Consider the following 72089-nt stretch of genomic DNA (forward strand, 5'->3'; position numbering starts at 1 on the left):
AGAAGTGGAGTTTCTCCAAGAGTGGGCGGTGGGACTGTGGAAGGTTCAAGGGGTGGAGCCTAGGCAGAGTCTCAAGGGGGCCCAAAAACGTTGCTAGTGTGAGGCCCTGAAATTCCTGGTGGCAGCCCTAATGTGGATATATTTCTGACAGCAAATAGCTGTGTACTGTGACATGTGAAACTATCCATTACAAAATGATGAATTTTTACACGTGAAGCAAAAATTGTTATTTATTCCTTAGTAATTATTTACTTAGTGTTGTAAAAAGGTGTCAGTGGGGAATTAGACCCGTTAATGACTGTCGTAAAAAAGGCTTATCAGCAGTTAAGGGATTAAGGAGTTTTTCTTCACTGCTTGGACCTTGCATGTGAGATTCTGAAAAAGAACACCTCCTTCTGGAATCAGAGTCTGGCAGCAGCTTCTCTTCCCCCCCCCCCCCCCTTCTGAAAGCTCAGCATGTATGTGTGGGAGTTAGAATTAAAAAAAAAGCTGTCAGCTATCTTAGGATGTGACGGCATGGTGACTTTGATCGAGTAACATTAAAATCAAAAGAAGCGCTGCCAGAAATCCATAATAAGTAGTGATGAGCGAGTATACTGTTGCTCGGGTTTTCCTGAGCATGCTCGGGTGATCTCCGAGTATTTGTAACTGCTCAGAGTATTAGTTTTTGTTGACACAGCTGAATGATTTACAGCTACTAGCCTGCTTGAATACATGTGGGATTCCCTAGCAACCAGGCAACTCCCACATGTACTCAGGCTGGCTAGCAGCTGTAAATCATGCAGCTGTGTCAACAAAAAATAAATCTCCGAGCAGTTACAAATACTTGGAGACCACCCGAGCGTGCTCAGGAAAACCCGAGCAATGAGTACACTCGCTCATCACTAATAATGAGCTGATTTATTGCATTTTCACATTGCAATAAAACACAAATATTGCACACATTTTTTGGTTGCATGGTTTCTCTGATCAAGATCAATGTGGGCATGTAGCACTTGGCTAAAGTGTATGGGCAAGCTGTAGGGTATGTGCACATGAGGTCTATTTCAAGTGGTTCTGCTCCAAAACAGTCTGGAAAAGTGTCCAAAAAGAAGAGTTGAGTATGCACAGAGTCCGATTCATTGTCTACACAACTGCCGGAAAAGCAAAGTACAGAACTCTACTGTTTATAGTAGCCCCATTGACTATGAATGAATTATAGGTGGAATAAGCACACCACCGCTAGTCAAGATCGGGCTGCAAGCATGGTTCCTAGGATCCAAAGCCTAGTTCTCAGGATCGCTGGCTGTTATAGCAATAAGTTATCACCTATCCTTTAGTTAAGGGATAGGTAATGGGCAAAACAAATGGGTTGATTCTGCACTGCCTTAGGAAGAAGAATGATGGATGCCAATCTAAATAGTACGTGGTTTATACGTCAAAGCGTTTTGAAGCTTTTTCATCAGGACTACCATGAACTTCATCGTGGTTGTCCTGATAAAGAAGCTTCGAAACGCATTGACGAATAAACCGCATACTATTTAGATTGGCATCTGTCATTCTTCCTACGGCAGCGCAGAATCAACCCATTTTTTTTTGCATTATCTATGTTCTATCTCCTTGTCGGTCTGCAGCAGCCTCAAGCGTATTCAGTGGTTGTGTGTACACAACCCAAACCAGGTGAGTGCAATTGTGCCATCTTCCCCATATTTGTTTTTCCAGATAAGACCCTATTTGTACTTTGTTTCCTTCCAGTCTCTCTTGATCGTTTAAGGGATAACACTTGATTTTAGGAATAAGGCCATGTGCACACGTTCAGTATTTTTCGCGTTTTTTCTCTATAAAAACGCGAAAAAAACGCTCACATCTGCCTCCTATTATTTACAGTGTATTCCACATTTCTTGTGCAAATGTTGCATTTTTTTCTGCGAAAAAAATCGCATCGCGGAAAAAAAAAGCAACATGTTCATTAAAAATGCAGAATTGCGGAGATTCCGCACAACTAGGAGTGCATTGATCTGCTTACTTCCCGCACGGGGCTGTGCACACCATGCGGGAAGTAAGCAGATAATGTGCGGTTGGTACCCAGGGTGGAGGAGAGGAGACTCTCCTCCACGGACTGGGCACCACCATATAATTGGTAAAAAAAAAAAGAATTAAAATAAAAAAAGTCATATACTCACCTTCGATGGCCTCCGAAGTGTTCCCGCCTCTCCGGTGCATGCTGCCGCTTCGGTTCCTATAGCTGGTGTGCGGTGAAGGACCTGCGATGACGTAGCGGTCTTGTGATTGGTCGCGAGACCGCTCATGTGACCGCTCACGTGACCGTGAAGTCACCGAAGGTCCTGCACGCACCATCTATAGGAACGGACGCCGCTGAGGAGATCAGCTGTCTGCAGGTGAGTATAACCATTTTTTTTAATTATTTTTAAACATTCTATCTTTTACTATAGATGCTGCATGGGCAGCATCTATAGTAAAAAGTTGGTCACACTTGTCAAACACTATGTTTGACAAGTGTGACCAACCTGTCAGTTTTCCAAGCGATGCTACAGATCGCTTGGAAAACTTTAGCATTCTGCAAGCTAATTTCGCTTGCAAAATGCTAAAAAAAGCGTAAAAAATGGGAAACCCACCCCCCCCCCCCCCCAAAAAAAAAATGCGGATTTCTTACAGAAAATTTCCAGTTTTCTTCAGGAAATTTCTGCAAGAAATCCGGACGTGTGCACATACCGTAACACTACTTCATATACCGCTTAAAATCAGGCGATGACCTTCTGGATGGAGAAAGGAACCAATATTTCAGTGCATAAGGGCCCAAAACATACCAACCCCAGAAACGAGAGAGCATCATACATTTAGGTCCAGAAGTATTTGGACAGTGACAAAATCGCCATGATTTCATCTCTGCATGACACTTTATTTAAAATGAAACAACTGACATGCAATTGGAGTGAAGACTTTCAGGTTTAATTAAATAGGCTGACCAAAAGTATTACGTAAAACGTTTAGGAATTACAACTATTTTTCTACAAAGACGTCTAATTTCAGGGGCTCAAAAGTAAGTGAACAAGTTAACTTTACCATAAATAAAATGTTCATGGTCGTAAACTAAAATCCATAAAGACATTCCCGGAGAGAGGAAATATCACCCTCACATTGAACATATGGGATTCATTATAACTGGGGAAGTGAGAAAGAACTGACACTTCAACCTCAATTGAAGTAGGTACCTCCTGACCAGGTAATTACAGCAAGAAATTTGATCTGAGAACCAGTCACCATGACGGAGATTTTATTTACTCAGAGACGGTGAAGTACCATTCCAAGGGAAGAGCTTCGTCTGTTCAAAGCACTGGTCCCTGAAATTTTAGAGCCAGTGGTCAGTGATGTGATGAATATCCAAACAGACTAAAGAAATGACCGCACTGCCAGCTGGTTCTATCACCTGAGTAATAACAATCCAACCTAGATACCAGAAGCTGTGGGATATCGGGTGCTCTCGCAGACGTCAAATAAAGTCATTCAAGCAAGAGAAAAAGAAAAAATGCGGGCACTCACCATCCAACTTTGCTTTAATCTTTATTCCAACATGATGTAAAATACAGGACAGGCAGGGAAATGTATATCCACTAGACGACGGCCGTTTCGCGCGAATGCGCTTCCACGGGTCTTGAACTTGTTCAAGACCCGTGGAAGCGCATTCGCGCGAAACGGCCGTCGTCTAGTGGATATACATTTCCCTGCCTGTCCTGTATTTTACATCATGTTGGAATAAAGATTAAAGCAAAGTTGGATGGTGAGTGCCCGCATTTTTTCTTTTTCTCTTGCTTGAATGATGTGATGAATATTGGGGTTTGCATCGATCTTATATGTATGGGAGATATATTTTTGGTGTCGTATCGAAGGGACACACAACGCACATCATCACCGTAAGGCCATCCTAACCCCTCCAACTTAATATTGGTCAGATGGATGATGCTATTCAAGCCATGCTTCATCTCTCTAGAAAGGTAAAATTGCAAAAGGAAACATGAAAACAATATCTGCCACCTGTAACCTCCAGGGGCGAGATATCCTGAAAATTAGGGATCTCAAAGTTCTAACAGACATAAGAGCCATTCCTGCAACATCAGGTTTAGTAAATTTTCTTTTGTTATCTCTTATGCTATCTAATTGTATATACCATATAAATACCGTATTTTTCGGCGTATAAGACGACTGGGCATATAAGACGACTCCCAACTTTTCGGGGGTCATCTTATACACCGGGTGTCGTCTTATATGGCGTGTACAGGGAGCGTTCCCGGATGATTCCCAAGGTCTGGAGGAGAGGAGACTCTCCTTCAGGCCCTGGGATCCATATTCATGTAAAAAAAAAAAAAGAATAAAAATAAAAAATATGCACACACAGCGCTGTTAACACTATCTATTTTAGTCCCTGCTGGCTCAACGCTACACAGGCAAGTATGATATAACCATTTGTTTAGTGGGAATTTACTCCCTACCCTATCATTTGTAAATCCCAATAGAAACATCTGCTCTTTATTTTATTTATTTTTTTGCAGCACTCTTTTTTGGTTAGATAATGTATATACACCATTCCTGATGCGCTCTGTTGGGACCATTGGCCATATATTCCTATACGGGGTAAATACCTATTTCAATATCCACACTTCAATATGCCTTTAAGTACTAGACCCTGACAGATCTTATTATAAGTCTTTGTTATCTATATTGCACTTTAGGCTGGGAGATGCCTTGGGGTATATTGAGATATATACATACACACATATATATAGAGATATATATATATATATATATATATATATATATATATATATGTATATATATATACGCATTTGGCTATCTCTCATTATCTCCTATCACCTTGAACAGGTTAAGGCTTGGCCATCTTTATTGATTATCCCAATACAACAAAACATCCATTTATAGAAACAAACCGCCACAAAGGGTATGTGCATCCGTTTTACTTCCCTGAATGTGTGTCTTGTGTACTGCACTCGTTTAAACCTGACCTAACTCTTTTAAACCATGTTCTCCTGGATGTCCTTTACAACGTAGGCCTCTGTAAGAATATAGCTGTCTATTTGTCTATGTCTCTTAGTACCCTGAATTGTTTTCTAAAATTGTTTTCTAAAATTATCTGAAATTGTATATAGGATTTTTTCCAAAAATTGTATATATTCTGTACATATCGATCTGTTATTGTACATAGGTTATTGTAATTATGTGATTGCACCTAAATGTTCACCGTTATCTTTTCTGTTTGTTGCAGCATTATTGTGATCAAGGCCACTGGGTGGCCGAAACGTTAATTGCCTAAAATTACCTGTCGTTTCGTCTTCATCACCATACTCCGATAAAGTGTTCACCTAAGCAACTCTTTTTGAACTGGATGAGTGCAGTGATTATTCATTCTAACTGTTGATGGGACCATGGGCTCCGTTCACTTGCACCTCAAACTTCACAAATAGTCGAGTGCTAGCTTTTTGTTCTTTCTACAGGCCTGGTCACGGAAACAGCCAAGACCTTGACCAATCAATTGCACAATTGTCCTGACGATTGGAAGCAGCAGGGTTGCATCCCCTGGCAAACTGGTTGAAGCAGTGGGATTTGTGCAAACCACCCCCCCAATGTCATTTTCTGTCAAAATGGTGGGAGTGGTGAGATCTGCATGAGCTCCCCGGTGTCATCCATGACAAACTAGTGGCAGCAGTGGGATCTGTGTGACCCCTCGCACCTTACATGGCTGTTATCCTTAACATAATTACTTTGTAGAGAATTCTTTGCATTCGATAAATATCTGAAGTCTGGAAGCCAAGGACGTCACCAAACTCTGGGTTTCCTCCTTTGTGATGGTTTGCAAGCGTTTACTGCTTATGACTTCACGTGTTGCAAAGGCTTCCTAAGCGTTTAAAAAGGTCCCTTCGTCTGTTTCAGTAGGATCCACAATCATGGGGAAGACTGCGGACTTGACAGATGTCCAGAAGGCAGCCATTGATATGCTCCACAAGAAGGGTAAGCCACAAAAAGTCATTGCTAAAGAAGCTGGCTGTTCAGAGTGCTGTATCCAAGCATATTAATGGAAAGTTGAGTGGAAGGAAAAAGTGTGGTAGAAAAAGGTGCACAAGCGACAGGGACAGGCGGGGCTCCAGGAATCAATGGCTGTAACAGGGCGTATCCTCCGGGGAGAGGAAGAAATACCGTATACTATGATCGAGGCCCGATGCTATCGCTTTGCAGCTTGCCCCCCCATCGGCACGTCACCACCCTCCCCATGCGATAGCATCGCGCCTCCATCTAGTATATAATAAAAAAATTATACATATATTAAAATAAAAAATTGTGGTCTGAATAGCAGAGCCATGTGCCTCCTACGGACACTATGCATGAACTGGTTCGAGCTGGAGCCAGTGGTGGGTTTATAATGCAGAGGAAGAGGAGTTAATTTCTATGTATTCACTTAGGGCTTGTTTCCACATGCGAGAATCACGTCCGTGTCTCGCATGTAGAACCCAAGCTCTGGTGTCTGCACTCCGGAGCAGAGCGTGCGGCCGCATAGGAACACATGGAGCCGCACAGCTCCGCTCCAAAGTGCCGGCGCCAGGGCTTGGTTTCCACATGCGAGATACGGACGTGTGACTCACATGTGGAAATGAGCCCTTAGTGTCAGCCTCCTAGTGGCGGCAGCATACACCCATGGTCCTGTGTCCCCCAATGCGATGAAGGAGAAACTAAAAGTCCAAAACGTGTATCACTGTCCAAATACTTCTGGAGTAGTGATGAGCGAATATACTCGTTGCTCGGGTGGTCTGCGAGTATTTGTGAGTGATCGGAGATTTCGTTTTTGTTGACACAGCTGCACGATTTACAGCTGCTAGCCAGCCTGAGTACATGTGGGGGTTGCCTGGTTGCTAGGGAATCCCCACATGTAATGAAGCTGTCTAACAGCCGTAAATCATGCAGCTGCGGATAAGAAAACTAAATCTCCGAGCAGTCACAAATACTCGGAGACCACCCGAGCGTGCTAGGGAAAACCCGAGCAATGAGTACACTCGCTCATCACTATTCTGGACACAACTGTAGCCCCTCACATACTACTCACTTTTATTTACAACCCTTTTAATCAAAAATGCGTCCAACACATTCTCCCCACAATGGTAAACATTACATGCGTATGTTATCAAAGACTTTTATTTTATATTCTAATGATTTAAAAAAAAAAAAAAAAAAAAAAAAAAAACAACAAAAAGAAAAAAGTTTCAACATAATTACGGTATGTGATTTCACAGATCATTTGTACTCTTTCCCTTTACATGACAGATCAGACAGGTGAACACAGACTGGAAGTTATTTAAAAATAAAAAAAAATAAAAAAAATCATACAAAGACAAAAAAATAAAAAATAATATAAAAAAAAAAAGTTATCGGGCCCTGCAGAGGGCAATTACTTCCCACACCACCCAGCACCTTACCCACAGGCCCAAAGCACGGTATATACTATAAATGACAGGTGAGATCATGACAGCCATTTTTTCTTATAAGTGATTAGACATTCAGCTTGATTCACAGTACCCGATGAAAGAAAAAGAAACCGCAAAATCCATATTATCAGTTGCAATTACAAATCATAATTTTCACAAATTATGTTGGATCTAGAAGATTTCCTTGAAGCGGAAACTTCATTTTATTTTTTTCATATATCAATAGTTCACATGAAATAAAAAAAAAAAATATATATATATATATTTTCTCCTCCTGGACTGATCATTCTCAAAATATTTAATTTATAGGTAAAAATCTGTCTACACTGACTACAGATTACCCCATTACAGAGATAGGAGATGACAGTTGGTGCTTATAAAGTTCTATGGAGAACTGTCGTTTTTCAGGAGAACTTGCGGCAGAATGTCTGTGTGTTCCGCTATCTCCTCCTCCCTCATAGAATTTTAAAATCACCAACTGTCATCTCTCTCAGTACTGGGAAAAACTGTCTTCACGGAGGACAGATTTTACCCCTGAATTGAGAGGGAAAGACCAATCCAGTCGGAGAAAGAAGATATATTATAAAAAGTTTATTTTTTTTTCCAAGTGTACTATTGAGTTATGAAATAAAAATAAAATAAAAGTTACCCTTTAAAGGCATACTCCACTTGTAATCAGTTTACAATTCACAGTTGAGTTACATGACGTTTTCTTCTCTATTAATTGCTATACCTATGTGCAAGATTCACATCCCTTACCCCTGGGCGATGTGATGACCGCTACACAGAGCTCGACTGTTAAGTTGCATTTAGGTGGGGCGACAATCGGCGGTCGTGCATTTGTAAGAGTGCTTGTTCCCGATTTACTGGCTCATGTAATCGTGCCGTCGATCACCCGACTATTTTTTATGCCAACATAAACTATTAAATCGGCACACATCGACCCTTGTAAAAAAAAGAAGGCTGTGCGGCAGATAACATGATGCTGTATGGGGACAGAACTTGTAAATGGAGGCTGATCTACATGAACCATTATGTCACACCACTGTGTGTACGCGGGAAACCAGCCATTGTGTATATGAATGGAGAACCCGACATAAAAGATGACAAAAACGGTAAAGCAAAGTGGCAGCAATCTTATGCATCATTAGTGAAATTACACTTAATACAGTTTTGCGACCCGTAAAACCCGCAACAGTTGCTCTCTGCGCACACAGTGAGATTACCGTCACCGAGAACATCGCCGGGGCTAGATACAGAGATGCCGACAGTGGAGGAGCTGTACCGGAACTACGGGATCCTGGCCGACGCCAAGGAGGACGTGAGCCAGCACAAAGCTTCGCATCAGGTTATCCTGGATGGTGTTAAAGGAGGAGCGAAGGAGAAGAGATTGGCGGCTCAGTTCAATCCCAAATTTTTAAAATATTTCCCGGAACTTTCCGATGCGGCGCTCAACGCTCAGCTGGACCTACGTGAATTTGATCAGATTGGTTGTTTGGTATTGTACTTTGTATGGCAGAAGGGTACATTCACGATGTGGAAATGTACGTCAGGGTGTGCTGCCTATAATATGGCAGGGTATTTGGGGACATCGTTCTGCCCCTATCATTGCTTGGACAATTGCATATGGTCGATCGGCACTCGTTAATGGTGCACCTAGACGTGCAGTTTGTGGGTGCACACTAGTATAACTCACTATTCCTATGAGGTTTATTCAGTCTTTTACCGTAAAAATCAAGCCAAGCTGACTGCAATATTGTGTACAAGACCAACACGTGGGAAAGTCGCGAGACAAGCAGCAGCGGGGATTCGAACATATTATTCAAGCACTATAGGCACTCGGTCAGGACCCGAACATGACCAGATAACATCTTAGAGCACGTCCACATATCATTAGTATGGAGGCCTCCCGATTCCCCCCGTGGCAGATTTTGTGGGAATGAAGGGGGGAGTCATTTTGTTTTCAGGGGAGATGTCTCGGCCGACAGCCATCTGATGTTTAGTCAGATTGAAAAATGCAGAGAAGACAATGGCAACCAATGCAATCTCTAAAAAGGGGAACTAGAAAGTCATCGTTACCGTATGGAAGCAACATTTTCTGGGATGGGAGCTGAATGCTGCCCGGGGTATATGCCTATGTTCACATGTCCAGTAATTCATAACAAAAACAAATAAAAATCACACTGTACATGATCCATTCAGTCGGAAATGTCCTAAATTGCCTTCCGTTTATTTCCAATCCGTTTTTTCAAAAACCGTAGCCTGTACCATTTTTGACGATTTTTTTTTTAAAAAAACATTGAAGTCTAGGAGAAACAGAACATGATAGATGATCGGTCGATTGCTCAACTATTATCTCATCCATTTAAGCACTCCCAGAATGCTAGAGATGTTCAGACGCCGATACTACAAACGGGACAAGAACCAATGCAAAGCGGAAAACAAAATGTGCATCCGTATTTTCTTAGCTTGTAACGAATCCAGTTTTTGTTTTTTAATACCACATTTGTTACAACTGGACATGTGAACAGAGCCCAACTCCACTGGACTGGTAAAACGGGACACATTGGTTGCTATATTTTTCCCTGCATTTTTTAATTTTTTTTTTTTTTTTTTTTTCTAAAAATCCAGTGTGAAGTTGGAGAAATTATTGGCCCTGCGGTGCAGAAAATTAGGTAGCGTGCAGTCCTTTAATTTTCAGGATTGAATGAAAGTGGAATGGTGCTTATTGCTCCCAAAAGTAGGAGAAAATGGTTACTAAAGGATCATTCCCAACATTGCAAGTTATGAATTTGATAATGGGTGGCAGTCAGATTGTTGGGAGCCCCCGATCCAGAGTCTGAAATCCCTCATCAGATCTGTCGGAGAAAGCAGAGCACCGTACTCCATCTCTGGCAGACCCATAGAAAATGAATGGCGCAGGGGCTTTCCATTCTTATATCTCAGGATCGGTGGGGGTCTGATTGCTGGGACAGACGATAATTTGCAATGTTGAGAGAACATCACTTAAATCTCTTGTCTTATGTGAAGGACTCGCAAATAAAAGGTGAAATGTAAAATATATCAGAGAAGATAGGATGTGAAGAAAAAGATGGTCAGAGAAGAGAACGGAAGGCAGGGAAGACAAGGCGAGAGGAAACATCCCAGCGTTATTGTGGCACCAAAAAAACAAACAAAAAACAAACAGTAATCAGTCCTTGAACCCCAGAGGTCACTGTTAGGAATGACGGCAGAAAGTACAGTAATAAACCTTGGTGGTCACTTTATCCTTTGGTTGAACTCCTTGGTCTATTTGAAAGAAAAAAAAAAAAACAAAAAAACAAAACAGATGCTCAAGGCTTGTAGGAAGAAATAGGTGACTGTGCCTCACAGCTGGACATACAGAATTATATTAAGTGTTTCCTATGTGGTTACAGCCCATGATAATTAACGGTTTCAGTGCAATGGGGGCCTCTCTCCCTCCCCTCGCCAATCAGCTCATTCCAGCAGTTCCACGTAGTTGGCGGGGAACATGCCGAAGTGCCCATCGGGTCCGTATCCACGCCACCAGCCATCGTCAATCATCTCGATGTGCGTGATAATTTGGTCAGGGTCAAATGAAATCTCGGTATCATCAGCTGTGTAGGAGAAAGAAAAAGAATATTAGTTATGTTGTGCCAGAACTCTATCTATCTATCTACATACACACATATACTAGATGGTGGCCCGATTCTAACACATCGGGTATTCTAGAATATGTATGTAGTTTTTTTATGAAGATTTAACAATAATGCAATGAATAAACAGGATTTTCTGGGTAAAATATATACATTATCAGTGAAGCGGTGTTTAAATCCCGCGCCATTATCACTGGTTGGTCGTGGCCGGCCGGGCGCGACCAATCAGCGAAGAGTGGTTCAAATCCCAGGCCAATTAGCGGCCGGACTGAGCCTGTCGCCGATTGGTCGCGGGCAGCTGGCGAGACAAATCAGCGACGCGGGATTTCCGTTACAAACAGAATTAGACGATTATATAGTAGATACCTGATGCGTTAGAATCGGGCCACCATCTAGTATTCATATAAACATTGGTGCTTACATTTATGTTTTAACCCATTGGACACACTGCCATTGTTTTTCTCCTGTCTTTATTTTAAGAGTCAAAACTTTATTAGTCATCTATCGCTGTTGACAGCTTGTTTTCTACAGGATGACTTATAGTTTTCAAAGACACCATTTATTTTACTATGTGATAAACTTAAAAACGGGGAAACTTTTTATTCTCTCCATCACAGACTGTTCTCCACGTTATTCTTTCCCTCACAGACTGTCCTTCATGTTATTCTCGTTCTAGTATATGTATGTAGTTTATTTATGAACGCTGATTGGTCGAGGCCAGGCGCAACCAATCAGCGACGTGGGATTTCAGTTACAGACAAAACAGGTAGAGATATAGAGATACTAGGTGGTGGCCCGATTCTAATGTATCTGGTATTCTAGAATATGTAGGTAGTATATAGCACAGGCTACGTACTATATTGCACAGTGACGTAGTATATAACATAGCTACGTAGTATATAGCAGAGCTACGTAGTACATAACACAGCCACGTAGTATATAACAGCCACGTAGTGTATTGCACAGCTACGTAGTGTATTGCACAGGTATGTAGTATATTGGTCAGCCACGTAGTTTATAGAAGAGCCACGTAGTGTATTGCACAGCTACGTAGTGTATTGCACAGGTATGTAGTATATTGGTCAGCCACGTAGTATATAGAAGAGCCACGTAGTGTATTGCACAGCTACGTAGTGTATTGCACAGCTATGTAGTGTATTGCACAGCTACGTAGTGTATAATATCAAAACAAAAAAGAGAAAAAAAGCCAGCTCACCGATAGATGCAAGAGGCACGGAACTTCGTCCTGACACGACGTAGTAGAATCCCAACAACAAAGAAAAATTGTTCCAGCTTCTTCATAAAATTTGATACTTTAATCCAACATATTAAAATAGAAAAGGACACACTCCTGGGACAATGCCATAGCACATGTGAAGAGAGCTACGCGTTTTGACCTTGCGGCCTTTGTCACAGCTGATTAGGTAGCCCATCCGGTATAAGAAGGACTACTACACCAATGGAAAGGTGACTCAAATTTTATGAAGAAGCTGGAACAATTTTTCTTTGTTGTTACGTAGTATATAACAGAGCCACATAGTATATTGCACAGTCGACGTAGTATATAACAGAACCGACACAGCCACATAGTATTTTGCACAGCTACGTAGTATATAACACAGAGCACGTAGTATATTGCACAGCCACGTAATATATTGGACAGTCGCGTTGTATATTGCACAGTCAGGTTGTATATTGCCCAGCTACATTGTTATATACTACATCTCTGTGCTATATACTGAGCCCACGCAGTATGTAACACAGCCCACGTAGTATATAGCAATGTGGGCACTATATGCGTGGTTAAAAAAGACTTAAAATAAAAAATAAACATATACTCACCTTCCGAAGGCCCCTTGAAGTCCTGGCGCCTGTGTGCGGTGCATGCGGCAGCTTCCGGTCCCAGGGTTGGTATGAGCGCAGGACCTGTGATGACGTCGCGGTCACCGTGACGTCATGGCAGGTCCTTCTCGCATAGCATCCTTGGCACTGGAACCTGCCACTTGCACTGCCGAGGACAGCGCGCGACGTTGGAAGGTGAGAATAACCTTTTTTTTTTATTATTATTTGTAACATTAGATCTTTTTACTAAAAAGTTGGTCACACAGGGTTAATAGCTGCGCTAACGGACTGCGTTACACCGCGGTCCGTTAACGCTGGCATTAACCCTGCGAGAGCGCTCAGCGCTGACTGCAGGGCAGTAAAGCAGCGGCCATTTCGCTGGGAGACTATGGCCGTCGCTCATTGGTCGTGGGCGTTTTGTCACGACCAATCAGCGACTTGGATTTCCATGACAGACAGAGGCCGCGACCAATGAATATCTGTGACAGACAGACAGAAGGACAGACAGAAAGACGGATGTCACCCTTACACAATTATATAGTAGATAGAGATATTTTGCAACTTTTACACAAATCCATGATGTCAGAAATCTCATTGCGTGTCCATTGTGGCATTTTTTTCTTTCTTCTAAAGCTAAAATTCTAGAAACAATGACAAACACTGAATAGACATAATGTGACTTCGGCAGAAGGACGTAATCTTCTAGAAGCTACGTCCAGCTATGAGAACACTGTGCAAAAAGTTGTCCCAACGTATCTAAAATGTAGGATTCATGAAAATTCATTAAAAATCTGATTAAGATTATGTTGCGCCTACAGCACCTATGCAGACTTCTGCATCTCCGAGGTAACACTGCAAACAAACCCAGCATCGGCTGACCCTACATGTCCCTGTCCGCCTCACAAAACTGCAGTCAGCAGAACACCAAGGCATTTTTGGCTGCTGCGGGACTTTGTGGTTCTGCTACATGGACACAAACCTCTCCCCCCCTCAATTTTCTAATATTTGCAGCGATGATAAATGATGGCATATCCTAGCGGTAATGTATTATCAGAAGAGCTGACCATGGAGACCCTCAATCATCCCAAGAATGAAGGGGCGCATAGTCGGTATAGCTGCACCTATCATTAGCACATGGACAATCTTCCATCCTTATAATGGATCAGCATTTTTTCCTGTTGAAAAGGACATCTGTTCTTCCTTTAATTAATTTTACCTTTTTATTTTTATATTAGAGGATAAGAAGCTGCAGTTGGAGCTTGGTTTTGGTCTTACTGCTTAAGAGCTTAGTAGTATGGAATATTAAAGGGGTTGTCCATGATCAATCCTTTTTACACCGCAGGCTGACCTTGGTGGCATGTGTTCAGTTTCCTCTCTAGAACCACCCACTGGTGAAATGAAGTATTACATTGTGCCTATTAAAGGGAACCTGTCACCCCCAAAATCGAGGGTGAGCTAAGCCCACCGGCATCAGGGGCTTATCTACAGCATTCTGTAATGCTGTAGATAAGCCCCCAATCTATCCTAAAAGATAAGAAATAGGGGTTATATTATACTCACCCAGGGGCGGTCCCCGCTGCGGTCCGGTCCGGGGCCTCCCATCTTCTTAGGATGACGTCCTCTTCTGGTCTTCACGCTGCGGCTCCGGCGCAGGCGTACTTTGTCTGCACTGTTGAGGGCAGAGCAAAGTACTGCAGTGCGCAGGTGCTGGGCCTCTCTGACCTTTCCTGGCGCCTGCGCACTGCAGTACTTTGCTCTGCCCTCAACAGGACAAAAAGTACGCCTGCGCCGGAGCCGCAGCGTGAAGACAAGAAGAGGACGTCATCCTAAGAAGATGGGAGGCCCCGGAGAGCGACGCCCATCGGATCGGACCGCCCCTGGGTGAGTATAATCTAACCTCTTTTTCTCATCTTTTAGGATACATCGGGGGCTTATCTACAGCATTACAGAGTGCTGTAGACGAGCCCCTGATGCTGGTGGGCTTAGCTCACCCTCGATTTTGGGGGTGACAGGTTCCCTTTAAAATCAATGGGTTGTCTGTATAGCCATGAGCGATCCTCACAAGAAAGAAATGCACTTTTGTAGCGGCTTTCTGCTCTGAACTGGGGGACTCCACTATATTAACTCAGGATACCCTTAGAAACGTCAATTAAAAAAAAAAAAAAAAAAAAAAAAAAAAATAGAACTTGTTAGAGACAACCCCTTTAAAAGGACTTCCTCCACATAATGGATAAATTTGCTAAGTGCTTGTAAAAACAAGCAACTTGGTCATCGAGCTTGTAAGCGCTGCACTGAAGCTAAGCCGGCAACTTTGCCATAGAGCTTGTAAGCGCTGCACTGAAGCTGTCAGATCGCCGAGTCCAGAATATTCAGCGCTACTGCGTTCCTCCGAAGCTGTAGAGGCAAAGGTGCCTTACATAGTGGCATCAGAGAACGCACATTTACTGCCAGCATACAGGACTGCACCAACCCATAAAGGAGTATTGGTATGTGTCCTGGCTGCTGTCTACACATATATCGCAAGCTCCCCTGCTGCCTGCTTTTAAACTAATATTTTTTATGGATAGGAAAAAAAATAAATAAATAAAAAAAAAATAGTACTTTGCTGCTCCCCCACTAGTGCTGCGGCACATCATCTGCATCACTGCTCCTTATTATTCCAGGGCAATAGGATCACCATGGCGCAGGATACAATCAGCGGGATATGATATGCCGGTCGGGCACAGTAATCCGCAGCCATATTTCATGTAACCGCACAGTAGTTTGTGGCTCACTTAGTGCAGGATTAGGAATGTTCTATTTCGTGTGGACACAGGGTATAGCTGTGTATAAGGACGGGGAACATCCAAGGACAACATTCCACTGCTTCTTATACGGTGAGGGGCTCCGATACTAATCCTTTAACTCTTAGTCTGCTCTATAGCAACAGAACTTTGCCTAAAAGTAACTTTGCTAAAACTATGGTGGAAGAAAATAAAATTCTTAAAAAGGCTTCAGTCTGGTTAAAAAAACAAAAAACAAGTAACACCCACCCTCATTGATCCTCCACCAATTTTGTTCTTGCGCTTACCTGGTCCCAAATTCAACACTACTGACTAGTGACTACCACTTTTATTATTATTTAATTTTTATTATTTTTTGTTAACAGGCTTAAGCCTCTTTTAAAAATAATTTCCGTCGACTGTGATATGTATTGTGATAAAGGGGCTGTCTGGGAGTTTAACATTGATGGCCGATCATTAGGATATGTCATCAATGTCTGATCGACGGGGGTGCGACACCCATCACTCCCGCCGATCAGCTTTTCCTGGTGTCGGACGAAACTGCTCAGTCGACGGAATAGCGGCAGTGACAAAGTACTGAACACCCCCCCTTGTCGATCTGAATAAGGGGCAGATGTGCAGCACCCGGCCACGGACACTATACAGTCACTGGAGTAGCGCAGCTCCGTAACGGTGGCGTTCCAGCCGCAGCCACCACCGGGAACAGTTGATCAGCACCCCCACCGATCAGACATCGATGACCTATCTTAAGGATAGGCCATCGATGTTAAAGCCCCAGACAACCCCATTAAGGGAAAAAAAAACAAAAAAAAAAAACACAACATCTTACACATATCTTACCAGCACACTGCAGCGCAGAAATAACCCATTTGTTTCTCCATTACCTGCAGCGTCTGTCAATTATCTTTGATATGGGAGATAATGGAAAAATGTGTCATCAGAAAATATTAAAAAAAAAAAAAAAAGAAGGTTTGAATCAGGTTTTTATGTTAAATATAAAAACACATACTAGAAAAAAAAATTATATATTTGTGTATATTTAAACAGATTGTGGTAATTAAAAAAAAAATAAGATGTATTAATTGTTTGTTTAATACATTTAACATAAAAACCTGTTTTAGACAAAAAGTCATTTTCTGAGGACACATTCCCTTTAGGGGAAAAAAAAACTTAGCATATTTACTTTACTGTTTATGTATCTTATATAGCAGTAAAGGGGGGAAAAAATTAAAAATTAAAAACAAATTGCCACACGTGGACACGTCATTCTCCATCGGGACGTAGCAACCGTTCTTCACATAGACGTGGGTCCCAGAGATGGGACTCCCATCTATCCGACATGTCAGGAATATCCTGTGCAGACGTCCTTTCAGCCTTTAGCTACATGTACCTTGACCTGCAGACTTTATAAACAGTCTAGTCGGGATGTGCTCCCTGACCACGTCACTAGTATGGTGGTGATCTATAGCAATAATGTAGCGAACACAGTAATACCAATGTACTAATATAGAGAAATGCTGTATATATTGCCTATATTTGTTTTCTAATTATCATATTGATGGATAAAACAAAAAGAAGCTTCTACGGCGAGACCCTGACTTTACTGCAGCCTTCCTGTTCTACATATATAAGACACTTGTAGACATCTCTGACCTCCCCAAGAACATGAGGTAGGTTATATTTCAATGTCGGACCCCTCCGACAGAAGGATCCAAGTATTGGGCCTGTAGTAATCTACATTGATGCCATAACCCGGTTCGAATGCAACAACATTTTATATTTTTAGGCAAATCACCAGGCATGGTGCACATCAGTAAGTTCTTCACCATTCCCTAGCCAATGATTAACTCATAACCGTATCATAAAATGACAGATTACTCATCACACAGGATTTCCTCCACCATCAGATACATCTTGTGTCCTAGATTAAGTACGCACTCCATTACCACTAGTGTCACTATATCATCATAGGAAATAGCTGATCATTTCCCCAGAATCAAGACCCTCAAGTGTCGCATACACTCATCCACAACTTTTGGTGAAGTGGCTTTCTCCCCTTTGTAGGCTCCAGCGCCTAATAAAAGGGTTTTCTAATATATTTTATGATCACGTTATTATCGGTGAAGGTCAGACTGACTGGATCCCCCATCACTTCTGCGGTCCTATGTAAGTAAAGAGCGTTGACTGCAATTCCCTGCATAGCTGGACAGTAGGGAGCGCAGCACTGCAGGGAAAAGGATGCAGTGCTACACCTGCACTATATCCTCTCCACGGCTTCTGTATTCGTGCGGTCTGTACATTGCTTGATTGGTTGTGGGAATAGACATAAGAGCCCACAGTGCCAACCTGTAAAAACGGCTAAAATAACATTCTGCTCTGGCAGAGGGGGGCCATATACTAGGATAGGGATAGGGGGGCTATATAGAAAGATGGGGGGGCACCATGTACCAGGATGCACTATATAGGGCATATTGGAGATATAATTTAATGTCAAACGTTCTGTATGCTATTTGGCATGGCATTATAACAACCCCCTTCCCTTTGTTCAGCTGTAACAGGACACCTGGCTCAGGAGAGAATTTGCAGAATTTCAGTGAAGAAATTTGCACCCTCACCAGCTAGCTAGGCTCCAAGCTCCTGCTCATAGTATGCGGTCAAACTGCTGTGATGAGTCAGCTATGATTTCATAAGTTGAATATAGACTTATCGCATGTCCTGGCCACATACCGGTTACATTTTCGAGATCTCTGGATGCTTTAAATAAGGGGGCGGGAGGGAATATCTTTTTTTTTTTTTCATTTATTAGGTTAAACACCCTTTAGTGCCACATGAAAGGCACTAAAGGGTGTAAGTTTATTCGATGTAGGGGCCTTGTGACGTTTTATATCTGCAGGCCTTCTATTCTATATATATACCCCTGCTCCCATAGTAGTGGACATAGCAGGGCTACACATTTCTAAGGGAGCAGTGGCGTAATATGTGACACCGCTCCATCCACTTCTATAACAGCAGTGATGTAATGCATGAATGCATGGTGTAATGTCTACTCTATGGGAGTAGTAATATAGTGGACAGAAGGGTCACACATTACACTACGGCTCCATATGAAATGGACGGATCAGGGTCATGCATTACACTACTGCTCCAATAGAAGTGTACAGAGCAGGGCCATATTTCTAAGGGAGCAGTGGTATAATGTGTGTCACCACTCCGTGCACTTCTATGAGAGTAGTAAGATAGTGGAGGGAAGTGGGGTCATACATTACACCACTACTCCCATAGAAGTGGATGGAGTGGTGTCACCAGAAGCGTAGCTAGGGTTTTGGTTCCAGGGGGTGGGGCAAAACTGAATGGGCCCCTAACTAGGGAACCCCAATTATAACTACGGTGGTGCACCCTAATAGTGGATGTAGGAGAACTTCAGCAAATGACAGCGCAGTTACTAAAAATATAAATTACTTTATACAGTATAATGCCCTCCCCATAGGCCTCCATACAGTATAATGCCCTCCCCATAGGCCTCCATACAGTATAATGCCCTCCCCATAGGCCTCCATACAGTATAATGCCCTCCCCATAGGCCTCCATACAGTATAATGCCCTCCCCATACATAATGCGCTTCCCATAGGTATCCATAAATTCTTTAAAAAAAAAATTGCACCAGCCTCTCTTGGAAGAGTCATTTTTTTTCTCTTGCAAGATGGCACGGCCGGCGTTATTTTCAAACAGATTTTTTAATGGAATTTATGGATACCATCAAAAAGAATACTCAAATGCACAATATGGATGCGATCATGGTGCAGCGCAGGCACACCACCTGCAGAAAAGGATTTTAAAAAAAAACCATACATATTATTCATTATGTGAACTAGGGGGCAGGTCAGTGAGGGATCAGCGACCTGTCAGAAGCCATACAAATGAATACCTAAGCAGAGCACCACATGAAGGCACCACAGGCTGCCCCGAAGCACGAGCATATCATTAACTCAAAACTGAAAAATATTAAGCAACAGCCACAAGACGGATTTAAGCAATCCAGGTATCATTGGAATCAGGCAAATGAAGACAAGGTTTTCCAGCTCCGGAGGTAAAATCAAAAATCTTTATTCCACGTAAGTAAAAAAAGGGAGATTAGCTGTTAGGACATAGACCGGTATTTACCGGAGGAGAAATGCCGTTGTGCGATGACGCCCTTCCGTGCTTGGATTTCTTTCATGGACTATGAAAGCGCCTATAAGGGCTCATTTCCACTTGTGAGAAACACGTCTGTCTTGCATGTGAAAACCAAGCTGTGGCGCCAGCACTCCAGAGCGGAGCGTGCGGCCGCATAGGAACACATGGAGCCACACGCTCAGCTCCAAAGTGCCGGCGCCAGAGCTTGGTTTCCACTTGCGAGACACGGACGTGTTTCTTGCAAGTGGAAATGAGCCGTAAGGGTGAGCTGAACTTTCTCCTTTCCTACATTATTGGAATCAGTATAACGGCGCCGACCTGACGCTGTCTGTAGGTTACTGTGCACAATCCTGCTGACAGGTTCCCTTTAAGTATATTTCATCACCATTTTAGCCCCACATATCCCATCTAATGGCAGCTGCTGACTATGTAACATTGTACATCTAAGAAGAAATATTCTGTACAGTCCACCCAGTTTTAGTCTCCTAAAAAGAGGACATGGTTGTTATGTAGACAATCGTCCATCCCCATTAGACAAGCTGCAGGGAGTAGTAACAGGCCGGATGGATGCAGCATATACAGCATACAGAGCATTCTCCTGCAGTTAGGCAGTACTGTGTATGTCGATCAGTCGGCACTCACCAGCTTGGTAGTCGTACAGCGCTCTAGCACACAGTCCTCTGTCTTCATCCATCCCAGTTTCATAGACGGCCTCCTCCTGCTGCACCTGAAGTAAGAGAAGGGGTCATTAATGATGGCACCACAGTGACCAATACTACACCGGAGAAAGCCCTTACCCCAGAATCCCCCGGAGCAGCCTCTTCATACACAGCGTTGTCTTCTGGGGGCTCCTGGTACAAATCCTCTTCCTCCTCTGGCCGATATGAAGACACTGGCTCTGCGGAGATACACACACTCTCCACATAAGCGGATGAGGCCCATATCTGCCAGCTGCTACTACTGCTGGTTACACCGGTGTACCTTTCACAGTGACAGCGGGTTCAGGAGGTGCATGAGATACAGGGGCAACAGGAGACTTGGGGGGTGTCTGATGGGCACGAGACACGGGGGATGCAGGGGGTTCTTGAACACGATTTACAGGGGATGATGGAGGAGACTCTGGCTCGGGCTGACTGGTCGACTTCTGCAGGAAGGGACTGGTCAACCTTCCTGAAAACATACACCATGAGACAGAAAAGAGACATACTCCATGATGCAACAGAAAACATACAGTGAAGGAGAGACGTCAGAAGAGCATGCCATGCCTCGGTTATCTGCGGTGGGTACTCACCAGGCTGTGTGCTCGCAGATGGGGCACTGGGCATTGAGCGCTCTTTCTGTAGGAACATCTCTCGTGCGTTTACCGACTTCTGGGCAGCAGAGTCCTGGAAAAGATGCTAGGGTTGTAACCTTTATTTTATATTGGCTGGTAATATTTAAGTTTTATATAAACGTTATACACTAATGTCTTTGTATCGTCTATTTCGGAATGTTACTTAGGTACTTGATCCATCCACTCGCACTACTGCCAATGAATGTCCACCTAACTTAAGGGAGCCTTGTCCTCTCATTCAACATATGCACAAATGTGAAGAGGTCTACATGTAAAGTAAAAATGCAGACGTTTAATTAACCAGGGTAGGCCGTCCCCAGGGTAGGCCGTCCCCAGGGTAGGCCGTCCCCAGGGTAGGCCGTCCCCAGGGTAGGCCGTCCCCAGGGTAGGCCGTCCCCAGGGTAGGCCGTCCCCAGGGTAGGCCGTCCCCAGGGTAGGCCGTCCCCAGGGTAGGCCGTCCCCAGGGTAGGCCGTCCCCAGGGTAGGCCGTCCCCAGGGTAGGCCGTCCCCAGGGTAGGCCGTCCCCAGGGTAGGCCGTCCCCTTTTTCTTTCATATTTTTAACAAAATTTGTTTTCACTTATTTTCATGTGTACTACTGATATATGTAATAAAAAATTAAAAACTACGGTTATACTTTACGCGATCAGCGTCACACTGCTGGGGATCCAACAGCCGGCATCATTAAGCTGCTATCTGCTCAGATGATTGGATGTAAACAGTGAGCAGAGCCGCAGCAGCACAAAGCTCTTCTGTGTAGTAGCAGTCCTCAGGTGCTGCAGTTCAGCGCCTACTGAAGTGAATAGGAGCTAATCTGCATTACCAGGGAACGGCCACTACACAGGTACAGAGTTGTGGTGTTCCGGCTACACCAGAGCACAGACAGCTGATTAGGGGGCTGTCACCCAGCACCACCAATCTGATATTAACAGTGGCCTATTCTATGGATAGAAAACCCCATGTAACTGTTTGCAGCAGCTCACTGTATTAATAGCATATAACCCCATTGTTGCAGAATCACTCACCCGATCTTTTTTATCTGCTTCTTGTTGTTGCCTCCTGTATGGGAAAAATAAGTAATTTTCCATTAGGTCAGCGGTTTCCAACCTGTTGCTAAACTACAACTCCCAGCATACTAGACGCTGCCAGCGCATACTGGGAGGTGCAGTTTTGCAACAGTGACTGCCATCTGCCGCACTAACCTGTGAGCATCTATCTCTCCTGCCCTTTCCTTAAACCTTCTTTCCCTCGCCTCGGCCTCTTTCTGCTCCCTGTCTTTGCGCTCCCTCTCCAGTCTCTCCCTCTCCAGGTTAGCCCTCTTCTGCTCCTCCAGTCTGCGCTCCTCTTCATCTTTCTGTGTGCAGTGAATGACCATTGGTTATGCCAGCATCAAGCTGCCGGTATGGGCACAAGGATTGACCGTCCTCACCTCTGCCTTGGCCCAGAAGTTTTCTTTTCCGACGCGTTTTATTTCAGACATTGCATTTGTTTTCTGGTATACAGAGCCCTGTGAGTGAAACATCAATGTCACACAAGCCGCCGTCTTTACCATTGCTCCCGACACCGCTAGAAGTGGACTTCTGCTTCTGAAGAATCAGCCCCATCTCTGACCAGTAAATTTCCTCACCACTGGGCCCTGGGGAGCGTCGTTGCCTCTGCTGGTCTCCTTATGGAAGTTGTAATTGGCTCCAGAAGCTTTGGCAACCTTCTCCATGATAGAGTCTGGCTCCACGTCCTCATCAGCGCGGGCATTAATCGTCACATGGGCACCCTGAAAGAAGACAAATATTATACTGAGGCGCCACCGGGTTGTGAGGAGACATACAGGTCTCTGGATGTCAGAAACCCTCATTGACAGAAACTCTACCCAGGACGATGTTCACACTTTGGATAAGGAGAGGAGTAAAGAGGCAACAACTTTATGATCTGCAAATATTGGTCATTTAGTATTACAGTCATGAAGCACCAATATACTTTGTATAGGTGAGCGGTAAGTACCGACTCTTTCTAGGCACTCCTCAGGTGCCCTTCTGGGACTACTCCAAACCAATAAATTAACAAGAACACGGAGGAAAAACGTCCACTTAAACATATTTAGAAAACAGTATTCAAAAGATTTATTAAATTGTAACAGTCATATACAAATATGGGTATATAAAATACAAAACATGGGTGTATTGTCAATACAGCCATATGGCAGAAGACACAGAAAGGAGAAAATGTGGCGATGACCAAGTCAGAGGGGGAGTACACAAATAAACCTTTCGGGTGGCAGCATCAATTCAAAGTATAGGAAAAACGTATGACCGAATACAATCACTATATCCAACTCACGTGGCTAGATTACCCGAAATACAAGATCACATATTCATATATACATACAATCGCTGCTTACCCATTGTCAATCAGGTATGGCCTCCCCACCTCACTCGGTCCCCCCGGACGCGCGTTTCGCGTAGCTTTTTCAACAGGGTGTATCCATGGTGTGTCTCATTGTGTTTAAATATCATTAAACCCGGAAATAGAACCGGTGAAATCGGCGCATGCGCAGTGGCATCCAGAGCGCATCATCCAGTAGGGCCATCACAGTGGGGCGTGTGTAAGAGGCGGAGCTCCACCTTATAAACACTACAAGTGTAACACTCCCCGCTTGTAAGTGATAGGTCCACGAGAAGATGGCGGCGATGGATGACACCGGGCATGCGCACCACCAGCTCCCATTTAAAAGACCATGGCTGCAGCCATTTTCTTGGTGATAGAAACAAAACCAGAACGGGAACAGAAAAACAGATCGCCGCAGCGTCCCAAATTGCACGTAAAACCGGAACGCTAGATGGATTCAAAAAGTCCTCAATAGAGTGGAAAAACGGGACGCTAGAAGGATACAAAATATTACGCAACTCATATGTTCACAATAAGTGGATATAAATATAGACAAGAAAGAAAAAAAGAAATAGCAATAAAAAGTGACAGCATCTAAAATGTCGGTGACATTCATATTAAAAGTGTGATATCAATTAACATATCATGAGTGTGGAGCATTTATGTGACTCTGTGTATATATAAGAAACAAGCCCTACCTCTCAATAGGGAATGTAATATACTATGTGATAATAGACGCTTAGGGCCCCAGCGTCCATTTTATCAAAGGGTCCTCTAGATGACCTTCGTATAAGCCAAAAAGGTCAAAACTAATATGTGATCCTGCACAGTCTTATAAATCGCAGGGTGCAAATAGGTGATACATAGTGAATAACCAATGAACCCCCAACCCCATAACTGGGCCCAATCATATAAACATATAAAACAGTCACATACAAACATTCATTAAAAGGATAGTGTATTAATATAAAGACCACATAAAGAATGCAAACACGTAAAAAACACTTCTTTTCGTGCTCCGTAACGTTGAACGGATTCTGCTGCGGCGCCATCACAGGTATATAGCCATGGACGATTAATATATAAACTAAAAGGAAGAACACACAACAAGACAGTCAAAACATAAAATATTTAAAAACGAATGGTGAGAAAGTCACCCAAGGGAGGACAGCCAGGTCAAAGGTCATAAACTAATATCCATATCCTATTGCTGCATATTTGAACAAAGCCGAATATCTACGTTAGGGGTAAGGTAAAGGCGTCAAATGTAACAGAGAACCTACGAGACTCTCACAAAAATGGAGCGAAACTGAGCTGTTCATTAAGTCCCTTGGGGGCAAGGGTATCAAGGGTGACAATCCACTTACACTCGCACTGTGCGAGTAGCTTGGTCATATTGCCACCCCTGATACCTCCATGTATTCTATCTATCCCTCTCACTTTTAAGCCCCTAGGGTCTGATCCGTGGAACAGCCGAAAGTGCCTTGGTATTGTTTTTAAGACCGATGGATCTTCTTTACCAGCCAAAATATCCCTTACGTGTTCGCGTGTCCGAACCTTCAATTCCCTAGATGTGAGGCCAACATAAATCAGGGAGCAGGGACAGGTTGCGTAATATACCACAAAAGTAGTGTTACATGAGATATACTCTCTCATCTTAAAATTCCCTGCTCCCATCCGAATTCCTGAAGGTCCCACATCTAAGGATGTTCGGACACGCGACACACGAGCCACAAGGAAAACATCCTTGTCTTGGACTCCTCACACCAAGAAATGTTTTACTTTTTGTTGTTATATAATGGCTCCTTACCAACGTGTCTTTCAAATTCTTGGCTCTTCTTTGTGTCATCAGAGGAGATTTCGTGAGATATGGAGCCAAAGCACTATCGGTCTGTAACACGGACCAGTGTTTATTAAACACCTCACGAATGCGGTGCCATTGGCAATTCGCGGTAGAAATAAATCTAATCGCCATCTCATCATTCACTCCTGATTTGTTCGACTCCCTAAGTAGGTCCTCTCTCCGTGTATGTCTAGCCCGTCCATACCCTGCCCTGATGCTATGGCGGCTGTACCCCCGTGCCCTAAAACGCTCCGTAAGGATGGCGGACTGTCTCTCAAAGCGGGCATCTGTAGAACAAACCCGCCTATTCCTCAAGAATTGTCCAACTGGGATGGCTTTGATAACTGAATAGTTGTGTGCCGAGGAGGCGTGGAGTAAGGAATTCACCGATGATTCCTTACGATACAAATCTGTTTCGATGGAGCCATCCTCGGCAACACAAAGTGATATCCAAAAAATTAATTTTCTTGGAGTGCCAGGTATGTGTAAATTTCAAATTAAAATTATTAATGTTCAGGGCCTGCATAAATCTGGATAGGCTGGCTTCGCCACCGTTCCACACCATCAGAATGTCATCAATGTAGCGAAACCAGCCCACCACTGGGTCCGCGGCGTGTGCGCCATCGCCTTGGAAAATACACCTTTCCCAGTAACCCAAGAATAAATTAGCATACGAAGGCGCACACGCCGCGCCCATTGCAGTGCCCTGCAACTCTAAATAAAACCTATCCTTGAAAACAAAATAATTGTGGGTTAAAATAAACTCAAGCAATTCCAAAATAAATTCAGAAAAATGGCCATCCCAGTTGGTAGTCTCAAGGAAGAAGCGGGCGGCCCTCAGACCATCTACATGTCTGATTGAAGTATACAACAATTCCACATCAATGGTAACCAAGATCATGCCCGCCTCCAGAGACAGTCCGTCCACCCTTCTCAATACATCAGTAGTGTCTCTGACATAGGAGGGCAGCGTCTCCACCAAAGGTTTTAAATAAAAATCAACAAACTTACAAATATTCTCGCATAGCCCTCCCATGCCAGAGACAATAGGACGTCCGGGCGGGTTAACAGCATCTTTGTGCACCTTGGGCAGGGCACAGAAGGTGGCCACCTTAGGAGACCTCGACATGAGTCCATCAAGGACCTTTTTGGGGACAACACCTGACTCGCTCGCCAATTCCGGAATATGTTCCAACTCTCCCGAAAAAGCCGGGGTGGGATTTTGGGGTAAACACCGATATGTTTCTTTGTTCTTTAATTGTCGAAATATCTCTCATTTGTATTTCTCAATTGGCCAGATCACCACATTCCCCACCTTGTCTGCAGGTTTAATAACCACTGTGTCCAAGGCCTGTAACTCCCTCAATGCATTTCTTTGATCTGATGTTAAATTATCATTGTAGAGTCCCCTCGGTATCTTCACTAGATCTTCAGTGACAAGTTTACAAAAAATGTCAATCTGTGGACACAGAGACAAAGGGGGGGGGGAAGGTGGACGATCTGGGCAAAACTGAAGAAGGAAATTTACCTACTGAGTCTGGTTGTTGTTCCTCAAGTAGATCCTCCAAGGCCGATAAAGCAACAGCGATTGTATGTATATATGAATATGTGATCTTGTATTTCGGGTAATCTAGCCACGTGAGTTGGATATAGTGATTGTATTCGGTCATACGTTTTTCCTATACTTTGAATTGATGCTGCCACCCGAAAGGTTTATTTGTGTACTCCCCCTCTGACTTGGTCATCGCCACATTTTCTCCTTTCTGTGTCTTCTGCCATATGGCTGTATTGACAATACACCCATGTTTTGTATTTTATATACCCATATTTGTATATGACTGTTACAATTTAATAAATCTTTTGAATACTGTTTTCTTAATATGTTTAAGTGGACGTTTTTCCCTCCGTGTTCTTGTTAAAATATTGGTCATTGCAGATCGTACAGAGGAGAGAAGACCCCAATAACTGGAAAGTCATATTCTAATCACAGATACGCTCCGCGTGTCAATTCCTTGGTCACAAAGTCAATTATATCCTCATCATAGGCAGCCAAGTATTAACATTTCACTTATCTCCAATTGTTCCCTCAGTACAACCCTGCCTTCAGCAAATATTAGAAAGTCGCTCTACTGTTTTTAACCAATGCTGTACTGATTAGGCCACACCATCATCAGGCTCCAGAACCAGAACCCTCAGAAAACAGTTTATTCTACCAGTGTCCACTTCTCCTGCAGCAGCTACCACTATACAATTGTGAATGTGCCTACTTAAATCACATGTACATGAATAGTGTAACGGGACACACGTCTTAATCATTGAAATAAGGTTTTTTCTGCCTACTAACGTGACAGAATGGCGGGTGGTAAAGAGCTCCAAGATACCAGCAAGGCCCAGTAATAGAGGTCACCGGGATAACACGTCCGTTCCTGACATTTCTTCCTTCCTAAATATTCCACCCTCGCCTGCGAGTGGTATTATTGAGAAGTGAGAGGAACTGCAGCAACTCAAAGTGGAGACCCCGTAACGTTACAGAGTGGAGTCAACGAGTGCCAAGGAGCAGAGGGCAGAAAAGTCATCAACGCTCTGCTGACTTCATGACTGCACAGTCCAGACCTCCTCTGGTATTAACATAAGCACAAGCCATACATCACCAAGCACAATGAAAGGGCTGGATGGAGTGGTGTAAAGCACCAGATAAAATAATCACCTCGATTTATCACAGAGCAGACGGAGTCATTGAGTGCATCTTTTTAAGCTTTTACGCCTACTGGAGGCAGACACTCAGACACAGTCTACTACATCTGGGAGTCAGTCTCTGGTAGGCATATACACCTAAAAATAATGCACAACAGAACACACTGACTCCCACTGCATCATTATGGTCAATGGGACAGATTGGTATATGCAACGGATTCATGTCTTGCCGGGGTTTGGACGCAAGCCCCTACAGGACCACTGAATGTGGGGAAGAACGCAGTGTGAAAGGGCCACTACATCGTAAAAGCCACTTAGGGGGTCACCACAGAACGATCTGGAGAGACTGAAGAGCGGTGACGTCACTGAGATGAGCAGAACGGCGCTGGATGCTGGAGAAGGCGAGTATAGCAATACCCTACATACACATATACACAGAATTAGTAGAGAAAAATATATTCCTGGCTGTGCTTCTTTAATGGATTTGGTGCATCTTATTGATGCACACTTTTCATTAAATCGGCTGTATGAAACGCCAGTTTTGAGACAAAAAATAAAAATAGCTTTAATCACACTGTGGGTCCTTTGCTGAATCTCCGCCATTATTGCTGGTGTCTATTGTCTGCAGCGCTGACGTCACATCAACAGGGCTGCAGCCGATCAGTGAGCTCGGTGGCTCTACAAGAGTCGCTCAGCTACTGAATGGCTGCAGCACTGACGACGTAATGTCAGCGCTGCAGAACAATAATGGACACTGAAGGATGGGCTGCACACTCCTAATTGGACCCAGAGAGGGTGAATAAAGCGCAGTTAGAGTAATTTTTTTAGAACAATTTGCAGCCGGGGAACAAAAGTCTTCAGAAATCTGAAAACCCATTTAACAGTTTGTAGCAGCTAAAATAAAGCCCAAATCTGATGTTAACGTGGCCTCAAGCCTTCCACTATATAAAAGGTGTATTGATACATGGCAGATTTGTTGCAGAGACTTCTGTGACTTTCCCATTCTTCTGAATAGGCTTTCAGATATGCATGGACATGCTGCAGAAAAACTAAAAACAAACAAAAAAAAAAAACAAAAACAAACAGACGAATTGGTTTTCAGTATTCCATATTTCTGCAACTAATAATCTGCCACGGGTGAATATACTCTACTGTAAAGCAAATGGGAAACGGAGCTCCGCACGCCATAAAAGTGACGTTTGTAAACAAAGATATTTTTTTTGCACAAATGACAAAATATAATCTGACATTCGTGTCCCTTTATTACAACAGAAGAGACTGAACTTATTGTGCTGCTGATCGGTTGAGCTGTCATTACTAGTGCGGGAGTCTAGCAGCAGGAGTCCAAATGGTTGCCATAGTTTACAGCGTATCGCTGCTTCTAAGAAGAACATGTTTCCAGGAAGAAAGCCAAAATCCATGCAAGTCCTGGACCTGACACCGAGAAACCATGCTTCAGGCAGAGAGGAGACACTTCTGGGGAGAATGGGTCAGTCCTATCAAACAATGATAGCGAGACTGACGTTTTCTGGACGTTCTACCACCTTTGTGTCATGTTCATGACATGGACTTCATAAAAGAAGGGGCCTGTTCATGTTTTCTAAAATTTTAGAAGCAAAAGTCTGAGTGACTTTCAAAAAGGGTCAAATTGTAATAACTAAACGAATGGTCATAAGATCTTAAAAATGGCGAGATGTTCTTGGAACTTGGTGGTTATTTAGCAAAAGTGGCTCAAGGAAGGACAACTGAGGGTGACTGGTACCCAAGCCTCATAGATAGGTGGGAAGCATAGATGAATCTGTAGGGCCCAATCCAACAGAAGAGCCACTGACCCAAAAATTACTGAAAAACGCAATGCCAGCCATAGCATATGTGTATAAACTGGTCAGAGAGGACATGTTGGCCATTGTCCTCTGGACCATGGAAGAAGGTGGCCTAGAGTAATTCCTCAGGTTTTCATGTGTTTGTAGACACTTACCTGGGGAAGATGTGCACTATGGGAAAAGACAACATAGCAGATAAAGTGTGATGTTGGGCTGGCAAACTTTAGGCCCTGGCAGGATGTGGCTGGTACTCTGATAAGCATCACCTACCGAAACATTGTACAGAACATGTAAATCCCTTATTGGCACTGGTATTACCTAATGGCAGGGTCGTCTTCCACTAAGGTAAGAGGACTTCTCTCCAAATTCTTCTCCAGATCTCATTCCGATTGATCATCTGGTCAAAAACCAGTCCACAGGACTTTAAAGAGGATCTGTCACCAGATGAAGAGAAGCAGTCTCTGCTCTTTTGTCCCAGCTGCTCCCGGAGTATACAATTTTCTTTTTTACATCTGTCATAGGCTCCAGAGATACGGGCCTTTTTATTTTGTGCAAATTTTCATGATCTTTATACCAAGGAGGCGTGTCACAGGAATTTGTGGAGAGTGTCTTTAGGCTTCTCGGAATTACCCTGGGAGCCAAACCCCTTTGTCAAGACTAACAATTATCATATTTGGCCAATTTTTACAATTCTGACCACTGTCATTCAACGTATCCCAATGATCGAGAATGTTTTTTCGTGACATACTATATCATGATTGTGGTCAAATTTATTCGGTATGACTTGCGTTTATAGGTGAAAAAAATAAAAAATAAAAAATTTGGAAAATTCCAGTTTTCCAACTTTGAATTTTCATGCCCCTAAATCACAGAGATATGTCACACTAAATAGTTAATAAATATGTTTTCTCACATGTCTACTTTACATCAGCACAATTTTGGAACCAACATTTTTTTTTTTAAGGGACCACCTCACATTTGAAGTCACTGTGAGGAGTCTATATGATAGAAGATACCCAAAAGTGACCCAAAAGTGACACCATTCTAAAAACTGCACCCCTCAAGATGCTCAAAACCACATTCAAGAAGTTTATTAACCCTTCAGGTGCTTCACAGGAATATTTAACTTTATTTTGACAAAAACTTGACTTCAGATCCAAATGTTTTTATTTTGTGAAGGTTAACTGGGGAAAAAAAAAAAATTGGACCCCAAAATTTGTAGTGTAATTTCTCCTGAGCATGCCAATACCCCATATGAAGGAGAAAACAACTGTTTGGGCGCAAGGCAGAGCTCGGAAGGGAAGGAGCGCCATTTGACTTTTTCAATGCAAAATTTGCAGGAACAATTGGCAGACGCCATGTCCCATTTGGAGAGCCCCTGATGTGCCCAAACAATGAAATTCCAACACAAGTGACACCATTTTAGAAGCTAGACCCCTCAAGGAACTGATCTAGATGTGTGGTGAGCACATTAAACCCTCAGGTGCTTCACAGAAGTTTATGAAGATGAGCCGTACAAATAAAAATAAAATTTTCCCCACAAATATGATTTTAGCCCCAAATTTAGCATTTTTATAAGGGTAACAGGAGACATTGCACCATACAATTTGTAGTGCAATTTCTCCTGAGTACGCCAATACCCTATATGAGGGAGAAAACTACTGTTTGGGTGCACGCGAGTGCTCGGAAGGGAAGTAGTGGGTCATTGGACTTTTTGAATGTAAAATTTCCTGGAATCATTAGCGGACGTCATGTCCCATTTGGAAAGCCCCTGATTTGCCTAAACAGTGGAAACCCCCCACTAGTTACTCCATTTTGGAAACTAGACTACAAAGAATGTACTTAGATGCGTGGTGAGAACCTTGAACCCCCAGATGCTTCACAAAAGTTTATAACATTGTGCCGTGAAAAAAAAAAAAAAAACATTTTCCCCACAAAAATGTTATTTTGGCCCCAAATTTTGCATTTTCATAAGGGTTACAGGAGAAATTGCACCATACAGTTCGTTGTGCAATTTCTCCTGAGTACGCGATACACCATATGTAGGGGAATACTACTTTTGAGGCACAGTTCAAAGCTCAGAAGGGAAGAGGCGCAATATTGGAGTGCAGATTTTGATGGAATGGTTTGAGGGTGCCATGTCACATTGGCAGAGTCCCTGAAGTGCCAGAACAACAGAAACCCCCTATATGTGACCTCATTTTACAAACTATACTCCCCAATGAATTCATCTAGTGGTGCAGTGATCATACTGACACCACATGTGCCTCACAGAATTTTATACCACTGAGCGGTGAAGAAACAATAAATTAAATTTTTACCAATAAAACGTTGTTTTAGCCCCAAGTGTTTAATTTTTCTACAACAAACTGAGGTTCATTTCTTCCTGAATGCACCACTACCCTTCAAGTAGTCAGGAATTTTTCAGGCACAGTGCAAAGCTCAGAAGGCAAGGAGCGCCAGATTTTACCGTTATGGTTCGGAGGTGCCATGACCCACTGGAAGAGCCCATGAGGTGCCAGAACAGCAGAACCCCCATAAGTGACCCCATTTTAAAAACTACACCTCAATTAATCTATGGGTTCAGTGATCATATTGACACCACAATCGTGTCACAAAATTTTATACCATTGGGTAGTGAAGAAAAAATAACTACATTTTTACCACCAAAATTTTGTTTAAGCCCCAGATCTTACATTTTCACACTGGGGAATGTGTAACAATGTCACCAAAATTTGTCCCACAATTTCTACTGAACGAGGCCATACCTCTTATGTGGCTGTACAGTGCTACTTAGCCATACGGAGAGACTCGGGAGGGACAGAGCGCCATTTGCCTCCTGGAGCGCAGATTTTACTAGAATAGTTTGTGGACTCCATATACAGAGCCCCTAATTGCTAGAAGAGCAGAATCCCCTCTCAAGTGACCCCATTTTGGAAACTATACCCCTTGGGGAATTTATCTACAGGTGTAGTGACGATTTTGACTCCATAGGGATTTTCCAGAAACAGGCAGCAATGAATGTTGCCGAGTGAAAATTGCTGTTGTAGTGACCAGTATGTTGCAGTCACGAGTACAGAGTGCCCAGCTCATGCTTCTGGAGACAGGCACCCGTAAGGCTACGTTCACATTTGCGTTGTGCGCCGCAGCGTCGGCGACGCAACGCACAACGCAAACAAAAACGCAACAAAACGCACGCTAAAACGCTGCGTTTTGCGACACATGCTTCCTTTTTTGCCGAAAGTTGGACGCAAAAAAAATGCAACTTGTTGCGTTATCTGCGCCCAACGCTTGCGGCCAAAAAAATGCATGCGTCGCAAAATGCAGCACAACGCATGTTCATGCGCCCCCATGTTAAATATAGGGGCGCATGACGCATGCGGCGCCGCTGCGGCGCCGAACGCTAATGTGAACGTAGACTAAGTTAGGTGGCCTCTCATCACTACAGAAACGCCAAATGTGGATGCTATATGTGGTTGAGGAGCCATTTCACTTTTCCAGAGACTTTGTACTACCAGTAACCTGGAAGCCCCATGTATTTCCGTTAACAGGTGACAGAGGTGAGGTGGGACTTGCTTTTTTTGTGGATTGAGCTGAAGCTTTTATTGGGAACATTTTACATAACGTTTTGGATCACAGTTATCCGGCGCTCTATGCTGAGCACTTACTTTGGGGTTTTCATCTAAAATCTCTGAGTGACCTGATTCAGATGAAACCCCGAGGAATCCATGCACTATCATCATGAGGCACCAGAGTTACTCTGGAGTACATCTGGCCTCTGTTCAGTGGTGTCCTGATTTTCCGAAGTGCACAAAACTGTGGATGATGGCACTTTAATGCAATCCTAAAAAGATGGACACCACCAGATCACAGGTCAGACGGCATCCACAGTGCCTCCATCTGCCTCATTATAGGGAATCTTCTGCCAGAGGTTCTGTCTGAATCACATATTTCAGAGATTTACATGGAAACCCCAGTGTAAGCGCTTAGAGCAGAGTGCAGGATAAATGTGCGCCGAGCCTTACTGCGCTCTTTAGGAGGCAGAATGAGAAAAAAAAAAAAAAAAAAAAAAGGAATAGTAGGTGAAGAACTGGTTTTATTTCTGTTTTACGTCGTTCCTCGTGCGGTATACGTGATTATGCAACTATTCTTCTGGTCGGTGCGATTACAGCGATACCGGATGTATATCGGGTTTTTATGTTTGACTGCTGTCACACACTAAAAGACGCTTTTTATTGCAAAAAATAGTTTTTGCCTCACCATATTTTTAGAGCTATAATTTTTCCATATTTTGGCCCACAGAGTCACGCAAGGTCATGTTTTTTGCAGGACACTGACGTTTTTATTGGTATCATTTTTGGGCACATGACATTTTTTGATTGCTTTCTATTCGGATTTTTGGGAGGCAGAATGAACAAAAACCAGCAATTCATACTTTTGCATCGCTTTATTCTGAGAGATATAACTTCTATTTTTTCGCTGATGGAGCTGTATGGCGGCTTGTTTTTTTGCAGGACAGGATGTCGTCTTCAGCGGAACGATACTTCTTTATATCTGTCTTTTTTATCTCGTTTTATTCCACTTTTTGTTTGGCAGTATGATGATAAAGCATTGTTTTTTGCCTTGCTTTTCATTTTTTTTTTTATGGTGTTCACTAAAGGGGCTAACTAGTGGGGCAGTTTTATAGAGCGGGTCATTGCGGACACGGCTGTACCAAATGTGTACTTTTATTGCTTATATTTTTTCTTCATTAAAATATTTATAGATACAATATCTATGGGACAATCATTTTTTGCAGGCTGATCGCTTGTACAGCATGGGGATGCAGCAGCATTCCCATGCTGTAGAAACTGTTAGCTCTGCACTGACAGTGAAGCTTGCTGATGATACACTGTGCATGATCAGCATGTTTCATGACTACATCGTGTCACCATGGCAAAGACTAGGACCTCTCATCACGCCGCGGGGTCTCCGATCCAAATGCAGAGGGCCTCTGCCGTCTCATGGAATGCTGTGATTTCGTGGGTTAAAGTGCTGGGAGCGGTGTGTAACCGCTCCTGGCACTTAGCGACGGGTGTCAGTCTGTGACCTGGGTCTATCTGACCAGGGATGGATTATTACGTCTAATGTCAGAAAGGTGTTAAAATTCAGATATCAGGAAGCCCCTCACTGGATAAAATGTCTTCTGTGATGGATGGAGTACAAAAGAAAAAACAGTTATGGCGATTTTTACTTTCATTGAGAATATTTTACATAGGAAATTGGCAAAACCGTGAACATTTATGTCACCCAATCTGCAATGAGAAAGACTTTACAAGGCCCTGAATATATCAATGGACCGATATGGGAATATATGGATGCAAGGTCGCAGGATATTTACCTTAAGAAAGTTTGCCAACGTGCTGACATGATTGGCACAAACCCCTTTCCTGGCATCATTCACCCCTTCCCCTGTCTGGAGAAGAAAGAATACATGATGTGAGTGGGAGAGGGACAAAGAATCGGTATGTGTCATCAGGCTCTCAGCCATGTCCTTACCCAGTTAATAAGGACATATTTGGGGAGACCGGAGTTGGGGTCCTGCACGCGGCAGAAGGCATACATCACTTTTCCGCTGCTCAGCTCATCCACAAGTTCTTCCAGGCCTCCATCTATGAAGAGGAGGAGACGTGAATGATGGAGTCACAGACACGAGACGGTTTATAATAGAACAACGTAGAAGCACAGATTATCACAGGATGACTACTGATAGCATGTGGTTACAGCAGAGACAAACAGTATTGCGAAGGTTTCCTGCGTCTGGTCACAAGCCACACACCTCCAGTGCCTGCCAGTCTGACATCATTGCTGTTGCCTTCATAGGTGAAAAGAGCCCTGCAATAAAAAGAAGGTCAAAATCAGCAATATATTATAAAGCAAGAAAAAATCCCGAGTAGAGGTGGTCTGTGCCGCGTCAGCTTCCATAGAACTACAACTCTCAGTATAGCTTGCTACTCATCACTCAAGATAAAAATCTGCTTTTGGGGCACATGTCCAGGAACTGCAACAATTTCTAATGATCTGTAACTTGCCATCATCCACTCTTTTAGTGGGTGGTTCCCCTATCAGCATTCTACCAGCACTATAGGTACCAAAACTTCCTTTGTTTCACATTCTAAAACTCATTGCTCCACAAAAATGAACTGTCCATTCATCTGTCAAATGAGACCAAGTTAAAGAGAATCAGTTAGTAGGATCAACCCTTCCCATCCGTCTATATGGCCATGTAGGTCATAGGAAGCTGAATAAAATGATACCTGCAATCTGATATCGTATATTAAGAAAAACGTGGATTTCTTTGGAATGCAAATGAGCTGTTGGAGATCTGTGCCCGACCCATAGATCTTCTGAGAATCTGCCTCCAAGGGGGGGGGGGGGGGGGGGGGATATTGATAGCATGAGACATGTATTGACTAACACTTTGCTCTCCTGATCTCAATACAGAGCTGTGTGTGATGACAGTTAACGCAGTACAGCAGAACTGAACTTTGTTTCATTACAAACACATTTGCAGCAGCAGATGTCCTGTCAGCTCTGCTGTACTGCCCCTACTGACTGCGTGTGGGAGAGAAGCTGAAGCACTATGAGAGGACAACTGCATATGCAAATATATTTGTAATGAGAAAAACATACCATAAGGAAACAGCCTTACCAAAACCCGTCAGATGATAAATGCAGCAGGCTCCAACGATAAAGGCAGGGGCCTGCTGCATTGGGCCACTTTGCACCACATATACCAGTGTGACTGGCGTTCCAACCCCTCCATAATTTGGTAGGTGTGTGGGTGGTTGTTTCTATCAGTAATTTGCACCTTTGCTGCCTCTGCCTTTAAAATGGGGGCCTGATGCATTCTGCTAGTGCATTTATCATCTGACAGGTTTTGGCTGTTTCCTTAATTTTTCTATATTAGCTATATTTGTAATGAGACAATGCTTAGTTCTGCTGTACTGTGTTATAATTATCACACACAGCTCTGCAGTGAGACTGTCAGTCATTATATTTCTCACATTAATGCCACCATTCATTTAAAATAAGCTCTGGAGGCAGATCCATGTCCTGCCCATAGATCTTAACTCATTTACATATTAAGAAAAACTTGGATTTCTCTGGAATAAAACACTGGATCACAGATATCAAGGTATTATTTTATCCAACTCTCGATGCCCTACACGCATAGGAGTGTTGATCCTACTGACAAATTCCCTTTCAATGAATCAAACTTATTGTAGGGATCATTAGACTAATACCTGAAGCAGGTGAGGGAGTGTGGCAGCCATATGTCCCAATCCAAATAATTTATGGCTTGATAAAGGGCTTACCCTGCCTGAAACGTCGCAATAACTTGACAAAGAACTCTTCCCAAATGTTACATCAACAGCAGGGTGTTCTTTCCTACTTGATACACTGGGGATTACTAGACCAGTACCGCCTAGGTTGGTGCTGCCAATCTCTACTACCGATATACAACATTTGAAGTCTATAACCACAAAGACACATAAGTGTGTATAGGAACTGCAAACACAAAACGGTAGACCATTTTTAATCATGATTTATTTGATAATTCGACGACTTTAGGATATATTCAACTTTGCTCCAGTGCATATAAAATATAATATAGTACATATCAGATATAGAAGAACTTTCATTCTGTGATCAGTTTCAGAAGATAAAGTTTAAATATGAAAGGATTCTAATAATGTAACTAAGATTTCAGGTCACTTTTCAGAATTAGCCGATTATGGCCATTACATGACTTGTAGCGTGAATTTTCATGAGGTTTTCTTTCTGCAGGCTTTAGCTCTAATTTACAGTTGTCTGAGCTGGTGGGTGGAGACTTACTGCTATGATGTCTCCTATACAGTGTACACACAGCCATGAGTCATACAACACAACCTCAGAAGCAGCATGAGGGATATTATACAGCAGTACTGAGCAGCGTGGATGTGAATCCAGCAATGAAGAGACAAACACTTAGTAGAAAGCATCTGCCCCATCTCTCACTCTGCTCTATACACTTTAACAATGAGCTGTAGTCAGATCACTCAGTGAGCTGGCAGACCGTCTTGTTTTGATTAATAGGAATATTTCCGAATTAGGGAGCAGAAAGAAGTGGCTAATAAGAGGAGAAAGAAGCAGTTCTCTCAGATAACATATACTACAACGTTTTATATATTTTTTGTTGACCATTTAAAAAGTAATTGCAGAAAGGCTTAGAAAGCCTTTAACTCAGGCAGTTTGATCAGTGGGGGTTTCGAGTCTATGAGCGCACCTTCAGATGAAGGTCTCAGCAACTGGACAACCATAGAGCAAACATCTAACATGTAATATGACTGAAACAAGACTTCTGGTAATACAGTTACACCTGGATCAGGTTTTCGATTACTGGACAATCCTTATTAAAAGGGATCAGTGAAGTAGAAAGAAAAAAAAAAAAAAAAAAAAAAAAAAAAAAAAAAACACCCCCAAAAAAAACACACTACCTCGCTGGCTAATCGATCGATATCCAAAATGGGTTTCAGGTGAGCGCTGCAGCCAATCAGTGGCTACAAATGGTTGCACACTTATGCATCGCTCTCTTTGGATGTTTATCTCAGCAGACCCGGTGGGGAACGCACAACCTACTGAGGATTGATGCTGGTCCAGAAGAGGAGCATCTATTGCTGATCTTTTTTTGCTCCTGCCTGGAACTAGTGGACAAATTACCAGAAAGGATGGTATTTTTTTTCTTCATATAAAATATTATATTAATTTGACAAGGGGAGCAAGTACTTTGACAAAATTACTTTTGTTTTTTTTTGAGGAGGTACTGGAAGTATCTACCATAAACTGCAAGACACTGTCCCACACCGTGGTCCCAGTATTTAAAGGAAATTGGCCACAAATTTATCTCCCCAATTTCTGGCTTGTATCGGAGGCACGGTGACACACAGAGGCCTGTGGAGAGATTGCGCAGGTGGTTAACAGTCACTTCCTACACATCGCCATTTCCTACTTAATAAAAGCATTATTTCCTCAAACAGCACAAAGTGATCATAGTGACTGCAGGAAAGTCAAAAGTGCATGTCCTGTGCCTGATGGTAAAAAAAAAAAAAAAAAAAAAAAAAAAAAGAGGCAGCCTAAAGACGTAACATGCATCACGCGTCCACTGCAGTAGCGAGCAGAGCCCGCGTCCACTGCAGTAGCGAGCAGAGCCCGCGTCCACTGCAGTAGCGAGCAGAGCCCGCGTCCACTGCAGTAGCGAGCAGAGCCCGCGTCCACTGCAGTAGCGAGCAGAGCCCGCGTCCACTGCAGTAGCGAGCAGAGCCCGCGTCCACTGCAGTAGCGAGCAGAGCCCGCGTCCACTGCAGTAGCGAGCAGAGCCCGCGTCCACTGCAGTAGCGAGCAGAGCCCGCGTCCACTGCAGTAGCGAGCAGAGCCCGCGTCCACTGCAGTAGCGAGCAGAGCCCGCGTCCACTGCAGTAGCGAGCAGAGCCCGCGTCCACTGCAGTAGCGAGCAGAGCCCGCGTCCACTGCAGTAGCGAGCAGAGCCCGCGTCCACTGCAGTAGCGAGCAGAGCCCGCGTCCACTGCAGTAGCGAGCAGAGCCCGCGTCCACTGCAGTAGCGAGCAGAGCCCGCGTCCACTGCAGTAGCGAGCAGAGCCCGCGTCCACTGCAGTAGCGAGCAGAGCCCGCGTCCACTGCAGTAGCGAGCAGAGCCCGCGTCCACTGCAGTAGCGAGCAGAGCCCGCGTCCACTGCAGTAGCGAGCAGAGCCCGCGTCCACTGCAGTAGCGAGCAGAGCCCGCGTCCACTGCAGTAGCGAGCAGAGCCCGCGTCCACTGCAGTAGCGAGCAGAGCCCGCGTCCACTGCAGTAGCGAGCAGAGCCCGCGTCCACTGCAGTAGCGAGCAGAGCCCGCGTCCACTGCAGTAGCGAGCAGAGCCCGCGTCCACTGCAGTAGCGAGCAGAGCCCGCGTCCACTGCAGTAGCGAGCAGAGCCCGCGTCCACTGCAGTAGCGAGCAGAGCCCGCGTCCACTGCAGTAGCGAGCAGAGCCCGCGTCCACTGCAGTAGCGAGCAGAGCCCGCGTCCACTGCAGTAGCGAGCAGAGCCCGCGTCCACTGCAGTAGCGAGCAGAGCCCGCGTCCACTGCAGTAGCGAGCAGAGCCCGCAAAAGCTAGCAACACTATTTAGGCATAATTGTTTTACTAATAGGGCGCACTGGGGGGAGGGATTAAATTATACTTCTGAACGCTGCTCCTTTCTTGATGTCAAATATTTCTGGAGGTTAGTGCCTGTATGAACAGCACCTAACTTTATTTTGTCTCCCTCTTCAGTGCTGATACATGTCAAACAATGGGCACAGATCCCATTACTGTGACAGCCAGGCAAGCCAAGACCCGTCACTTCCACCTACAACCGTTTCTGGGAAGGTGCATTTCTTACTTTAAGGAACATGCAGAAAATCTTAGAAAGGTATTCTGCGGCGCCTCTTTTTTTGCACCTCTGGAGTGGAGAGATGCTGCTGCACGCCATACAGGACAGTCGCCTTCGGAAGCTGAGTAGTTATCCTGAACGTACCGTACTGTGTGCAAAATGCTGGCCGGGCATCTGGTAGTTACTGTCCGGCCCAGAAGGCAGCAGCGTCACTCAAGGCCCAAGAAGGAAAAAAAATACAGGGTGGGCCATGTATATGGAAACACCTAAATAAAATGGGAATGGTTGGTGATATCAACTTCATGTTTATGGCACATTAGTATATGGGAGGGGGAAAACTTTTCAAGATGGGTGGTGACCATTTTGAAGTCGGCCATTGGGATGCAACTTTATAAATGGCCCACCCAGGTGTATCCATATAAATGGCTTTGTGTGTATATATTACACACATATATACACAGACACACACATTATGTGTATGTACAGTGCCTACAAGTAGTATTCAACCCCCTGCAGATTTAGCAGGTTTACACATTTGGAATTAACTTGGCATTGTGACATTTGGACTGTAGATCAGCCTGGAAGTGTGAAATGTGAAATGCACTGCAGCAAAAAAGAATGTTATTTCTTTGTTTATTTTTTTTTAAATTGGGAAAAGTTTTTTTAGCGGGTCATTTATTATTCAACCCACCAGAATTCTGTTTGGTTCCCCTAAAGTATTAAGAAGTAGTTCAGGCACAAAGAACAATGAGCTTCACATGTTTGGATTAATTATCTCTTTTTCCAGCCTTTTCTGACTATTTAAGACCCTCCCCAAACTTGTGAACAGCACTCAAACATGGTCAACATGGGAAAGACAAAGGAGCATTCCAAGGCCATCAGAGACAAGATCGTGGAGGGTCACAAGGCTGGCAAGGGGTACAAAACCCTTTCCAAGGAGTTGGGCCTACCTGTCTCCACTGTTGGGAGCATCATCCGGAAGTGGAAGGCTTATGGAACTACTGTTAGCCTTCCATGGCCTGGACAGCCTTTGAAAGTTTCCTCCCGTGCCGAGGCCAGGCTTGTCCGAAGAGTCAAGGCTAACCCAAGGACAACAAGGAAGGAGCTCCGGGAAGATCTCATGGCAGTGGGGACATTGGTTTCAGTCAATACCATAAGTAACGTACTCCACCGCAATGGTCTCCGTTCCAGACGAGCCCGTAAGGTACCTTTACTTTCAAAGGGTCATGTCAAGGCTCGTCTACAGTTTGCTCATGATCACTTGGAGGACTCTGAGACTGACTGGTTCAAGGTTCTCTGGTCTGATGAGACCAAGATCGAGATCTTTGGTGCCAACCACACACATGACGTTTGGAGACTGGATGGCACTGCATACGACCCCAAGAATACCATCCCTACAGTCAAGCATGGTGGTGGCAGCATCATGCTGTGGGGCTGTTTCTCGGCCAAGGGGCCTGGCCATCTGGTCCGCATCCATGGGAAGATGGATAGCACGGCCTACCTGGAGATTTTGGCCAAGAACCTCCGCTCCTCCATCAAGGATCTTAAGATGGGTCGTTATTTCATCTTCCAACAAGACAACGACCCAAAGCACACAGCCAAGAAAACCAAGGCCTGGTTCAAGAGGCAAAAAATCAAGGTGTTGCAGTGGCCTAGTCAGTCTCCTGACCTTAACCCAATTGAAAACTTGTGGAAGGAGCTCAAGATTAAAGTCCACATGAGACACCCAAAGAACCTAGATAACTTGGAGAAGATCTGCATGGAGGGGTGGGCCAAGATAACTCCAGAGACCTGTGCCGGCCTGATCAGGTCTTATAAAAGACGATTATTAGCTGTAATTGCAAACAAAGGTTATTCCACAAAATATTAAACATAGGGGTTGAATAATAATTGACCCACACTTTTATGTTTAAAATTTATAAAAATTTAACTGAGCAACAAAACTTTTTGGTTTGTAAGATTTATGCATCTGTTAATAAATCCTGCTCTTGTTTGAAGTTTGAAGGCTCTAACTTATTTGCATCTTATTAAACCTGCTAAATCTGCAGGGGGTTGAATACTACTTGTAGGCACTGTATATACATACACAACTATATGTAGCTATAGGGCTTGCATATGCATCTACGAGCCCCTACTTCACCATGTATCTCAGACTGTACATTGCACATACAGTACTGTATTAGAGATATAGTCATCTAGAAGTATTGATTCTAAGGGAGATATCTGTGTAGCGCAGAGCACCATATGGCGGCATACAGGGCGTCAATGCCATGTGTATGAAGCCTCGCAGACGGACAGGCAGGTATTTTTCTTATTCATTTGTATGTGCAGTATCCCTTTAAGACAGCGGCGTGCATGGCGGTCAGGTGATATCATCCAGAAGTACGCTGCTAACGTGTAATTACACGGGTGGGACGCAGGGCTTGGGGTTTGGTTCTGGGCCAGATTCTGAGAATATATCAAGCTCTTATCCTGTACAGACCCTTGCATATGAAGAACAGACACAATGGAGGATAGAGTCGGGTACTAATGTTGCAGGGGGCGACTAGCTGTTCCTGAAAACTAATAATAGTGAGTGACAAGCCACATCTAATTTTGACAAGTTGTTGCCTAGACCCCCCAAAAAAGGGGGTGGATTATTTGATAAATGTGGCATCCTCCACCCAGGACCACCATGCTGCATTTCTGGTGCGTCCAGCCTTACAGGTTCCGTCACCATCCTCAGTACTTTAATGAGGACATTATGACTGTTTATATGTCACTTACAGGTGACTAAGCTGCCGACGCCGGTGTGCAGGGAATGAATCAGAGAATCGTTTGATGTACTCTCCACATTTGCATATCACTAGATGGCGTCATACACGTAGGCCTCATTAAAGCTCCGCAGGTAGATATAATTCAGAATCCATAGAAGTCTAGGGTTGCAATGTTCCTAAGTTTTTATGGCATTTCTAATATATGATGCTGTACTGAGTACTATATGGCGGTATATATTGGGCATCCACAGTAAGCAGATGTGATGCATAATACAACCGGATGAAATAATTCCGCCCAACTGTGCGCGGGCGACATCACACCATAATGTGCTGGGAGTTGTTGATCATGATACAAGGACTGAATAAACATGATTATAAAAATAAAAATAAACTTCATAAAAGCAGTAAATGATACGGTAATGCTTAGTTGCGACAGGTAAGAATACAAGTGACAACAAGCCCATCGGTAACGTGTATTAGAAGCGAGTCACCAGGCTTAATTACACTCAATATTAGCTGATTAAACGATATAAATCAAAAATAATGAGTAGAATTAAATTCCATAACAGTCCTGGTCTGACATGTGGCCCCTTGGGAAACTAATTTACTCCCGATACCATGGGTCAGAACTTACTGATCACTTGGAGTTCAGCTGCTGGGACCCCCAGCAATCCCAAGATCCAGGCTCTGTAGCCCCCTCTAGAATGGCGCAGCGGTGCGCATGGACGTCCTCCCCTCCGTCCACAGTCTATGGGACTGCTGTGCACCCCTGCGCCATTCAAAAAAAAGCAGCAGACGCTGAGATGTTATGTCGCATGTTGACAAATAGCCCTAACCAAACAGGGGGCTTGTGTTAGGAAGACGACCCCTTTTTTAAAATATCTCAACAGATTATTGCTGCTCCAAGCCACAGCAGCTATAGACTTCATGGTCGCCCATTCATTCATATCGGTGCAGCGGGAGCACATCAGCCGATTATTGCAGCTATCAGAGCATGCTGGGGGTTGTAGTTCTTCACTAGCAGCTGCAGATCACCAACCTGTCACAATGCTGAATGCAGGAAGTCAGCAATCAAGGAAGCAAGCATTATGGAACTACAAGTCTCAGCATGCCTTGTTCCTGTTGTTCTCCAGCACTATACACACAGGTGATATTGCAGTATACAGCTGTAGGCAGGGAGCACAGGGGTAGCAGTGCTGCAGCCTGTCCACACCCCATGCAGGCAGGCACACTCACCAGTCAGTCTTGGTCTTCCCGTCCACCACGTCCTTGTAGGCGGCCTGCAGAGCAGCTCCATTCTTACTGAGGTTCACAGACATGATGGGATGTGTTGTGTCACTGCTCCCCCAGCACTTCCTCCAGCCTGCACCCTGCGCTGCACACTGCACCCTGCACTGCTTCCTTCTTGTGCAGGAGGGAGCTCAGCTCCTCCCCGGGCAGCGCCATCTGCTGGCAGCACTGGGAACAGCCCCCTCATGAGTCACCTTGTAGTAATGCTTTCTGTTCCCTTTCCTGTGTCTACCATTGTTTCTACATTTCCTACATGAAGCTCAGCACTATATATTAATGGCCACAGCTAGAAAGTGCAACTAGTAAAGGGGTCTACTGATACCCGTCAAATGCAAATGTTTCCCAGAACTGGTCACATCTGAGATTGTAAAGATACAGAAATGATCAGGGACCTTGGAGTGGCTGATAACATCGAACAATAGATTGTATCATCTTAGTAATCAGTTATTAGGGTATTTTCTCCCAGGGCTTTTACCTCAGCTTCAAAATCCTCCTCAAAAACAACTTAAAATCCTTTCTGAATACTCTTCCTATTCATTTCAATGTAAAATCCACTTTGCTGTTCACATGAGGCGTTTTCGGAGCGTATTTTGTCCCCAAAAAAACGCACCGAGATGAAGGGGAAAAAGTGACGTAATTTCTATGAGGTGAATTCTACATGGAATACGCTCCAAACTTGTCATTGTCAGGATGGTGGGAAAAAACACTTCAAAAACCTCCTGAGGCAATTACCTGATGAGGAAGTGAAACCTTGAGTGAAATTATTTTTAAGCTCGCTTAAAAATCATTGGTCTCGGCAGCACATGGTGCTGTGTAAACATTACATGTGCTGCCAAGAAAAATGACATCCTGTACTCATAGAACGATCGTATTTAGAAATGTGGTTTTCTATATAATATTACGGCTAGGTTCCCATATAGTTTCTGAGGAGAATTTTGGTTTGGATCCACTCAAAAAGCACTTTAAAACCTCTTTTCTAGAAAAATTCCACTGGCGAACAAAAGTAACTTTATCAAACATGCACCGCAGGCAAAGTACACATGCAATACACACAGAAAAAATGGTGAAAAAGAAAAAAACATTCAAAAAAGGCCTCAAAAACGCTGAAAAAAGAGCATTTTTACTGCCAAGAGAGCATGTTTTGGCTGAAGAGAAAAAAATGCCGCAAAATGTTACATGTAAAGGCTGTGTGCACATGCTGACTGATTGCCAAAAACCCGAGTGTTGACAGGAAAAATTCTGCAGAAAATGATCTTTTTTTCATGCGTTTTTTCTTGCGGTTTTTTTTTTACATTCATGTGAATCAGTGAAAAACACTGCAAAAACTGACAGATTTAAAACTGCTTTTCGGCACCTAAAAAAAGCTGCATGTGCATGAGGTTTTGGAAATCTCATTCACTTCGCCGGTACTGTAAAGTGTAGTGGATTTTTTTTAACCTTTAAAAAAAATCCTCTCTGTGGTACATATTTTCCATCATGGTGCAATTAACATGTTTCTTCCTATTTCAGTAAGAAACAGGAAGGAAAGTGTTTAACCAACGACTCCATTGTCTAAAAATAAAGCTTGGATTAAGGTCGGGTGCCCTGTTATTACCCCCATAACTATGAGCATAGCTTTTCCAAAGGGCAAACGAGTAACCTTATTTCATCGCTCTGCCTATGCAGCTTTTCCAACGTTGGCCGCGTATACACCTATTTAAAATTGACCTTTATTAGTGCACCAAAAAGAAAAAAATCATTATTATTAATCCCTACACAACATTGGACGTATAGGTACATCCAAGGCCGTGTACCTGGATTTGATGCAGGCTCCGGCGCTGAGCCGGCATCTTTCCTTGCACATGACAGCTGATCTGATCTAACAGCCTTGCATGGATCCACAATCCACCTGCGGCTGTTAATAAGTTAGAAGCCGAGATCTGTTTCTGACAGGGGCATTTAACACGTGCTTCATAGGCGCCTCTGTCACGTGATCGCAGGGCGGTGGTGGGTTGTCAAAACAATCGGGGGTCTACAGAAGACCCCATGCCTGTCATTGTATGTCATGATTTATGCTACACATAGCAGTGCTGAAGCCCTTTTATGTGTAGCACAAGCGATCGGAAGATCGCAGCTTCAGGCGTCCTAAGGGGACTATTGAAGTAAGTAAAAAAAAAATTAAAGAAACATAAAAGTTCAAATCACCCACTTTTGCCCCATTCTAAATAAAACAATAAAAAAATACACATATTTGGTATCGCTACGTTCAGAAATGTCCACGCTATCAAAATATTAAGTAAATGAATCCGATCGTTAAACGGTGTAATGAGAAAAAAAATCAAAACGTCAGAATTACGTTTATTCGACCTCTGCAGTATTGCAATAACAGGCGATCAAAAAATCATATCTACTCCAAAATGGTATCAATAAAAATGACAACTCAGAGCGAATAAAATTAGCCCTCATCCAGGCCCAGATCCAAAAATATAAAAACACTACAGGTGTTGGAAAATGGCAAAATAACATTTTTTCTCACAAATTTCTGATTTTTTGTCACCACTTAAATAAAACGTAACCTAGACATGTTTGGTGTCTGTGAACTCGTAATGACCTGGAGAATCATAATGGCAGGTGAATTGTAGCATTTAGTGAACATGGTAAAAATAAAATAAAATAAAATTGTGGATTTGCACTTTTTTGCAATTTCACCGCACTTGGAATTTTTTTCCGTTTTCCAGTACATGATATGGTAAAATCAATGGTGTTGTTCAAAAGTACAACTCGTCCCTCAAAAAAAAAAAAAACCATATTGACAGAAAAATAAAAAAATGAATGCACAAAAACGGAAATTCGCAAAGTGGTGGAGGTTTTAAAGTGTATTAAAACCACAAATCAGTGGATTATGCTGGGATGAACATATTCAATCTACTAAATGGATCCCCAAAGAAATTCCTATTGTATTGTTGAGGCAGCCTGTCTAATGACTCACCTGGTCTCTAAAAAACACACTAAACCCGAACTCCCCACCACCAATACGTTTCACTGGAATACATACAGCTTCAGGGGTGGACAGGCCATCGACACTATTGAGGCCGGCGTCACACTGGCATGTTTTACGGACGTATGAGAGGCGCAGAAAATACGGATTGCATACGGTACAATGATTCTCTATGGCCCAGCTCCTATCTGCCGTATTTTACGGATCCGTATTATACGGTCTTGTACGGCCGTAGAAAATCGCAGCATGCTACGTTTGTCAGCGTATTGCGCAAAAAATCCACCAATGAAAGTCTATGGGGGCGAGAAAATTACGGATTACACACGGACCATGTGTGTGGCTTGCGAGAAATACGCAGCGGTGTTCTCTAGAAAAGCCGGTAATTCACCGCGGTGTACAGTAAAATCACACTGACAGAACAGAATAGGTAGAATAAATGTGTACACATAGAATAGGTATATATATATATATATATATATATGTATATACATATACATATATATATATATATACATATATATATATATATATATACATATATATGTCAGTGAGACACATATATATATATATATATATATATATATATATATATTTATATTTAATTCAGCGCAAGATAGCATAAAAGCTGGTAATGCAATTGCCGGCTTTTGCTCTCTCCTTCACAAATCCGACAGGATATGAGACATGGTTTACATAGAGTAAACCATCTCATATCCCTTATTTTATTACATATTTCTCTTTAGTAATGTAACAAGTGTCTGTGTGTAAAATTTTGAAGCTCTAACTATTAAATTAAAGGGTTAAATCCCGGAAAAAATTGGCGTGGGCTCCTGTGCAATTTTCTCCGCCAGAGTGGGAAACCAAGTGACTGAGGGCAGATATTAATAGCCTAGGGAGGTACCATGATTATAGGACCCCCCTGGCTAAAAAACATCTGCCCCCATCCACCCCAGAAAAGGCACATCTGGAAGATGCGCCTATTCTGGCACTTGGCCTCTCTGTTCCCACTCCCGTGTAGCGGTGGGATATGGGGTAATGAAGGGTTAATGTCACCTTGCTATTGTAAGGTGACATTAAGCCAGGTTAATAATGGAGAGGCGTCAATTATGAAACCTATCCATTATTAATCCAATAGTACGAAATGGTTAATAAAACACACACACACATTATTAAAAAGTATTTTAATGAAATAAAGAGACAGGTTGTTGTAATATTTTATTATGCTCTCAATCCACCTGAAGACCCTTGGTCACCTGAAATAAAGTTAAACAAAACAAACAACAATATTCCATACCTTCCGTCGATCAGTCTTGTCCCACGCTGTAAATCCATTTGAAGGAGTTAAATCATTTTACACCCAGGAGCTCTGCTAATGCAGCTGTGCTCCTGTCTGCAAAATTTGGTGAATGAACGGAGTGCAGGGGAATGTCCTATAGTTACCTCGAGTCGCGGTGATGCGCCCCCTGCTGGATGAACTCATATGAACTCGAGCCTGGGAACTTTTCTGAAAAGACACTTTTCTGTGTGGGGTGATCATCATACCGGATGGGGACTGTGAGGGAAACATCATCATATATGGTGGCTGTCTAGCAACATCATACTATATGGCAGCAGTGAGGGAACAGAATACTATATGAGGCCTGAGGGGGACCACCATACTGTGCGGGTTGACCATTATACTGTAAGTGCCGCAATAAATATGTCTTAAAAATTTGGGAAGTCTGTCCTTCTGTGACTGCGCCTATCTATGTGCCATTATAGGACTTTTGCTATGAGGTCCTGTGATTTCTATGGACACCCATTCTCGGAGGCATTATTACAAGAAAAACGCACTGGGGTCATTATTATAAGGAGCCACCAAGGGGAATCATATAGGGAAGCACGTGAGTATTATCATTACAAGAAAGCAGAAATGGATGTTTGATCATCATAAGGAGGTACAGGGTCATTATTGTATTACAGGGTCAAAGGCAATTATTATTATTATAAGAAGGAAAAAGAGGGCATTATTTCTATATGGTGCTATATAACTGCAAGGAGGCACAAGGGAGCATTATTATTATGAGGAAATACAGAGAGAACATTATTACTGTGTAGGGGCACAGATTGGGCACTGCTATTGTGTGGGATACAATAGGAGTGTACTAGTGTAAGGGGGTGTCAGGTCCCCCCAGTTGCGCCCTCCTCTCCTTCCGTGTGGCCCCCTGTGCACTGTATGCAGTATAAATATCTTATGCATTCTTAATGTATTGTGCTGTGTTTGTCTGGTCCTAATGTTTACTATTTAATGTATGTAACTGTGTTAGAAGTAGGGAAAGAGTTAAGTAACTTAGGGGGCTGGGTCAGCAGCATCCAGAGCAGACAGGGTCCAGGGCAGATGTGTGCTTCAGAAGGGGCATTGCCACACTCCCAGATAGGAGAGATCTGCTGCTCCGGACCAAGGAGTTATACGGACTGAAGGCTTACAACACAGGCCCCCAGGACTTGGGAAGGGCCTTCGTTGAAGGGGTCTCAGACACCCAGATGCAAGAGATTGGATGACTGGGAATCTCGGCCACTGCAGACGTTGTGTGTACGGCCGCAGCACGTGTCAGGGAAAGAGCAGGAAGCCAGTGTTGAAATTGTCTTTTTGTTCATCCTTCATCGTTTGTTCAATAAAAGTTCCTTTTCCTCATTGGAGTACATCTGCCTTCCCTACCTTTATTTGCCTGGACTGCTGTGACTAGAGGAAGAGAAGGTAACCTGCGGGGAAAAGCTGTGTTAGTCCCATCTATCTATGTGCAAGGGACCGGGGGTGCTCACTGACCGTTTGCTCAGTGGACTCTGTCTATTACTGTGCCTTCAAACAACTCGCCACAACTACCCCCCAGCCCGTCACCCTTGCTACACTAGTATATAGGGAAGAGAATGACCACTGGTTACAGCACTATATGGTTTGTATAGAAGTGAGGAATGTCCTGGAAAAGCAGTAAACCAAAGTGGTCTCTGGGATGAGTTCTGGATGGAAGAAATAGTCATGGTGGTCTGGGCCAAATAGAAAAGAACAGAGAAAATGAATAACGGCAGTGGTGAGGATCTGTACAGTACACACACAGGGTCAGACTGGCCCATAGGGGAATCCCCAGGTGGGCCCTTGTGCAGATCTGGGCCCCCAACTTCATTATATGGGCAGTATTTGTTATAATTCACTTGATTCACTCTGTACAGAAAAAAGCAGCATCTCATCATTCATTAACCAAACTATATAGAGATATAGGTACATTTGTGAACCAGAGTTGTGTAATATTTGTATGCAGGTGAAAAGTGGGCCCCCAAAGTCAATATTACTGGTGGGCCCTTGGCACCCCAGTCCGACACTGTACATACATACTGTATATGGTCTGCAGGTGATATTTGGATATGTGGTACGGTATTTGTTATACTGCAATATTATTTCAGTATTATAATTAAATCTTATATGGCGATATTATTAGAAATCTATAGTAGGTCTTGTAGTAAATCTTCATTTACTGTAGGCAGGGTAATATTAGTAATATAGACCCCAATCTGGGTAAGGAAGAGAGGCGACATGGGCATGTGTGCTTTCCAATAGCGGAGCTGAATTTTACTCCCGGTCCATCCCTGCCCGGCCTCATCCAGGGAATGGATGTATTCCAGTGAAACATAATGGGGGCAGTTTTATGAGTATATTAGTCAGGTCAGAGGCATTAAAACACTTAAAGGGAACCTATCAGAAACTTATAACTACTCCCCTCACCACCCCCCCCAACGCCTCCTGACGAAGCCCCTTAAGGCGAAACGTACGTCGAGGTCTCTTCCTGCCCACACCACGCCGGTGCCCGGTTGCTACCATGTCTCAAGGTAATGTCCTTTACCATCTTTAGCATGCACACATTTTCCCTCAGACTTGGAGGTACCGGTGCTAGTTACATCTTTATGCCCTGTCTTTGACCTGGCGCAGTGATTTTGTCATTTAATACTACACATATGGTTGTATACCATTCTTAATGGATCCATTCCATGGATTTATGGGTTATTTTAACCTGAACTATTTTTACTTTATCCATTTGGAGGTCTTAACTATTTAGGTATATCACTGCTTGCCATTGGTCTCATTCTTGGGCATTCCCCAGCGTGGTTGTGGAGTCAGGGTGCCTGAACGTGTTGTGTCCGCCTCCAGCAACCCATCAACATCTCTTTTTGCTGGTGGTATTAGTGGCATGTCCTCCCTTTCACCATTTTTGTCCATATTTAGTATTGCATCATTATGTATATGTCATCTTAATAAAATCATTTGTTCTTTGTTACCTCTTCTGTGTGGTTGTGAATTTTCATTTACATTTGGGTTCTTGATTTTGCAACCTAGCAGGTTTTTTATAGGTTTATATGTTGTGGCTTAGAGGTAGGCCCTCTGCTGGCTGAGAGGGCGTTTTCGGTTTATTGTGCTGTGTTTGTCTGGTCCTAATGTTTACTATTTAATGTATGTAACTGTGTTAGAAGTAGGGAAAGAGTTAAGTAACTTAGGGGGCTGGGTCAGCAGCATCCAGAGCAGACAGGGTCCAGGGCAGATGTGTGCTTCAGAAGGGGCATTGCCACACTCCCAGATAGGAGAGATCTGCTGCTCCGGACCAAGGAGTTATACGGACTGAAGGCTTACAACACAGGCCCCCAGGACTTGGGAAGGGCCTTCGTTGAAGGGGTCTCAGACACCCAGATGCCAGAGATTGGATGACTGGGAATCTCGGCCACTGCAGACGTTGTGTGTACGGCCGCAGCACGTGTCAGGGAAAGAGCAGGAAGCCAGTGTTGAAATTGTCTTTTTGTTCATCCTTCATCGTTTGTTCAATAAAAGTTCCTTTTCCTCATTGGAGTACCGCTGCCTTCCCGACCTTTATTTGCCTGGACTGCTGTGACTAGAGGAAGAGAAGGTAACCTGCGGGGAAAAGCTGTGTTAGTCCCATCTATCTATGTGCAAGGGACCGGGGGTGCTCACTGACCGTTTGCTCAGTGGACTCTGTCTATTACTGTGCCTTCAAACAACTCGCCACAACTACCCCCCAGCCCGTCACCCTTGTTACACTAGTATATAGGGAAGAGAATGACCACTGGTTACAGCACTATATGGTTTGTATAGAAGTGAGGAATGTCCTGGAAAAGCAGTAAGCCAAAGTGGTCTCTGGGATGAGTTCTGGATGGAAGAAATAGTCATGGTGGTCTGGGCCAAATAGAAAAGAACAGAGAAAATGAATAACGGCAGTGGTGAGGATCTGTACAGTACACACACAGGGTCAGACTGGCCCATAGGGGAATCCCCAGGTGGGCCCTTGTGCAGATCTGGGCCCCCAACTTCATTATATGGGCAGTATTTGTTATAATTCACTTGATTCACTCTGTACAGAAAAAAGCAGCATCTCATCATTCATTAACCAAACTATATAGAGATATAGGTACATTTGTGAACCAGAGTTGTGTAATATTTGTATGCAGGTGAAAAGTGGGCCCCCAAAGTCAATATTACTGGTGGGCCCTTGGCACCCCAGTCCGACACTGTACATACATACTGTATATGGTCTGCAGGTGATATTTGGATATGTGGTACGGTATTTGTTATACTGCAATATTATTTCAGTATTATAATTAAATCTTATATGGCGATATTATTAGAAATCTATAGTAGGTCTTGTAGTAAATCTTCATTTACTGTAGGCAGGGTAATATTAGTAATATAGACCCCAATCTGGGTAAGGAAGAGAGGCGACATGGGCATGTGTGCTTTCCAATAGCGGAGCTGAATTTTACTCCCGGTCCATCCCTGCCCGGCCTCATCCAGGGAATGGATGTATTCCAGTGAAACATAATGGGGGCAGTTTTATGAGTATATTAGTCAGGTCAGAGGCATTAAAACACTTAAAGGGAACCTATCAGAAACTTATAACTACTCCCCTCACCACCCCCCCCAAAAAAAAGATTATGTAGCCCTTTAAAAGATAATCTAGTTGATCCCTTTATGACCCCAAAGTGCTGCTCCAGCAGCCAGAAATCGCCATTTGAAGTTGTGTTTAGAAGTACAGTACAGACCAAACGTTTGGACATCTTCTCATCTAAAGATTTTTCTGTATTTTCATGACTATGAAAATTGTACATTCACACTGAAGGCATCAAAACTATGAAATAACACATGTGGAATTATACACTTATCAAAAAAGTGTGAAACAACTGAAATTATGTCTTATATTCTAGGTTCTTCAAAGTAGCCACCTTTTGCTTTGATGACTGCTTTGCACACTCTTGGCATTCTCTTGATGAGCTTCAAGAGGTAGTCACCGGGAATGGTCTTCCAACAATCTTGAAGGAGTTCCCAGAGATGCTTAGCACTTGTTGGCCCTTTTGCCTTCACTCTGCGGTCCAGTTCACCCCAAACCATCTCGATTGGGTTCAGGTCTGGTGACTGTGGAGGACAGGTCATCTGGCGTAGCACCCCATCACTCTCCTTCTTGGTCAAATAGCCCTTACACAGCCTGGAGGTGTGTTTGGGGTCATTGTCCTTTTGAAAAATAAAAGATGGTTCAACTAAACGCAAACTGGATGGAATAGCGTGCCTCTGCAAGATGCCGTGGTAGCCATGCTGGTTCAGTATGCCTTCAATTTTGAATAAATCCCCAACAGTGTCACCATTAAAGGACCCCCACACAATCACACCTCCTCCTCCATGCTTCACGGTGGGAACCAGGCATGTAGAGTCCATCCGTTCACCTTTTCTGCGTCGCACACAGACATGGTGGTTGGAACCAATGATCTCAAATTTTGACTCATCAGACCAAAGCACAGATTTCCACTGGTCTAATGTCCATTCCTTGTGTTTGCAGCGCCCCAGAGTCCTGGTCGTTGCAGTAGTGTCGCTCTGCCACTAAGGGGGGTGATGTTACGTCTGATTGCACTAAAGGAGTTCACCTTACCAGGTATCACAGACACACACTACACTCCACACTCCGGCCACCAGGGGGGGTGGTTCTATCTATTAGGCCACTCCTCACACTCTGGTAAAACTGGGGGTTGGACAGGAAGTTAGGGAGAAAGTAGCTAGGGAGAGCTCGAGAGAGGACCTGTCATGGGTGGGATCCTGACAGCGGCCTTGGACAGACAGAACGTTACGGAGCCGTGCTTGAGTCCATAGCGGCAGACTCCTAAGAAAGGACACGAAGCGGAGTATATTGCAGAGAAGTGAGAAGCGAGATCACAGCGCAGAGGAGTTAGAACCAGAAGGAGTCGTGCCCTTAAGACCGTGGCAACATCCTTCTGAGGTCCGTAGCCGGTGGCCGGAGCACCGAGGAAGTAAGAGACTTTGCATACTACTTCGAACAGCGGCAGGACAGTTGACTATAGGTTGGCGGTCTCACCTAAATCACCTAACGAAGACAAAGGAGGCAATTGTGGGAGAGGGGCGTCTCGAGGGTCCCAGAATAACTCCAGTCCTACCCCGTCATATGGGTGCGTCCTAGCCATATCATCTGGGGGACGGAGAAAAGAACATCAGAAACAGACACAATAGTTGTGAAGACTATCCCGTGGTGCTCATCAGGGAGGTACTACAACACACAGGCGCTAGAAGGTAGGCACTGATTTCCACCTGCAAAGGGAACTCCGGATGTGCCTTCGGACCGGCCGGTCTCAGCCAGCCCTGTTAGCAGTGCTCTGGATTGAGGATCCCGAAGCCTTCATTAAAAAGGTAAAGAGACTGCAACCCTGTGTCCTCGTTATTCATCGCGCCTTGCACTACGCACCATCACCTTTCATTGGACACCCCTTAGCAGGGTCACGGACCGGGTCTAGACACCGTGACGACCCCAAGACAGAAACAGAGAGGCCCGGTACCGAGTACCCCGTGGCCCTGCGTCTGGGGGTGCTCCATGTTCTTTAGCCCAAACAAGTCTCTTCTGCTTGTTGCCTGTCCTTAGCAGTGGTTTCATAGCAGCTATTTTACCATGAAGGCCTGCTGCACAGTCTCCTCTTAACAGTTGTTGTAGAGATGTGTCTGCTGCTAGAACTCTGTGTGGCATTGACCTGGTCTCTAATCTGAGCTGCTGTTAACCTGGGATTTCTGAGGCTGGTGACTCGGATAAACTTATCCTCAGAAGCAGAGGTGACTCTTGGTCTTCCTTTCCTGGGGCGGTCCTCATGTGAGCCAGTTTCTTTGTAGCGCTTGATGGTTTTTGCAACTGCACTTGGGGACACTTTCAAAGTTTTCCCAATTTTTCGGACTGACTGACCTTCATTTCTTAAAGCTTTACTTAGCTGCTTTTTTCTTGCCATAATACAAATTCTAACAAGTCTATTCAGTAGGACTATCAGCTGTGTATCCACCAGACTCCTGCACAACAAAACTGATGGTCTCAACCCCATTTATAAGGCAAGAAATCCCACTTATTAAACTTGACAGGGCACACCTGTGAAGGGAAAACCATTCCCGGTGACTACCTCTTGAAGCTCATCAAGAGAATGTCAAGAGTGTGCAAAGTAGTCATCAAAGCAAAAGGTGGCTACTTTGAAGATCCTAGAATATAAGACATAATTTCAGTTGTTTCACACTTTTTTGTTAAGTATATAATTCCACATGTGTTAATTCATAGTTTTGATACCTTCAGTGTGAATGTACAATTTTCACAGTCATGAAAATACAGAAAAATATTTAAATGAGATGGTGTGTCCAAACTTTTGGTCTGTACTGTACATTGGGGCAAGTGTTATGGTTCTCAATGGCAAGAGAACATAGCCCAGCAAACATAAGAACTAGCTCTTGGAAGGATGGAAACTAAACTGACCATGAACTAAACCTGCCGCACAACTAACAGTAGCCGGGTAGCGTAGCCTGCGTTTTATCCCTAGACGCCCAGCGCCGGCCGGAGGACTAACTAATCCTAGCAGAGGAAAATATAGTCCTGGCTCACCTCTAGAGAAATTTCCCCGAAAGGCAGACAGAGGCCCCCACAAATATTGGCGGTGATTTTAGATGAAATGACAAACGTAGTATGAAAATAGGTTTAGCAAAATTGAGGTCCGCTTACTAGATAGCAGGAAGACAGAAAGGGCACTTTCATGGTCAGCTGAAAACCCTATCAAAACACCATCCTGAAATTACTTTAAGACTCTAGTATTAACTCATAACATCAGAGTGGCAATTTCAGATCACAAGAGCTTTCCAGACACAGAAACGAAACTACAGCTGTGAACTGGAACAAAATGCAAAAACAAACAAGGACAAAAGTCCAACTTAGCTGGGAGTTGTCTAGCAGCAGGAACATGCACAGAAAGGCTTCTGATTACAATGTTGACCGGCATGGAAGTGACAGAGGAGCAAGGCTAAATAGCGACTCCCACATCCTGATGGAAACAGGTGAACAGAGAGGATGATGCACACCAGTTCAATTCCACCAGTGGCCACCGGGGGAGCCCAAAATCCAATTTCACAACAGTACCCCCCCCCTCAAGGAGGGGGCACCGAACCCTCACCAGAACTACCAGGGCGATCAGGATGAGCCCTATGAAAGGCACGGACCAAATCGGAGGCATGAACATCAGAGGCAGTCACCCAAGAATTATCCTCCTGACCGTATCCCTTCCATTTGACCAGATACTGGAGTTTCCGTCTGGAAACACGGGAGTCCAAGATTTTTTCCACAACGTACTCCAACTCGCCCTCAACCAACACCGGAGCAGGAGGCTCAACGGAAGGCACAACCGGTACCTCATACCTGCGCAATAATGACCGATGAAAAACATTATGAATAGAAAAAGATGCAGGGAGGTCCAAACGGAAGGACACAGGGTTAAGAATCTCCAATATCTTGTACGGGCCGATGAACCGAGGCTTAAACTTGGGAGAAGAAACCCTCATAGGGACAAAACGAGAAGACAACCACACCAAGTCCCCAACACAAAGCCGAGGACCAACCCGACGCCGGCGGTTGGCAAAAAGCTGAGTCTTCTCCTGGGACAACTTCAAATTGTCCACTACCTGCCCCCAAATCTGATGCAACGTCTCCACCACAGCATCCACTCCAGGACAATCCGAAGATTCCACCTGACCAGAAGAAAATCGAGGATGAAACCGCGAATTACAGAAAAAGGGAGACACCAAGGTGGCAGAGCTGGCCCGATTATTGAGGGCAAACTCCGCTAAAGGCAAAAAAGCAACCCAATCATCCTGATCTGCAGACACAAAACACCTCAAATATGTCTCCAAGGTCTGATTCGTCCGCTCGGTCTGGCCATTAGTCTGAGGATGGAAAGCAGACGAGAAAGACAAATCTATGCCCATCCTAGCACAGAATGCTCGCCAAAATCTAGACACGAATTGGGTACCTCTGTCAGAAACGATATTCTCCGGAATACCATGCAAACGGACCACATTTTGAAAAAACAGAGGAACCAACTCGGAAGAAGAAGGCAACTTAGGCAGGGGAACCAAATGGACCATCTTAGAGAAACGATCACACACCACCCAGATGACAGACATCTTCTGAGAAACAGGAAGATCCGAAATAAAATCCATCGAGATGTGCGTCCAGGGCCTCTTCGGAATAGGCAAGGGCAACAACAATCCACTAGCCCGAGAACAACAAGGCTTGGCCCGAGCACAAACGTCACAAGACTGCACGAAGCCTCGCACATCTCGAGACAGGGAAGGCCACCAGAAGGACCTTGCCACCAAATCCCTGGTACCAAAGATTCCAGGATGACCTGCCAACGCAGAAGAATGAACCTCAGAAATGACTTTACTGGTCCAATCATCAGGAACAAACAGTCTACCAGGTGGGCAACGATCAGGTCTATCCGCCTGAAACTCCTGCAAGGCCCGCCGCAGGTCTGGAGAAACGGCAGACAATATCACTCCATCCTTAAGGATACCTGTAGGTTCAGAATTACCAGGGGAGTCAGGCTCAAAACTCCTAGAAAGGGCATCCGCCTTAACATTCTTAGAACCCGGCAGGTAGGACACCACAAAATTAAACCGAGAGAAAAACAACGACCAGCGCGCCTGTCTAGGATTCAGGCGTCTGGCGGACTCAAGATAAATTAGATTTTTGTGGTCAGTCAATACCACCACCTGATGTCTAGCCCCCTCAAGCCAATGGCGCCACTCCTCAAAAGCCCACTTCATGGCCAAAAGCTCCCGATTCCCAACATCATAATTCCGCTCGGCGGGCGAAAATTTACGCGAGAAAAAAGCACAAGGTCTCATCACGGAGCAATCGGAACTTCTCTGCGACAAAACCGCCCCAGCTCCGATTTCAGAAGCGTCGACCTCAACCTGAAAAGGAAGAGCAACATCAGGCTGACGCAACACAGGGGCGGAAGAAAAGCGGCGCTTAAGCTCCCGAAAGGCCTCCACAGCAGCAGGGGACCAATCAGCAACATCAGCACCCTTCTTAGTCAAATCAGTCAATGGTTTAACAACATCAGAAAAACCAGCAATAAATCGACGATAAAAGTTAGCAAAGCCCAAAAATTTCTGAAGACTCTTAAGAGAAGAGGGTTGCGTCCAATCACAAATAGCCTGAACCTTGACAGGATCCATCTCGATGGAAGAGGGGGAAAAAATATATCCCAAAAAGGAAATCTTTTGAACCCCAAAAACGCACTTAGAACCCTTCACACACAAGGAATTAGACCGCAAAACCTGAAAAACCCTCCTGACCTGCTGGACATGAGAGTCCCAGTCATCCGAAAAAATCAAAATATCATCCAGATACACAATCATAAATTTATCCAAATAATCACGGAAAATGTCATGCATAAAGGACTGAAAGACTGAAGGGGCATTAGAAAGACCAAAAGGCATCACCAAATACTCAAAGTGGCCCTCGGGCGTATTAAATGCGGTTTTCCACTCATCCCCCTGCTTAATTCGCACCAAATTATACGCCCCACGGAGATCTATCTTAGAGAACCACTTGGCCCCCTTTATGCGAGCAAACAAATCAGTCAGCAGTGGCAACGGATATTGATATTTAACCGTGATTTTATTCAAAAGCCGATAATCAATGCACGGCCTCAAAGAGCCATCTTTCTTAGCCACAAAGAAAAAACCGGCTCCTAAGGGAGATGACGAAGGACGAATATGTCCCTTTTCCAAGGACTCCTTTATATATTCTCGCATAGCAGCATGTTCAGGCACAGACAGATTAAATAAACGACCCTTAGGGTATTTACTACCCGGAATCAAATCTATGGCACAATCGCACTCCCGGTGCGGAGGTAATGAACCAAGCTTAGGTTCTTCAAAAACGTCACGATATTCAGTCAAGAATTCAGGAATCTCAGAGGGAATAGATGATGAAATGGAAACCACAGGTACGTCCCCATGCGTCCCCTTACATCCCCAGCTTAACACAGACATAGCTTTCCAGTCAAGGACTGGGTTATGAGATTGCAGCCATGGCAATCCAAGCACCAACACATCATGTAGGTTATACAGCACAAGAAAGCGAATAATCTCCTGATGATCCGGATTAATCCGCATAGTTACTTGTGTCCAGTATTGTGGTTTATTACTAGCCAATGGGGTGGAGTCAATCCCCTTCAGGGGTATAGGAGTTTCAAGAGGCTCCAAATCATACCCACAGCGTTTGGCAAAGGACCAATCCATAAGACTCAAAGCGGCGCCAGAGTCGACATAGGCATCCGCGGTAATAGATGATAAGGAACAAATCAGGGTCACAGATAGAATAAACTTAGACTGTAAAGTGCCAATTGAAACAGACTTATCAAGCTTCTTAGTACGCTTAGAGCATGCTGATATAACATGCGTTGAATCACCGCAATAGAAGCACAACCCATATACGGAATTTCTGGCAGTATATTTCAGCTTCGTCTTGCCCCTGAGATAGGGACATCAAGGCCTTTTCCGCCTGAAGTTCTAACTGAGGTTCCTCATAAAGCAACCCCAAGGCCAGAAAAAACGCATCCACATTGAGCAACGCAGGATCCCCTGGTGCCAATGCAAAAGCCCAATCCTGAGGGTCGCCCCGGAGCAAGGAAATCACAATCCTGACCTGCTGAGCAGGATCTCCAGCAGAGCGAGATTTCAGGGACAAAAACAACTTGCAATTATTTTTGAAATTTTGGAAGCAAGATCTATTCCCCGAGAAAAATTCAGGCAAAGGAATTCTAGGTTCAGATATAGGAACATGAACAACAAAATCTTGTAAATTTTGAACTTTCGTGGTGAGATTATTCAAACCTGCAGCTAAACTCTGAATATCCATTTTAAACAGGTAAACACAGAGCCATTCCAGGATTAGAAGGAGAGAGAGAGAGAAAGGCTGCAATATAGGCAGACTTGCAAGAGATTCAATTACAAGCACACTCAGAACTGAAAAAAAAAAAAAAAAAAATCTTCAGCAGACTTCTCTTTTCTCTCCTTTCTCTGTCAATTAATTTAACCCTTTTGGGCCGGTCAAACTGTTATGGTTCTCAATGGCAAGAGAACATAGCCCAGCAAACATAAGAACTAGCTCTTGGAAGGATGGAAACTAAACTGACCATGAACTAAACCTGCCGCACAACTAACAGTAGCCAGGTAGCGTAGCCTGCGTTTTATCCCTAGACGCCCAGCGCCGGCCGGAGGACTAACTAATCCTAGCAGAGGAAAATATAGTCCTGGCTCACCTCTAGAGAAATTTCCCCGAAAGGCAGACAGAGGCCCCCACAAATATTGGCGGTGATTTTAGATGAAATGACAAACGTAGTATGAAAATAGGTTTAGCAAAATTGAGGTCCGCTTACTAGATAGCAGGAAGACAGAAAGGGCACTTTCATGGTCAGCTGAAAACCCTATCAAAACACCATCCTGAAATTACTTTAAGACTCTAGTATTAACTCATAACATCAGAGTGGCAATTTCAGATCACAAGAGCTTTCCAGACACAGAAACGAAACTACAGCTGTGAACTGGAACAAAATGCAAAAACAAACAAGGACAAAAGTCCAACTTAGCTGGGAGTTGTCTAGCAGCAGGAACATGCACAGAAAGGCTTCTGATTACAATGTTGACCGGCATGGAAGTGACAGAGGAGCAAGGCTAAATAGCGACTCCCACATCCTGATGGAAACAGGTGAACAGAGAGGATGATGCACACCAGTTCAATTCCACCAGTGGCCACCGGGGGAGCCCAAAATCCAATTTCACAACAGGCAAGATGATGAGACTCACATAAATGATTTTAAAGGGTTGGTGGGGTGGGGTAAAGTTTATGACAGGTTTCCTTTAACAGAAAATTAACTCATTAGGTTCCAAATACTTTGATTGCTAATATCCCCTTATCTTCAGCAAGAGGTACACTGAAAAAAACTAAATAAACTTTTTATTCCGCCCTGGCAACACAATTACAATTACAATTACAATGTGTCCATTTCAGGATGAAAAATTTGGTGAAAGATCCTCTTTAGGGTATGTGCACACGTCCGGATTTCTTGCAGAAATTTCCTGAAGAAAACCAGAAATTTTCTGCAAGAAATCCGCATTTTTTTTTTGCGTTTTTTTTCCGTTTTTTTTGCGTTTTTTTAGCATTCTGCAAGCGTAATTAGCTTGCAGAATGCTAAAGTTTTCCAAGCGATCTGTAGCATCGCTTGGAAAACTGACTGACAGGTTGGTCACACTTGTCAAACATAGCGTTTGACAAGTGTGACCATCTTTTTACTATAGATGCTGCTTCTATAATAAAAGATAGAATGTTTAAAAATAATAAAAAAAATGGTTATACTCACCTGCAGGCGTCCGTTCCTATAAATGCCGGTGTGGTTCAGGACCTTCCATGACGTCGCGATCACGTGAGCGGTCACATGACCGGTCTCGACCAATCACAGGACCGTGACGTCATCGCAGGTCCTTCACCGCACACCAGCTATAGAAACCGAAGCGGCAGCATGCAGCTGAGAGGCGGGAAGACATCGAAGGTGAGTATATGACTATTTTTTATTTTAATTCTTTTTTTTTGACCAATTATATGGTGCCCAGTCCGTGGAGGAGAGTCTCCTCTCCTCCACCCTGGGTACCAACCGCACATAATCTGCTTACTTCCCGCATGGTGTGCACAACCCCGTGCGGGAAGTAAGCAGATCAATGCACTCCTAGGTGTGCGGAATCCCCTGCAATTCCGCATTTTAATGAACATGTTGCTTTTTTTTCCGCGATGCGATTTTTTCGCGGAAAAAAAGGCTACATTTGCACAAAAAATGCGGAATACACTGAAAATAATGGGAGGCATATGTTAGCGTTTTGTTTCGCGTTTTTATCACGTTTTTATAGCGAAAAAACGCGGAAAAAAAACGCGAAAAATACTGAACGTGTGCACATGGCCTTAAGGTTTTGGGTATAATTTACCCTCATGAAAACCATTTTATTGCCCCTCTTCCAGAAAGCACAGAGCAAAAATTACAAAAATACTACAACAAACTACGGACCTTTCTGATTCATAACAAGGAAAGGAAACTGCACAGATTGTGCCTCAATTCAGGACTCTATACAAACAGATACAAAATAAAGCCAAAACCTGACAACTTGGACAATCACACCATTCCAGACAAAACCATCTAACTGTGTCATTAATCTCTCAGATTATAAACCCAACAAAGTGGAACTGGTTGTGCTTTCTAGAGGACTCTCATTTTGTCCTACTAAGGCCCTGGATAAAACTGAACTAGGCAGTGATATGGAACATTTTTTCAGGAGACTGCGCCTGAGGGAATATTTCAATGATACAGAAGATTCAGAAAACACTCGGACTGAAGGAAAAGGTATTCTAACAATCAAGAAGAGGTCAGACTGGACACCTCCACCCAGTGGCGTAGGAAGGGAAGCGGGGGGGGGGGGTAGGCCGCCCCGGGCGGCACAATGCGGGGGGTGGATCCAGGGCCGGTGTCAGCACCCGGTGTTCCCCGGGCAAGTGCCGGGGCCCTGGCGAGACGGGGGGCCCCATTTACGGTGCGCAGCTGCAGCCGGAATACTCACCCTCCGGGAGTCGGGACCGTCCGTCACCATGGATACGACGCAACCAGAGTCACTTCCGGGCCGGGCCTGCCGCTGGGACTGAGTTTCACACAGCTGCACCTGCAATACTCACCAGTCACCGCCGGCGCCGCCATCAACATGGATGCGAGTCACTTCCGGGCCGGGGGTTGCTCTCTGTTCTGTCACTTCCGGTCGTGAGAGCTCATCATCCTAAGAGCTCAGAGAAGAGATCCGGCTGCTGTCATCCAAGCGTCCACCATCCAGGACAGGTCCAGGCATCCAGCGGCAGCACAGGCACAGCGGCAAGCAGAAAGACGAGTGGAGCAGGAGGCAGGAGCATGGACAGTGCACCCGGTCCCAGGCTGTGTCCACACAATGGAAGCAACGCCGAGTGAGTCTTCCTCCAAGTTCCTGGACCTGGTCCCAATGCATTGCGGGGGTGGGGTGGGGTCGTAATTGCAGCCTACTGTGAGCCAGGCCTGGTTGACTAGTCCTAGCCTAGACTGTCTGTCTGTCTAAATGGATGGCAGTCTGTGCTACATACTGTGTGAGCTGTGCTATATACTGCGTCTGCGTGGGCTGTGCTATATACTGACTGCGTGGGCTGTGTGTGTTATAAACTGCGTGGGCTGTGTGTGTTATATACGGCGTCGGCTGTTATATGCTTCGTGGGCTGTGTTATTTACTACATGGCTGTTCTATATACTACATGGGCTGTGTTATATAATATGTGGCTGTGCTATATACTATATGGGCTGTTATATGCTACGTGGGCTGTGCTGTATACTACATGGCTGTTCTATATACTACGTGGGCTGTGTTATATACTACGTGGCTGTGTTATCTGCTACGTGGGCTGTTATATACTACATGGCTGTGTTATATGCTACGTGGCTTTGCTATATACTACGTGATTTTGCAAACAGAAAGGCAAGAAAAGTAAAATTCTACAACATTTGAAATCAACTTTACTCCCAAAGTGACAATTTAAAGTTTCAGTTAAACAATAAAGAGTTTTGTTTCTGTGCGTGTTGTCCTGACTATTTTCGGTAACCTTTGTGTGTATTGAGCAGGGGGGGTGCCAAACTCGGGAACAGCCCCGGGCGGCAAAAGCTCTAGCTACGCCTCTGCCTCCACCTGGACGCAACCCTCATTTGGATAAATATATAGACTCCTTCAGACATTTGATAAAATCCATCATAGATACTAACAGGAGACAAGCATCCAACATCAGTGCCCAGGAGAGAAAGGCCATACAAAAAACCAACAAAGAAATCATCATCAAAACTGCTGACAAGGGAGGTGCAATGTCATGATGAACACATCAGACTATATGAAAGAAGCAAACAGACAACTTATGGACACACGCTACTACAAAAAATTGGAGTCGGACCCTACACAGGACTATTACAAAGAACTAAACAAGTTGGAATCTTGTCTGCATGACGAATCCATAAGAGCCGATGACCTGATACCAGAAAGTCCAAGAACAGGGACATTCTACATGCTTCCCAAAATCCACAAATCTGGAAATCTGGGAAGACCAATTATCTTATGTGTGGGCACCCTTACTGAGCAGGTATCTGGATGGGTAGAGGGTATTCTTAAACCCTTGGTAAAGGATACACACAGCTTCATTCAGGACACAACTGACCTATTGAATAAACTATCAGCAATAGGTCCTCTAGCAGAAGGAACCACCCTGGCCACCATGGATGTGGAATCTTTGTACTCCAATATCCCACACGAGGATGGATTAAATGCCTGCAAATTCTTCATGGAAAACACAGGAACTGATGATGATTCTGTGGTGAAACTCACAAAATTCATCCTCACCCACAATTACTTCGAATTTGACAAGAAGATTTATCTACAGGAGACCGGTACAGCAATGGGAAGTAAAATGGCTCCACAGTATGCAAATCTTTTCATGGCCAAGCTTGAAAGCGACTTTTTGTCCTCATGTCCCATCAGGCCCCTGGCCTACTACCGCTACATTGATGATATTTTAATCATCTGGATGGAGTCTGAGCCACAGCTAAAGAAGTTCCACGAACAGTTTAATCAATTTCATCCAACCATCAACTTAACACTCCTGCACTGATATTAACTTTTTGGACACCATCATTAAGCTGCAGAACAATGAAATAGAGACATCCCTGTATCAGAAGCCAATCGACCGTCGAATATACCTTTAAATGGGACAGTTTCCATCCAAAACACATAGAAAACTCTATTGTCTACAGCCAAGCCATCAGATACAATCGTATATGTTCCAACCCCATGGATAGAGATAAACACCTTGGTCGCCTCAGAAAGACCTTTTTGAATCAGGGCTACCATCCAAGAACAATTGAAAACCAGATTACAAGAGCCACCAGAATATCAAGGAATCACCTGCTACATTACAAAGCTAAAGAAGAAAACAACCGGGTGCCTCTAGTAGTCACCTACAATCCAAATCTGGAGGTGCTAAGGGGAGCTGCACAGAAATGACAACCTTTACTACAAAAATAAGCCCGCTTACAATCCATTTTTCTAGACCCCCACTACTGTGTTTTAGGCAGCCCCCAAATCTAAGAAGCATCATTGTCAGAAGCTCCCTGTCCTCTCAAACAGCTGCAGGAACCTTTCCTTGCAACCAGAAAAAATGTAAAACCTGTCCATTAATAATGACCACGGACAAGATAAAGATCCCCAACTCACATTAGGACTACAAGATACCAGGTACTTTCTGCTGCGTCACTTCTAATGTGGTGTACTTAATTATTTGTACTAAATGTCCAACTGGGGTCTGTATGTGGGGGAGAAAGGGCAAAAACTGAGAACAAGGATGAACTATCATCGCCACACAATAAGAGAAAAAAGAATGGACCTACCGGTAGCAAAACATTTTTGCATCCCCGGTCATAGCATCATGGACATGAAACTATTTGTTTTAAAAGGTAATTTCAAATCTCAGAAAGACAGAAGAGTCTGTGAGTGTAAACTCATGACGACCTTTGACACACTCAGTGCAGGAATTAATGTGTTGCATGGATTTATGTCTTTTTACATCAATTAAGGAATTTGCTCTTCAGACCTTCTGGGGTCATCACAACACAGAACCAGACCCATTCAGAGAGCCATAAAACATTAAGACTTCCTAATCTATGAACTGTTCCAATATCTATGTCTATCCCTCTCACATGATAATTCTTCTTCACCTCACTTGTCTTATCTATTGCCTTCTTTCTCTCTGTGCTGTGTAAGTATGTGATTCTTCAGATTTTGCTTTAGTCTGTGCCTGATGAAGAGGCCTGAGTAGTCTCGAAAGCTTGCAATTTGTTACCATCTTTTCACTTAGCCATTAAAAGGTATCAACCACTGAGGACTCTCATGTCTATATATTCCTCTCTGGAATATTAATTTGTGAGTTGACAATATGAGACCTTACGGTAGGAACGACATAGAGCCAAAACCTATCAGAAAAAAACTCCACTTGAAATCAGAAGGTATGCCTAAGTGTATAGAACAACGGTGACTGGAAGGTGGACATTCCCATTAAGAATGTCATGGTGTGGCCTGACTGCAGCGGATGAGATAATGAGAGTTGTCAGTCTGCACACAGAGATTATATTCTTTGTTCTCTGTGTGCATTTGCGGGATCCCAGTTTATACTGTGTCATCATCACATGCCGATGTCTGTGATCATTGCCCTGGACATTTATGAATGGAAAAACCCAACAATGGTATTACATCCAGAATTATTTCTAGGTTATTTCCAATAGTTGTAACTTTAGTTGCGCACATTATTGGAGCTTAAAATAATATCTGTACACAGATAATGGGAGAGGAGAACGAGCACCATCTGCTTAGTGGGAACTGTATTTTTGCAGTCAGTGATGGCTCAGGATTAGCGCTCAGTGTGTCTGGGACTCAGTGATGGACAGATCTGCTATCCTATCCTGTTCTGGGGCATGCTGAGCTGTCGGTGCTTTGAATGACCACTCAGTTGACCTATGTGAGACTGGGAGGTGCAGAGATTTCTTCAGGTGCTCCCTGTTCTTAGTAATTGCCCTGCTATTTAGGTGAGCTGTCTGGCTCAGATCACTGCCAGTCAAAGCTTCTTCTCTCTGGTGTGTGTTTGTCTGATTCCTGTGCGGTGAGTTCTGATCTATTGCTGCCTGACCTTTGGACTGAGTTCTGACTACCCGTTTATTTTTGCCCCTTTGCTTAGATCCGCTATTTCTCTGGAGTTCTGACCCCAGACTGTGACCTTACTTACTACTTCGTCTTTTCCCTTAGTTTACTACGTGCTCTCCTGGTATTGACTCCGATACATCTGATGTCTCTGCCTCATGGCCTGTCCATGAGTAGTGACTAGCGTCACATTTTGACTGGCCACATCCTTTTTTTCCTCACCAATGGATCCAGTTGTGATCAGATGATGAATCTGACCCAGATGGTTCAGGATCTGGCCAGGGAACACCAAAGACTAAAATCGTCACAGTCCCAGCAGCAGGGTCAGTTTTCTAGTACTATGGATGCTTCCTGAAGCTCTCCACTATCGACTGTAGCAATGACTCCTGTACCTTCTGGTGTGCAGTTGGTTTTTCCCAAACCATTAGTAGTACTTCAGGACAAATTTTCTGACGAGAAGGATCAGTTTAGGGTATTCAGGGAGAGCTGCAGACTATTCTTATTTTATGACCCCGGTCTTCAGGGGATGAGTCCCAGCGGCTGGGAATAATCATGTCCTTGTTCCCCTGGATTTTGTGTTGCCTCTTGTCTATATGTTTTATGTATTGTGTTTGTCGGACTGACCTGACCTTATGAATTAACTAATGACATATCCCTTGTGCGCTCCATTGGTCTCGGCCGGTGAAGCGCATACATCACCTCCGGTTTTGTGCTCCACCAGTATCTTCTGGTGGAAGGCATACATAATTTCATCTGCCGCACAAATGCGCAAGCGAAAAGCGCTAATTAGGAATAAACAGTGATCCCATGCCGCTGCTACTCCCCTCTCCAAAGAGCCATTGCTTTCATAAATAGCAGGTATGCAACCTAGACAGGTTACCTCTGATGAAGCTGCTACAAGCAGCGACGCACGTTGGGTCCAGCTAGCACAGGCACCTACTACCTCCCCTGATAAATGTTTATCTAAAGGTTGAAGGCTTTTTATATGCTTGTTGCTTATTATACTGTTTATATACCACCATATTGGCCTATATATATACTGTGTTATGTATTTGCTGCTTCGCTTATTCACTTTGTATGATATATTGTGCTATATACAGTACAGACCAAAAGTTTGGACACACCTTCTCATTTAAAGATTTTTCTGTATTTTCATGACTATGAAAACTGTACATTCACACTGAAGGCATCAAAACTATGAATTAACATGTGGAATTATATACTTAGCACTTGTTGGCCCTTTTGCCTTCACTCTGCGGTCCAGCTCACCCCAAACCATCTCGATTAGGTTCAGGTCTGGTGACTGTGGAGGCCAGGTCATCTGGCGTAGCACCCCATCACTCTCCTTCTTGGTCAAATAGCCCTTACACAGCCTGGCTGTGTGTTTGGGGTCATTGTATTGTTGAAAAATAAATGATGGTCCAACTAAATGCAAACCGGATGGAATAGCATGCCGCTGCAAGATGCTGTGGTAGCCATGCTGGTTCAGTATGCCTTCAAGTTTGAATAAATCCCCAACAGTGTCACCAGCAAAGCACCCCCACACCATCATACCTCCATGCTTCACGGTGGGAACCAGGCATGTAGAGTCCATCCGTTCACCTTTTCTGCGTCGCACAAAGACACGGTGGTTGGAACCAAAGATCTCAAATTTGGACTCATCAGACCAAAGCACAGATTTCCACTGGTCTAATGTCCATTCCTTGTGTTCTTTAGCCCGAACAAGTCTCTTCTGCTTGTTGCCTATCCTTAGCAGTGGTTTCCTAGCAGCTATTTTACCATGAAGGCCAGCTGCACAAAGTCTCCTCTTAACAGTTGTGGAGATGTGTCTGCTGCTAGAACTCTGTGTGGCCTTGACCTGGTCTCTAATCTGAGCTGCTGTTAACCTGCAATTTCTGAGGCTGGTGACTCGGATAAACTTATTCTCAGAAGCAGAGGTGACTCTTGGTCTTCCTTTCCTGGGGAGGTCTTCATGTGAGCCAGTTTCTTTGTAGCGCTTGATGATTTTTGCCACTGCACTTGGAGACACTTTCAAAGTTTTCCCAATTTTTCGGACTGACTGACCTTAATTTCTTAAAGTAATGATGGCCACTCGTTTTTCTTTACTTAGAATTTGTATTATGGCAAGAAAAAAGCAGCTAACAGTCTTTTCAGTAGGACTATCAGCTGTGTATCCACCAGACTTCTGCACAACACAACTGATGGTCCCAACCCCATTTATAAGACAAGAAATCCCATTTACTAAACCTGACAGGGCACACCTGTGAAGTGAAAACCATTCCCGGTGACTACCTCTTGAAGCTCATCAAGAGAATGCCAAGAGTGTGCAAAGCAGTCATCAAAGCAAAAGGTGGCTACTTTGAAGAACCTAGAATATAAGACATAATTTCAGTTGTTCCACACTTTTTTGTTAAGTATATAATTCCACGTGTTAATTCATAGTTTTGATGCCTTCAGTGTGAATGTACAATTTTCATAGTCAAGAAAATACAGAAAAATCTTTAAATGAGAAGGTGTGTCCAAACTTTTGGTCTGTACTGAATATATATATATATATATATATATATATATATATATATATATATATATATATATATATACATACATACACACACATACACATACTGTGTTATGTATTTGCTGCTTCACTTATTCACTTTGATATATTGTGCTATATACACACTATTGTATCAGGGATCTCTTTATCAATCCTTTGGTAGTTCTTGCCTGTGGAATGGACTTTATTTTGGATTTTTGTATCCAAGCCTCCTCTTGATTTGCATTTACAATGTTTTTAATCATTTCTCCCTGTCTATGTTGTTTTTGATGTGTACCTTAATCAATAAAATAAGATTTATTTTTCTCTGCCTATATTGCATGTGCACATGCTTCTTCTCCCTGCTTCTTTTTTTCTAATTCCATTGTAGAACACTAAAATAACCACAACTTCAGTTATGTTGCTAAACCAGAGATTAGCGCAACCTTAGGAAGGGCTTAGCATCCTATCAGCTTACAAATCGGGGTTGCTTCACCAATGAGACCCACTTCACAATTTGGGGGGACGGCCAAACGCCCATTTAAACTAGACAATAATTGGTGAATGGCGAATTTTAGAAATGTTCAGCCGCTGTAAATTTACCTCCAATCACCTAGAAAATGACAAAAGTGCTCTTTTAATCAGATATTCGGATCATTTTAGAGTGTTCTGCTGCTGAAAACATTAAGCTGAATGGGGAGTAAATTATCATATTAGCAATCTGTCACCCATGTGAGCAGGACAGTAGATAGCACCTAATTGTATATGGATGATCAGCAATAGAGTTGAGCAAAATGGTTTGCAGTACCCTGCCTCAGTACTCACTTCTCTCACCATTCCAGTGACGCCAGTGCAGTGTCGGACTGGGGATCCAAGGGCCCAAATGCTGCCTTTGTATATAGTGATTCAAGTATATAGTGCAAAGTACTGCTCATATAAGAGCGTGGTGGCCCCCCGGAGGATTCTCCTGTAATACGGCCATTTGACTGTGCTCTAAAAATCATCAGCAGGAGATTATCACTAGAGGACTAGTAAACCTGCTGCCGAGTAGTCCAACCCCACTCTCACCACCGATTGGCAGCTTTCTGCCTATGCAGAGTGTACACAGAAAGCTGCCAATCAGTGGTATGGGTGGGGTTTTAGAGGGGGGGCTCAGCTTCCAGATATTGGTAGAATGCAGCAGAAAAAAAAACTGTGACAATCAAAATTGTAGCAAGCAGACAAAAGAGAGACACATTGCTGGAATCAGGGTCTCGGCCCCACATTGTACTGCTCTAAGGTGAGGTAGCAAAGAGGCGGTGATAGCTATTTTTAAGTGAATCTATCTACCCCAGTTCATAAAAATGAACATTATCCTTATTGAGCTCTTTTTAATATATATTTTTTTCTTTTCAGCAATATCCATTTTGATCACCTGGAAAGTAAAAAAAAAATAAAGGGGTTTATATTTTTTTTTTTCAAATTTTTTTTTTAATAGTCCCAGGGTGCAACATCTACTATATAATTGTCTAAGGGGTACTTCCGTCTGTCTGTCCCGGAAATACCGCGTTGCTGATTGGTCGCGGCCAATCGACGGTCGTGGTCAGCGACGGGCACAGTCCGGCCGCAAATTCGCCCCTCCCTACTTCCGTCCAGTCAGTGCCCGGCGCTCGCACCATACTCCCCTCCAATCAGCACTCACACAGGGTTAATGGCAGCGTTAACGAACCGCGTTATGCCGCGGGTAACGCACTCCGTTAGCGCTGCTATTAACCCTGTGTGACCAACTTTTTACTATTGATGCTGCCTATACAGCATCAATAGTAAAAAGATCTAATATTAAAAATAATTAAAAAAAAAAAACCTGCTATTCTCACCTTCCGTCGGCCGCCG

The 72089-nt window shown here is 43.9% G+C and overlaps 1 protein-coding gene across 2 annotated transcripts; it reads right to left on the reverse strand.

The window, feature by feature from the left end:
- Window positions 1–9970: 9970 nt before the first annotated feature.
- Window positions 9971–44752, reverse strand: DBNL (drebrin like). 2 transcript variants are annotated; one of them, XM_077262787.1, is made up of 13 exons: window positions 44460–44752; window positions 35834–35889; window positions 35554–35666; window positions 35396–35470; window positions 22901–23044; window positions 22703–22780; window positions 22476–22627; window positions 22299–22332; window positions 21234–21327; window positions 20924–21112; window positions 20740–20840; window positions 20585–20669; window positions 9971–11104 (listed from the first exon to the last, which is right to left on the reverse strand). In XM_077262787.1, exons 1-13 carry the CDS (start codon window positions 44540–44542, stop codon window positions 10965–10967), a joined length of 1344 nt encoding a protein of 447 aa, XP_077118902.1. In that variant the 5' UTR covers window positions 44543–44752; the 3' UTR covers window positions 9971–10964. The 2 variants fall into 2 exon arrangements, with proteins under 2 accessions (XP_077118902.1, XP_077118903.1); XM_077262788.1 differs by lacking the exon at window positions 20924–21112 and having other exon boundaries at window positions 44460–44645.
- Between the last annotated feature and the right edge of the window lie 27337 nt (window positions 44753–72089).

Source organism: Ranitomeya variabilis, chromosome 5, assembly GCF_051348905.1.
Source record: "Ranitomeya variabilis isolate aRanVar5 chromosome 5, aRanVar5.hap1, whole genome shotgun sequence".
Lineage (NCBI taxonomy): Eukaryota > Metazoa > Chordata > Amphibia > Anura > Dendrobatidae > Ranitomeya > Ranitomeya variabilis.

Bases quoted from the DNA above. Each gene is read 5' to 3' on its own strand.
- DBNL (XM_077262787.1), bottom strand. From the start codon at position 44,542: ATGTCTGTGAACCTCAGTAAGAATGGAGCTGCTCTGCAGGCCGCCTAC. The intron at 35,890-44,459 runs GTGAGTGTGCCT...TTTTTATTGCAG, and splicing joins GGGAAGACCAAGACTGACTG to GGCTCTTTTCACCTATGAAG. The intron at 11,105-20,584 runs GTGAGTGCCGAC...TCTCCTACACAG, and splicing joins GCTGTACGACTACCAAGCTG to CTGATGATACCGAGATTTCA.